The sequence below is a fragment of the Terrapene carolina genome, unplaced genomic scaffold (assembly GCF_002925995.2).
Source record: "Terrapene carolina triunguis isolate 2854851 unplaced genomic scaffold, T_m_triunguis-2.0 Scaffold139, whole genome shotgun sequence".
Lineage (NCBI taxonomy): Eukaryota > Metazoa > Chordata > Testudines > Emydidae > Terrapene > Terrapene triunguis.
In genome coordinates, this window is record NW_020664490.1 from 11,958,318 (window position 1) to 12,030,406 (window position 72,089).

A 72,089-nucleotide genomic window follows, 5' to 3' on the forward strand; every position below is an offset into this window, starting at 1 on the left:
AGGTTAACAGCAGGTTCACCCCAGTCCGTGAATCATTTCCCTGTGATATCCAGCTCCCGACACTGGCTACTCACAGAAATCCCAGATCCTCTGTCCCCAAAGGAGCAGTGTGCCCCAGTTTAAAATATCCACTTTAAAATATATTTTAACAATGTTTCAGACATGCAACATTGAATAGACCACAATGCCATCTTTATCTCAGCATTGTCAGCTCTGTCTGGATTGTTGGCTTCTGCTGTCATGGGACACCCTGATATGCATTGCATTGATGATGATATTTCTACTACAGGGCCAACCACAGAAGTCTAGAGTGGACCTATAAGAGGCGATATTATATACTGGTAGCCTTTAGGATATAGATAAGATTTTTAAAATATTTAAAATATTCACAATTTTGACGACATTTTTCTGATTGCAACTACACTTTGAAAGCTAATAGACTTCAGAGGGAATTTTGCCATAGTAAGGAACGAAGGCTGCAAGTTTTGACTCCAGCAGTTTGGAATACTGAAAAACAAAAACTAAAGTCATCAGACTTTGAGTAGGAATTTCATACACACTTCCACAACAGATCACGTTATTAAATGGGTTTATACAGAGAATACAGAAAATGTCTGTAGCCTTTCACGTGCTTTGTCTGTTTACACGCAGTATCATAAGTGTTGTGACATCAAATTATACTTAAAGTAGCATCCAAAAATTCAAAATCAGCAGACTTTTAGCTTGCTCTGACAAGCTGCTATCCGCCACTTTGCTCTTTTACTGGATGTTTGGATTGTCAGTTAACTACAACAGAATCATTATTGCTTCCCTGGGTCTGTCAGTAAGTGACAGCCCTATTGCGTCAGATTTTTCCAGCTTGCTCCATGATGTTGAGATATGTCTCAGCTTCATAAACATGCTCTGAAGACCACCACATACCTAATCAAAACATTTTCCATTCCAAAGTCATGCTCTTTAGGTTTTAGCGCTATTGCATGATGAATGCTTGACGGAAAGCATAGATCTAGCTCATGCTAAATAGGATGTGCTCTTTTTAAAGGGCTGAAGGTTGACTATGGCTGTACCTCTATTGGGGTGCTAAAAGAGTGAAAAAGTACAGGGCTTTCTACTCTCCCTAGTGCAATTATACATGAGGCAGCCATAATGCAACTGCCTTTGCTCCCTGAATGCAAAGAAGTTGTGTGGGGCTTCTACATAGCTCAAAGGGAGAGAGGGCTGTTTGGACAGGTAAGAGGGTGTCTTGGGGCCCTGCTTCCCATACCTACCATCTACTGTCAGTAGAGGGGCACTTAGGAAAGCACATGCTATGTGCTTAGAAAAGCAGGTGATAGGAGCCTTAGAAATGCCTTTTCCACAGCAGTAATAGACCTACTGCTGAACAATTAATTAGCCTCTTAGAGTTGATATGGCTACTTCCACCTTTTCATGTTCTGTATGTATATATATCTCCTTACTATATGTTCCATTCTATGCATCTGAAGAAGTGGGCTGTAGCCCACGAAAGCTTATGCTCAAATAAATTTGTTAGTCTCTAAGGTGCCACAAGTACTCCTGTTCTTTTTGCAGATACATGGCTGCTACTCTGAAAACTTTCCACAGTGCTGCTGAGGCATTGTGTCTAGAGTTGCCAATCCTCCAGGATTGGCCTGGAGACTCCCAGAATTGGCATCAATCTCCTGGTGAAAAAAAAAAAAAAATCTCCCGGAATAGCTTCAGTCAGAGTTGGCAACCCTAATTGTGCCTTATGCTGGCACAATAGAAATGCAGAAACTTATGCAGATGGTTCACTCATGGGTGACACAAGAAGTTCCCAATCCTTGAAGACTAAATACGTTAGCCTGGGAGGGAAAGACAGAATCCAGATCCCAGGGGTGCTGGAACAATTTGTATAGTGGGGGTGCTGAGAGCCATTGAACCAAACTGTAAACTCTGTATATGATGGAAATCACTTCAAGTCAGGGGGTGCTGCTGCACCCCCAGCACACCTAGTTCCAGTATCTATGCCAGATTCCCCAGGTGGAAGGATATCTCCATTAATTTAAATTTTAATAATGCTATCTCCTAGAACTGGAAAGGACCTTGAAAGGTCATTGAGTCCAGCCCCCCTGCCTTCACTAGCAGGACCAAGTACTGATTTTGCCCCAGACCCCTAGGTGGCCTTCTCAAGGATTGAACTCACAACCCTGCGGTTAGTAGGCCAATGCTCAAACCACTGAGCTATCCCTCCCTACTTCATTTTGAAGATAGTTGGCAATTACAAAGAAGCCGCAAAAAGCTGGTGGTGTTATAATCTCCCATCAGATTTTTTCTTCCTACTCAAGTAACAGAGGGGTAGCTGTGTTAGTCTGGATCTGTAAAAAGCTACAGAGTCCTGTGGCACCTTATAGACTAACAGACGTATTGGAGCATAAGCTTTCGTGGGTGAATACCCACTTCGTCAGACACATGTGGGTATTCACCCACGAAATCTTATGCTCCAATACGTCTGTTAGTCTATAAAGTGCCGCAGGACTCTTTGTCGCTTTTCTTCTTACTGCGTATTGCACTGGGAACAAATGTCCTGAAAAGCAGTGTTGGGACATGCATGTCTACCAATGCCAAGGAAGTGTAGAATTAATGTACTTTCTGCCATCAGAGGTGGCATATGTTTGGCAAAGATTCAAAAACAACCCATCCAGTAGAGTATGACAGATGCCTTGTTAGTCTGGATGGAGCTGCAGACTGCACAAAACCTGTTTTTGTTTTTTCATTTGTTTTAAAGGCAAATCTTTTCCTTCCACTTCCGGTAACGAAAAGGGCAAAAAGAGATAGGTAACACAGATCAGGCAATCCTAGATTTAATTTGCATTTGTTTCACATTTGGGTTCGTTAACACTACTTACTCAACCATTTAGTAAAAATAAGATAGGAACAATCATGAATCTCCAGTAAAACACAAAAACATCCCCTGACCTTATAAAATGCTGTGGTTTTAAAGGAGGAAATATTTACATAATTGTATGCCTCAGGGTCTAATTTCTGCTGTCACTCACACTGATAAAGCCTGGAGTAACTTGTTTGAGATCACTAATTATTCTGGATTTACAGGGGTAGGTGAGAGCAAAATTCAACCCAATGTGTCTATTAAACTGTCAATACAGAGTACTTATCTGACTTTTTGGTGTTAAAATAAATGAACTGATTTGCTGAACTGTAACCTAGAGGACCTGGGCTCTACTTCTGGCTCTGCTACTAGCTTGCTGGGTGACCATGGACAAATCACTTCATATCTCTGTGTCTCAGTTTCTCCACCTGTAAAATGGGAATAACGATACTTACCTCCTTTGTAAAGCACTGTGATCTACTGATGAAAAATGCTGTATAATGGCTGGATATTATTTTATTTTAAGCATGTGTATCTTCCATATCTGCTGCCTAGCAGCTGTGGCTACAAAGATGAACCCTCAGAGACACCTGAGTATGGAAGGAAAAACCAATCTGATCTCAAGATTTTGAGATGCTTGTGAACTGATATTTTAGACATGTTAGGCACAGGCCTTAGTGGCTTATTGATCAACTACATACTGTATCATGGCTCTCACATTTTGAGGAAACATTTTTTATTTGTGAATTTTGTATTTATGAAAGGTTCGGGATTAACATGTGTGAAGACTAAAGGGTTAGGTCTGTAAACTGATACTGTGCAAGAAAATGATAATACATGAATCCCCCTGCACTGCTCCACTACTGTGCCTAAGCCTTGGCTCTCTCACAACCATTCAGTCCCTCACCTGCCCACTGAGATTCCCAATGGCAAATAATGCCAGTTGTGGTGAGAGTCGTGTTTAATGTACATTTCTAATTCAGTGGTTTGTTTTAATGCAAATTGTGTGTAAAAGCACCATCTGCACATCAAATAAACTTTATTAGTATCTGAACGTTCCAAGCGATGATGGGCAGATGGAATTTTTAAAAAGCTGATGGTGCCTTTAAGCACATTACAATGCAGAATGTTGATCATGTTTAGTAGATTATTCCTCAGGATTATGTGCTTTACAGGAGGTTTGCTTTTTACTTTAGTGAGAATCTCAGGTCTAGAAATGAGCCAAGCCTCTGTGGGTTTCTCACATACTTCACTGCAGCTTTACTTTGTTTAACATGCTACAGCAAGGGTGTAACTCACATTGTCAAAATGTGCATATAGTACTCTTGTCAGTAACTGAGGAGTTTTTACAAGCTCAGCTTCTGGGCACTGAAAACATCAAGAAATAACAAGAGAAACATGCTCATCAGCAAATACTATCACTGCGGGGGATGAAGGCCAGGTGGAAAGCATAAATATGAACAATGTTGAACAAGCTGCTTCCCTGTACGAATTGCAGGTGCTGATGGTATATCAGAGAAATGGCTGTAAAGAGCCCACTGGCTGATGATGGCACCTCTGTCTGGATTTTGTATGCTTTCCCAGAAATCTGATCTGTTTGCATTCCTTGTTTTTGCTCTTCTATGTACAATTTGTTCGGATGCTTTTAACAATGGCCTGGGAAACTGTTTCATTGTTGTGTGTTTGAAATGTTGGATTTCAAAAAGGTGTAGTAACCAGAACACATTCCTCTTACATTAGACTTAGCCCTATAAAATACAGTTTCAAGGTGATGTGGGCAGAGGGTTCCATGCGCGGGTGATAGTCTGCAGTATATACTGCAAAATGCACATGTAATCAAATATCATTTCTTGGTTATTCTATATGCATGAGCTTAGTTTCAGCAGGTTCAGTTTCCATGTGTGATTATTCGGAGAATTAGGGCCTCAATCAAAGTCCATTTGAAAGACTCCCATTGACTTCAATGAGTTTTGGATCAGGTTCTTTGGGTTCAGTCCTGAAAAGTGACAAACGCTCTCATTCTAATCCTGTAGACATGCTTAGCTTCTGATGTCCTTAAAGGTGAGTTTCATTTTGAACATTTAAGAAGATTAGTCCCCCTGAAGACAAAGACACTAGTTACATGCTTAACGTTGAATTTTACTTTCTTTTGCTTGACGAATTAATGTTCAATAATCAATTTGAGTTCCTTCTGTTACCTTGGTTACTTCACATCAATTCACCTCTCTTCCTCCAGTTCCCCATCAGTTAAGTGGGACAATGATACTTATCTTAATTTGTAAAGTGCTTGGAGGCTGTGATAGTTCTTGGGGCACCCAAAACGGTCACCCCACCCCCCATCACCTTGTTATTCCCTTGCCTCAAGCCTGAAAATGTTGTGTGGATATTGATCTCAAAGGCCAAAAGAGTTAAAGGTTTTATTGACGCTTTCACTGTCCCACAGTAAACAGTGCTAGGTAGGTTCGGGGTTATTTTAAACAGAGGCCTTGGTTTTACTCAGTTACTTGGCAAACACGCAAAAGCATTCCTTCAAATTAACAGTTTATTGATAAAACACAAGAAAGAACAAGAAATCAAAACAGGCATTTATATTGGAAGCTGTGCATGAGTGATTATGCAAAACAAACTTAGGCCTGGTCTACACTAGGAGGTTATGTCGAATTTAGCAGCGTTAAATCGAATTAACCCTGCACCCGTCCACACCACGAAGCTATTTAGTTCGACATAGAGGTCTCTTTAAATCGATTTCTGTACTCCTCCCCGACGAGGGGAGTAGCGCTAAATTCGACATGGCCATGTCGAATTTGGGTAGTTGTGGATGGAATTCGACGCTAATAGCTCCGGGAGCTATCCCACAATGCAGCACTCTGTTGACGCTCTGGACAGCAGTCCGAGCTCGGATGCTCTGACCAGCCACATAGGAAATGCCCCGGGAAAATTTGAATTCCTTTTCCTGTCTGGCCAGTTTGAATCTCACTTCCTGTTTGGACATCGTGGCGAGCTCAGCAGCACTGGCAACGATGCAGAGCTCTCCAGCAGAGGTGACCAGGCAATCGCAGAATAGAAAGACGGCCCCAGCATGGACTGATTGGGAAGTCTTGGATCTGATCGCTGTGTGGGGCGATGAGTCCGTGCTTTCGGAGCTGCGATCAAAAAAACGGAATGTGAAGATCTACGAGAAGATCTCCAAAGCCATGACGGAGAGAGGATACAGCCGGGATGCAACGCAGTGCCGCGTGAAAATCAAGGACCTGAGACAAGGCTACCAGAAGACCAAAGTGGCAAATGGACGCTCCGGATCCCAGCCCCAGACATGCCGTTTCTACGAGGCACTGCATTGCATTGTAGGTGCGGCCGCCACCACTACCCCACCACTGACCGTGGACTCTGACGATGGGGTATTGTCGACGGCCGCTTCCTCGGAGATGTTCGCGGACGGGGAAGATGAGGAAGGAGATGAGGAGGACGAGGCAGTCGACAGCGCTTACAACGCTGATTTCCCCGACAGCCAGGATCTCTTCATCACCCTCACGGAGATCCCCTACCTACCCTCCCAAGGCGTTAACCGTGACCCTGAATCAGGGGAAGGATCAGTCGGTAAGTGTTTTAAACATGTAAACATTTATTTTGAACAGAACAGGAATGGAATATTAACAATGGGTTTTTCATGATTACTTTGCCCTAGGCGCTTAACTTTTTAGTCCTTGCCAGTGCAACGACTGCAAAAGTATCTCAAAATGTCCAGTTTTGCATGATTACTTTGCCCTAGGCGCTCTACTTTTTAGTCTTTGCCAGTGCAGCTACTGGAAAATTCTGTCAATATGTCCGGGGATAGAGCAGAAATCCTCCTGGGACATCTCCACGAAGCTCTCCTGGAGATAATTTGAAAGCCTTTGCATTAGGTTCCTGGGGAGAGCGGCCTTATTGTGTCCTCCATGGTAGGAAACTTTTCCGCGCCAGGCTAGCAGCAAGTACTCCGGAATCAGTGCCTCGCACAGCATGGCCGCATATGGCCCTGGTTTTTGCTGGCATTCACGCAGCATGCGGGCTTTCTCAGTGTCCGAAATCCTCATCAGAGTGATATCACTCGTGGTGACCTGCTTTAAATTAGGGGAATGTTAGTATTGGGACTGATTGCCTGTTCCTTTACATAACTGTAACTGGCGGTTTACAGCCACGCGGTGGGGGTGGGACGGGGCAGAGTTCATGCTGGCCGGATTGCCGGCAGCAGGAACTGGCCAACGCTAGGGGCATTGCTTTGAACGTGAAAGGAGGGCACTGCTATAAATTAAGCTTTCAGCAGCCAAAAGTCTATGGCTTACCATGTCCGCCTGCTACCCGAATTCCGCTGTCCTGCCCCGCTTGTGTGATCTGTACTCCAAGACCCCAGGCACTGAATGGGAAGGCCGAAAATTCGACCTTGTCCTGAGTGCGCATGTGATAGGTGCTGTGCATGGTCTTGTTCACAGAGAAAGACTATGTTCATTGTTCACAAAAATGTATCTTTGTGAGGAATTCACTCCCTTTTTCCCATCCCACAGCTGCGAGTGTCTCCCGACCTACCCTAGCATCCCCCTCCCAGAGGCTGGCGCAGATTAGGCGCCGCAAGAGAAGGACACGGGACGAGATGTTCTCAGAACTTATGGGCTGCTCGCGAGCCGAGGCGGCACAGCAGACCCAGTGGAGGGAGAACATGTCGCAATACCAGCGATCACACAGCGAACGGGAGGACAAGTGGCGGCAGAAAGACCAGCAGGTGACTCAAATGCTGCTTGGACTAATGAGGGAGCAAACGGACACGCTCCGGCGCCTTGTGGATGTTCTGCAGGACCGGAGGCAGGAGGACAGAGCCCCGCTGCAGTCTATCTTTAACCGCCCTCCCCCGCCACAAAGTCCCATCCCCCCCTCACCCAAAGTCCCAAGAAGGAGGGGCGGCAGGGGCCGTAAAAACAGTCACTCCACCCCTGCAGACTGCTCAAGTACCAGACGGCTCTCATTCTCAAAGTTTTGATAAGTCCTTTCCCTCACTCCAAAAGCACCTCACCCAAGCCCCCGTCCCAGTGTCATCCCCTAACTGTCTAGTTGTTAATAAAAAACACGTTTCTGTTAATTACTGTTTCCGTCATGTTCTTTTAGAGGACAGTGTGTTTGAAGGGGGGAAAGGGGGTTGGTAATTGGAGAGGACAGTCACCTTTACCAGGGTACAGACACGGGGGCAGGTTCAGCAGCAGGTCACACACACATTGCAGTCACTAGGCACCCTGGTCAGTCTGGGAAGTGGTTTTCATGTTCTGTGTGGGGGGCTATGTGACTTTGTGGCGGGAGAGGGCGGTTACAGATCTTATGCAGCGGTCCTTAGCCTGGATGACAGAGCCACGCAGCAGGGGATCTGTAACCATCCTCCCCCGCCACAAAGTCACATAGCCCCCCCCCCACAGAGTCCCGAAAAGGAGGGGTGGCAGGCTCCGTTGAAACAACCAGTCCACCACTGCGGACCGCTCTAGGAGCAGGAGCCTGTCATTCCTCGAGTTTAGAAGCGTCCTTTCCATCAGTACACCCGCTCCCCACCACAGTCTGCGTCCCAGTTTCAACCCTTTTCCACGAAATACTTAATAAAGAAAATGGTGTTAATGAACAAAGTTCCATTTATTTTATTTATAAAGATGTGTTGGAAGGGGGGAAACAGGGGGAAGGGGATATGTAACTGGAGAGGATAGTCAACATTAACTGGGTAAAGAAACGGGGGCAGGTTCAGCTTCTCTTTAAACAAACTTAATAGTCACAGGTTACCCTGCTCACTGTGGAACCTAGCTTTCAAAGCCTCCCGGATGCACAGCTCGTCCCGCTGGGCTCTTCTAATCTCCCGGCTGTCTGGCTGGGCATAATCAGCAGCCAGGCGATGTGCCTCAACCTCCCACCCAGCCATAAACGTCTCCCCCTTGCTGTCACAGAGATTGTGGAGCACACAGCAAGCTGCAATAACAATGGGGATATTGGTTTCGCTGAGATCAGAGCGAGTCAGTAAGCCTCACCATCACCCCTTGAGACGTCCAAAAGCACACTCCACCACCATTCTGCACTTGCTCAGCCGGTAGTTGAAGAGTTCTTTTTCACTGTCCAGAGCGCCAGTATAGGGCTTCATGAGCCAGGGCATTAGCGGGTAGGCTGGGTCCCCGAGGATCACTATAGGCATCTCCACATCCTCAACAGTTATTTTGTGGTCCAGGAAGTAAATACCTTCCTGCAGCCATCTAAACAGACCAGAGTTCCTGAAAACATGAGCGTCATGAACCTTGCCCGGCCATCCGACGTTGATGTTGGTAAAACGTCCCCTATGGTCCACCAGTGCTTGCAGCACCATTGAAAAGTAGCCCTTTCGGTTAATGTACTGGCTGGCCTGGTGCTCCGGTCCCAGGATAGGGATGTGAGTTCCATCTATAGCCCCACCGCAGTTTGGGAATCCCATCATGGCGAAGCCATCTATGATGACCTGCACGTTTCCCAGGGTCACTACCTTTGAGAGCAGTAGCTCAACGATTGCGTTGGCTACTTGCATCACAGCAACCCACGCCAAAGTGGTTCGCGACTGACCGGTAGCTGTCTGGCATTGCAAGCTTCCAGAGGGCTATGGCCACTCCCTTCTGGACAGTCAGGGCTGCTCGCATCTGGGTGTCCTTGCGCTTCAGGGCAGGGGACAGCAGCTCACAAAGTTCAAGGAAAGTTCCCTTACGCATGCGAAAGTTTCGCAGCCACTGTGATTCATCCCAGACCTGCAGCACTATGCAGTCCCACCAGTCCGTGCTTGTTTCCCGGGCCCAGAATCGCCATTCCACAGCATCAACATGACCCATTGCCACCATGATATCCACGGCGCGGGGTCCCGTGCTTTGCGAGAGGTCTGTGCCACTCTCAGACTTAATGTTCTCACTGCGCTGCCGTAGCCTCCTCGCCCGATTTCTCAGCATCTGCCTCTGGAAAAGGTGGATGATAAGGTGCGAGGTGTTGACAACGGCCATAACTGCAGTGATGGTCGCAGTGGGCTCCATGCTCGCAGTGCTTTGGCGTCCGCGCTGTCACTCACCAGAAAAGTGCGCAAACTGATTGCCCGCCAGCGCTTTCAGGGAGGGAGGGCGGGAGTGACAGTTGAATGACGACAGTTACCCAAAACCACCCTCGACATATTTTTTTCCCCAGCAGGCATTGGGGGCTCGACCCAGAATTCCAATGGGCAGCGGGGACTGCGGGAACTGTGGGATAGCTGCCCACAGTGCACCGCTTCCAATGTCGGCGCTTGCCCCGTTAGTGTGGACTCACAAAGTCGAATTACTGTTCTTAGTGTGGATACACACGTTCGACTTTGTAATATCAGTTCCACTAATTCGATTTAAGTAAAATCGAACTACTCTCGTAGTGTAGACATACCCTTAGTCAAAACCTTTAAAGCTTATCTCCTTTTGGAGGCAAAATATCAGTATCTTTTTTTTTCCAGAATAATCTTTCTTTCATCAAAAATGAAAGAGTGGGATGAGAGATGAGAGACAGACTTGATCTGAACTGAATTGATCTGAACATTTTTTAAAGTATCTGTTTAAGGAACCCAAAAAAGGAAAAAGTGGGTGTCATAATTTATCTCCCTCATTGTTATGTCCACCAATTAGGCCTAATTCCCATCACACCAATTTTGCTCTATTAACCTCTGGTTCCGTATCTTCTGTTTTTACTAAGTATAATTTCAACAGTCCTGGAATTATATCAACATGGCTTGTTTGGTTTAGATAAATCCAGATCCTTTGTCTGGTTCTTTTGCGCTTGTTACAACAGTTAACATTGTAAACAACTTGACATCTCTTTTATGGTTATTGTAACATCTTATCAACTGTCACATACTTTTTACATTTGAGCTCTGTGATGGGGTGTGCTCCCCACACTAGCCCTGCAAGAGCTGAATTAAGCTAGGTGGGCCCAATCAACTAATTAGGCTGCACACTGGGGGGCTTTAGGCTGGAGGCAGTTAATTAAGGACAGGCTCACCTGTGCAGAAACAGGCAGGGCCTATATAAAGCCAGGTTGCTCTGGACTCTGCATCCCCCTGAAGCATGGGGAGGTTTTCCTGGCCCATCCCATGGATGGGATGGCTCTGCTTAGGCCCATTATGGGTACCACCAAAAATTATACAAATCTGGCACCCATGTAGGTAGGAAGAAGCCCAGGGAAACAGCAGCAAGAGGTAGGACTGTGGCTGCTTTTTATGGGGTCCCTGGGCTGGAACCTAGTGTAGAGGGTAGGAGGACCCAGGCCCACCACCCACTGGGGAGTGGCAAGGGCATTGGAGGTGCCAGACAGCAGGTCTGGAAAGACTGAATTCCCTGGAAGGGGAGGACTTTAGTGACTTGGTGGGAGGGCCAAGCCCCAGAGAGGAAGCTTCAGACCCAGGAGTGAGCAGGGCAGCAAAGCGAGACAAGACTGGAGAAGACACCACTGGAGGGTGAGTGCAAGACTGACTGAGCTAATTCTTAAGATGGCTGGCAGGAGGTGCCATGTGCAGTGAGTGGACCTGTGAAACTGTCATAGTAGAGGTATACTTTGTAGGCCCAATAGTCCCAACAGGGATACTTGCTTGTTTGGCTGTCAGCTCCCTGACTCTGCCAATCTGTTACTCACCCAAGCACTCTCCTCTGGGCTACACCAACACTTACTTGCCTGGTGGGCTAACCATAGGTGTACCCCAGTCCCTGAGCCCCTTTGAAATGTTCTCCTGTAGTGTCCAGCCCCTTCTCCATTGATCACTCACAGAAATACCAGGCCTGCTATTCCTAAGGGAAGAGTGTACAAACCAGTTTGTATGATTCAACTTGGACTATGCAACTACCTTAATACTCCACTTAGATATATTTCTAGTGACATCAAGGGTAAGTTTATTACCAAAGTTTTGAAAGTTAGAGAATAAGGATAATGGTTTTGAAAGTTAGATACATGATGAAAACATCACACTTTCCAGAGGCTTAACTGAACAAGCTAACCTCCTGTCCAAAGAGCTTTTATCTCGACCAAAGCCTTTTGCAATATGTCTCCAACCAAGACTGGCTGTGATCCCATTTTCATGAATAAATACACTGCCAATTTACTTCCTGGGTGCAGGATGATGGGATGTCATCTTTTCCCCCCTAAATATAGTCCAGCAAACCTTTGAAGTGTATGTCAAGGTAAGATTCTCTTTCCCAGATATTTGCTCTTCCCTCTTGACCTCGTATCTCTGTTCACTTTGTATGTAAATATGCCTCCATGTTAGCTTACAATGCTTTATTCACCTGTCTCTGTTGGCATGTAAATTAACATCTTTTGTCTGACAGGAAACCTATTTCTCCACTTCTGCTGTGATACTGTATCTAAAACCACATTTTCAGTGTGTATATATATGTGTGATGGGGCCTGACTCACTACTGTGGTGCCTCCTACTGGCTGTACTGGGAATTAATTTAGTTCACCAGTGTGCCCTCATCTGGTGATGTCTCACCACTGTCACTTCTGCTCCAGGAAGCAAGTTGTCCCAACAGAGTCCCCTTCAGTTCACATCCCTCCAGCTGTGTCACACACTGTTCTCCCCCATTCCAGGGGACCAATAGTCCACTGTCCAGCCACTTCCTTGGTGGCAAATGGGGGCAGGGAGGACCCTGGGCCTGCCCACTACTCTGGGTCCTGGCTGGGGGGTGGGTATTCTAGGCAAGTGCAATATTCTACAAAAGGGAAAACTGAAGCCAAAAATTGTCAGTTCTTTATAATAAAAAGCTATCAGTTACCTACTGGTCTTTTTATTTCCTGTAGTGGAATCTACTTTTATCACACGCTGGTTATTTGTCTTAAGTAGAAAAGACAGGTCCATATCTCTTATAAAACACACCTAAAACATCTTTATGACAGGTTTCAGAGTAGCAGCCGTGTTAGTCTGTATCCGCAAAAAGAACAGGAGTACTTGTGGCACCTTAGTCTCTAAGGTGCACAAGTACTCCTGATCTTTATGACAGTTACACTGAGTTGTCAGACAAGTTTCTTTCCACCCTCTCTAGGTTTTCATAATATATTTCTGAAATACAGTAGAACCTCAGTTATGAACACCAGAATTACGAACTGCCCAGTCAACCACACACCGCATTTGGAACCAGAAGTATACAATCAGGCGGTAGCAGGGACCCACCTCCCTCCCCCAAAAGCAAATAAAGTACAGTACTGTGCTAAATGTAAATTACTAAAAAAATTAAAGGGAAAGCAGTATTTTTCTTCTGCATAGTAAAGTTTTTCAAAGCTGTATTAAGTCAATGTTCAGGTGTAAACTTTTGAAAGAGCAACCATAATGTTTTGTTCAGAGTTACGAATATTTCAGAGTTACAAACAACCTCCATTCCTGCGGTGTTCATAACTTTGAGGTTCTACTGTAAAAGGAAAGGAGATAAGCTCACTGCAGTCGTGAGTGAATTAATGAAACTTTTTTCTTGTCCATTCAAATCTCAGCCTGAACTAAAATCTGCTCTAACGTCCAAATTCATGGAGGGCACCTTTGGCTCAACTGAGTCTGAATTGTGAGGAAAACCAAGGAGTACGTTAGATGCTTTAAATGAAGAACACAAGCACGTAAACCACACTGATGTATCACATGGGTGTAGCTGTGAAGATCTCTGGGCTGGATATTCAACTGGCACAGTTACATTGATATCAGTGACAACTTATGGCAGCTGAGCATTGGGCTCACTTATATATTTGCATAAGGCCACACTGATCTAGAATCCAGGCCTGCAGAGTTACTAAGTAGCTGACACCTCTAGGCTGTCACTTAACAGCAGCTGTAACCAGCTTGTGCTCCACTTCCCATGATCAGCTGTAGGCACAGACCAGGGGAAGTTCTGCCTCAAGGGTTTGACAGACAGCAGCCTCATGGTTTCTGATTGGCTCCCTGCCCTATATAAACCTAAGGGGTGTTCCAGTCCATGTTCAGGCAACAGTGTGGATTGTCTACAGCTGATATGAGTTCTCCTGGAGCTGAATGTGGCTTGAGCTAGACTTTGCCTCCTGATTTGGACTCTGACCATGGGTATTGGCCCTGTCCTGGAACCCAACTATGAATTTCTCTGCTATTCAGGTTTGTCTCTGCTCAGACTCTTGGCCCTGACTGCCCTTGTTGGGGAACTGACAATTAGTAATTGTCAAAAATGGAAAACCAAGGCTTAATAACAATGAAAGTTACAACGTAATCAAAGGCCTTTTCCAAAGGTCATAAGCCTTTCCATTGATTTCAATGGGCTTTGGATCAGGCCTCAATGCAGCTGTGTGTGATTGCTCAGTAAGGGCTTTTGCAGTGCTATACACTTCTTCTAAGCTGAGGTCAGAAACAGCCAGGGATTTCCCTAGACCCCCTCCCTAGGGGGGGTGTACAGCCCCACTGAATTTCCCCAACACCCCCCTCACCCCCAGTTACATGCAGTGTTGCCAATTTAGTTGTTGGTTGGAAATTTGAATTGAAATTTAAACATTAATACACACTTTAAAAGCATACACAGTACATGAGAAAATACTTGTACCTGAGAAAGCATAATTGGTTTGAAAAGTATGAACAAAGACTAGCTTCCTCATACAGCTGTTATTTATGACAATGTTGGCACATTCATTTCGGCAATGTTGGCCTATCTTATAATTTAAAATTATGATTTGTAAGAAAGGTCTGAATGAGCTCTCCCCTGACAGCTAGTGATGAGCCAGGGGAGGGAGAAGGCTTTAGGACCAGACTGTATTTACATGAACGCACCTACTCTGCCTAGGTATGCAGCAGACAGAGCTGTGCTGCCGAAGTGATCAATTTTAGCTGGTGTTGGGTTACAAAATCACTGAAGTATTAAATGTGGAGGTCATGAAATGTTATCCTTATTGTATGAGTAAAGGGCAGCAGAACTGTACTTAGCCTGACTGAATGAGGGGGGGTTTCCCTCAGTGGTTGATTTGTGCTAGGGCTTGCCGGGGCTAGGCTGGGCAGTTCATAGCCCTGGGACCTCTGGGCTTGTCACATCAGTTATGAAAGTATCAAACTTGCTTGAGCCCCAGCACCTCTTTCATTACAAATTAAGCACTGGTCACCCTCAACTGAACTGCACTCTCTAAGCAGAAGGTTTGGATGCCATATCCTAGTGAAAAGAGAGAGAGAGGGTGGGGCACAGGTGTTTTGCTTGGTGGTGTGGGCTCTGCCTAAGAGTCAGAGGCACTATTTGACCTGCCCCTCTCTCCTGTTTGGAGGGAGAGCTGATTAGGCTTCATAGAGAGTCTTTTGGTTTGTTAAGTGACCACAAGAGCTCAAATCACTGGTAATCAGATCTAAGTGCTTAGACCTGCTGCAGGAAAGCATTTTCTGTGGACGAGACAGCCCAGTCTGCACTAGCAGTGAGGTTCCCCCACTGAGATCTGAAATCACTGAGAGCTGGGTGGAACCTTGAGAGATGGACTCACACAGGTCAAAGTGGCAGGTGGCAGCAGAAAGTGACAGTGCAGGGCCATTGGGGCAGAGCAATAGAGTGAACGGTGGCACGGCAAACAACAATGGCCAGAACATTGGACTATGTTTTACTGACTTCGCTCCAGAATGCTAGATTTGTGACTGGGAAATTTGTATAAATTTCCTAGTAGGCCAAGATTTTTAAAATGCATTATTTGCCAAGGTCATTATATCACATCATCACTATCTCAAGAGGTCGTTATCTTGGGGAGTTTCTGTATTAAACTTTTTGATTATTATAATTTTTTATGTAAAAATGGCCATATTGGGTCAGACAATGGTCCATCTATCCCAGTATCCTGTCTTCTGGCAAAGAGTCCTGTGGCACCTTATAGACTAACAGATGTATTGGAGCATAAGCTTTCGTGGGTGAATACCCACTTTGTCAGACGCATATGTGGAAATTTCCAGAAGCAGGTATAAATATGCAGGCAAGAATCAGTCTAGAGATAACGAGGTTAGTTAAATTAGGGAGGATGAGGCCCTCTTCTAGCAGTTTCTCCACCCTTGGTGTTCACACCTCAACTGCTACCATAGTAGCATTTAACTCCAAAAAGGGAAACAGAGGATTCCTTCAAAAATGAGGAAGCTAGTTCAACAAAATTAAAAGGAAGTCACAAGAGTGAAATGCTTTCAAGCTGCATGAAAACTGCTTTAAATACCATACTAGAGGCTCAGATTTAATGTATACATGAAATAAAAAAATAAGAGGATCAAAAAAGCCTCCATGGATAAAGTAAAGGCAAAAAGACTTCTTTTAAAAATTGGAAGTCAAATCCTGAGGAAAATAAAAAGGATCATAAACTCTGGCAAGTCAAGTGTATAAGTAGGCAGGCAAAAAAAGAATTTGGAGAACAACTAGCATAAGACAAACTAACAGCAACCATTTTTTTGAGTACATCAGAAGCAGGAAATCTGCCAAACAATCAGTGGGTCACTGGATTATCAAAATACTAAAGGAGCATTCAAAGAAGACCAGGCTGTTGCAGAGAAGCTAAATGAATTCTTTGCATCAGTCTTCACTGAAGAGGATGTGGGGGAGATCCCTACACCTGAGCCATTCTTTTTAGGTGACAAATCTGAGGAAGTGTCCCAGATTGAGGTGGTTTTGGAACAAATTGAAAAACTAAACAGTAATAAGTCACCAGATAGTATTCACCCAAGCATTCTGAAGAAACTCAGATATTAAATTGGAGAACTACTAACTGGTATGTAACCATCACTTAAATCGGTCACTGTACCAGATGACTGGAGGATAGCTAATGTACCGCCATTTTTTAAAATAAAAAGGCTCCAGAGGCGATCCTAGTAATTACAGGCCATTAAGCCTAAATTCAGTACAAGGAACATTGGTTGAAACTATAGTAAAGAACAGAATTGTCAGACACATAGGTGAACATGATATGTTGGGAAAGAGTCAATATGGTTTCTGTAAAGGAAAATTATTCCTCACCAATCTATTAGAATTATTTGATGGTGTCAACAAACATGTGGAGAAGCATGATCGAGTGCATATAGTGTACATGGGCTTCCAGAAAGTCTTGGACAAGATCCCTCACCAAAGGCTCTGTGCAAAGTAAGCAATTGTGGGATAAGAGGGAAGGTCCTATATGGCTCAGTAACTGACTAAAAAGATAGGAAACCAAGGGTGGGAACAAATGGTCAGTTTTCATAGTGGAGAGAGGTAAATAGTGGTGTCCCCCAACATATTTTTAGATATCTGGAAAAGGGGCTAAATGATGAGGAGGCAAAGATTTTTGAATCATCATGGATAGTTCTCTGAAAAAACTGCTCAATGTGTGGGGGCAGGGGAAAAAAGCTAACACAATGTTAGGAACTAGTAAGAAAGGGATAGATAAGAGAAAATATCATAATGCCACTATATCAATCCATAGTGTACACACACATTAAATACTGTGTGAGCTCAGGCCACCTCTGAAAAAAAATATATTAGAATTGGAAAAAGCACAGAGAAGGGAAATAAAAATGATAGGCATATGGAACAGCTTCCATATGAGGAGAGATTAAAAAGACTGACTGCTCAGTTTACATAAGAGATGACTAAAGAGGAATGTGATTGATTGTCTCCACAAAGTTCATGGATTTTATACACTATGTTATTTACCCCTTCATATAACACAAGAACTGGGGATAACCTGATGAAATTAATAGATAACAGGTTTAAAACAAACATAAAGAAGTATTCCTTCACACAACACACAGTCAGTCTGTGGAAGTCATTGCCAGGGGATGTTGTGAAGGCCAAAAGTATAACTGGTTTCAAAAAGAATTAGATAAGATCATGGAGGATAAGTTCATTAATGGCTATTAGCCAAAATGGTCAGGGATGCAACCCCATGTTCTAGGTGTCTCTAAACCTCTGACTGCTAGAAGCTGGGACTGGATGATGGGATGCATTACTCAGTAAATTCCCTGTTCTTTTCATTCCCTCTGAAGCATCTGGCATTGGCCACATCAGAAGACAGGCTACAAGAGATAGATGAATCATTGGTCTGACCCAGTATGGTGGGTCTTATGCTATATAAGAACCTATTGCTTTGCATACTGGTTCTAAAGCTTCTATGTAGGGCTGCAGCAGACTATACTGCTCCATTTGGGGTAAAATGAGAGAGTCATAGAAAATCAATTTGAAAGCTTCAGGAATTCACTTCAGGGTAAAACTTACCAAAAAAAAAAAAAAAATCATCGCATCTTGTCCTTGTCACATTGATAGAAATAATTAACATCATCCTCAAAGCTGCTTTCATGTGATTACTCACTTAGAGCCAGCTGCTGCAATCCTTATTCAGATACAATTCTCCTTGATTTACAGGATTTGGATCTTGGCAGTACTAGTAGGCTGGGTTTTTAAACACAATGGGACAGAAGTGAGTAGGACATAGTGAAAAAGGATTTTTAGTAGACAGTAGGCCTTCCCATATTTGAGTCTCTTTCTCCTGCTATCCCCAATTCAGCTGCTTGTTTTATAAGCCCAGGAGGCCGGCCTTTGTTCACGTGGACACAACAAAGGAAGAAAATGCTCTTAACCTCTAACGTAATTTTAAAGTATAATGCAATATAAATAAACACTTAGGTCCCAAACTTTTGAGGTTATGAACACCTCCAGCAGGCACTGAGCAACCTCAATTCTGCCCCAGAAGGGACCCCGACTCAGCAAAGCATTAAATATGTGAACTGCTTTGAGTTGCAGCCAGGATGAGGCCATTGGCAGTGTGATATAATAGGTAGGCCTCTGAACTGGAAGTTGGGGGACTTTGACTCTGCTACTGACTTACTTTGTGATCTTGGACAGGTCACTTCACTTCTGTTTCTCCCTTTGCCTGTCTTGTCTACTTATATTTGTAAGAACTTTGTGCAATGCCTAGCACACATGGGGCCCTGATCTCAATTGGAGAATCTAGGTGCTTGTGTTAGGGTATGTACCCCGCACAGGTAATGAAAGAGCAATTAGTGCACCTGGTGGCATCTGGTGGATGGGCTAGACCCAACTGATGATGGAACCCAGCTGGAGGCAGAGCTGGGTGGTAAGCATAAAAAGAGAGGAAGCCCAGGTGAGAAGGAGGCTATTGGGACAGAAAGGAAGAATTCTGTAGGTCTTCTGCAGTTGCTAGAGAGTGGAGGAAAGGCCTAGAGGGAGGCAGAAGTGCAATAAGCCCAGAGATGGGCTGTGTGAAAGGGCCTGAGGGAATGTCAATAGGGGAAATCCAGCAAGGCAGCAAAGAGTCTGAGGGAACAGACTTGCAGAGTCCCTGGACCAGAACCCAGAGGAGAGGGTGGGCATAGGTTCCCCTACCAGGCTACTGGAGAAGGGCTGAGTTTGGAACTGGGCCTCCAGGAGAAATCCCTGGGAGATGTTGCTCTACACAACAGCATGAGGCCAACTTTGCAGAACCTGAGAAGGGTGAAGAGTCTGTGTAGGGGTGAGCCTGGGTAGAGCAAAGAATTATGCTTATTTGATTTTAACTTTTTGAGCTCTGTTTACCTCTGAAGGGGTGGGACTAAACATGATTTGGCTGGAGGGCCACGTCACATGAAAAGGCAGAAGACCTGAGGGCCAGACTGCCTCTCAGCAGGGGGTTCTAGAGGAGGAGAGCCTGTTATACCACACCCAGCCACAAGAGGGTGTGCCAGTAAGTCCACTCTTCTAGAGTGCTACTGTAATAAATACAAATAAACAATGCACAGGCAGATAGGAGCGAACAATATCTATTTCTTTAACGGTGAGCACGTTACACAATTCCATTAACTGAATCTAATCAATAATCCATTAAAAATGTGATTTGGTAGTAAAGTACTTGTGCATGTTTTATTACTGACATGTTGTAAACCCCAAATCTACAAAGCAAAACTCCTTTGTTAAATGAGGAAAATACCATTTTTATGAGTTTCGGGAATCACTGACAGAGGGACAGGGCAATGTAGCCTGAAGTTACCAAATAAAAACTATCTTCTCTACAAGTTAACAGCTAGTGTGTGCCTTTTATTCATACCCCAGAATAAAGGCTTATAAATCTTCTCAAAGCTCCCTGGTACACAGGAGGAAAGCACTTATTAATATACCCCATTAAGGGGTGCAGCCTACTTCTGCCCTCATATAGTGGCCCTGGTCTGTGGGCTAGTATTGACAGGTATGGGACCATACCCGGCCTCCTCTCTACCCCACTGTATTCCACTTGGGGTGCTATGCATCCCTAGGGGAGCAGGAATGGAGCAATCCCTGTTTCCCTCAGTACAGGGACTGCAATTCTCTTGCATGCTGTCCCCTTTCACTATGTACTCGTATGAAAGTCAGGCAGAATCTAGCCCTAAAGGAGTAAGCAAATCCAGGCAGACTTTCCACCCATTGTTGTTTGCTCATATTGGTTGGTTAATCTGGTGGACCTGCTCTCTGGATACAGTGCAAGGTTTATGATAACTTAAATATCTTCATATAAAAATGACCACTGCAGAACAGACTTTCACATAACAAAAAAATCCCAGGGTCCTTTGGGAAATTGGTACCTCTAAAATATAACACAGCTGTAACTTAGTTACAATTTTGAGTGATTGAATAGCTGATCTCTGTTCAGGGCCGGCTCCAGGGTTTTGGCCGCCCCAAGCAGCCAAAACAAAAAACAAAACAAGCAAACAAAAACAAAAAAGCCGCGATCGCGATCTAAAAAAGACGCGATCGCGATCTGCGGCGGCAATTCGGCGGGAGGTCCTTCACTCCTAGGCGGAGTGAGGGACCGTCCGCCAAATACCTGGAACTGCCGCCCCTGTCCGGAACGGCCGCCCCAAGCACCTGCTTGAGAAGCTGGTGCCTGGAGCCGGCCCTGTCTCTGTTAAAGTAACAGCACTTATCTATAACTTCTAAGTAGTTTGGGAATAGCTACCTTAAACTATTTTGGAAAACTTTGGATTTTTATTTTGTGGCAGCTGTTAACATGGCACAAATCCCTTTATTTTCTCATATGAAAAAATGATTGTAGAACATTTATTATGCTTTACTTTTGAACTATTGAAGGGTCTGTTTTGCTATTGCATAATTCCATGATGATAGGTGCTTCATAAATACCTAAAAGGATTCAATTTTGTCAGTTTCATGTTATGACAGACCATATATAAATCATCAATCTTCAGTGGGACTGTACAATATGGGAGTAGGGACACAGGCCAGAAGCAGGAAGTTCCCTGGGAGAGACTGCCGGAGTGTCCTGGGAGGAGGAGCAGTGGGAACCTGCTGAGAGACTGAGTCAGACACCTGTTGAGACAGAAGCAGCAGGAGACAGTCAGGAGAAGGGCAGGAGATGAGAGCTGCCAGCATGTGTGTGTTTGGTACTTGGGAGAAGGCGGAAGGCATGAGAGCAACAAGAGGGGTGTGCGCTGGCTAGTATCCCTGAGCTGGCTTCAGAGAGCTGAAAGCCAGGAAGCAGCAGAGGGAGTTGCCTGCTGGCTCTCTACTGGAGAGCTAGAGCCAAGGGCAGGGAAGCAGCAGAGGGTCTTATCCACTGACCTCTCCAGAGCTGGACCCAGAGGAACAGTGAGAGGGCAAAGGGGAGTGTTGGATGCTCCCCTGGTGAGAATGCTTTCAGCAGAAAGGCTGGGGGAATGTGGAGGGGGAGGTTCCTGCTGGGAAGAGCAGGGTTGCACTCCAGCAGGAAGGGCTAGGGTGACTGTCCCAGCTGAGGGATGGAGAAGGACTGACAGAGTCTGGGTGTGAAGGAAGATAACAGAATATGGTATGTGTTATGTCAAAGGCAGAGAGGACACATGCATTCTTTTTAAAAATGTCTACTTGCCCTGGGATGACAAATGGGCTATGCCTTGGGACTCAGGATTTGGACTATTTATGCTGTGTCTTTGATAATTGCAGCAAGAGAGCCTGACGTGGAGTCCTTGGCTTACCTGAGGGGGAACTGAGGCAGACACATGTGTCCTGCTATGGCCTGCGACATGAGTGTGCTGAAGGCAGGGCTGTCCTATGACGGTGTCACCAGTTAGTCTGCATACAGTGAGAAACTACAATGGACAAAAGTCATGCTAAGGAGCAACAGCAACTCTCCATAGCCCTTCCCTGCAGGAGCCTAGCCATGGGCGAGCTAAATACATTAAAAGGCTGATTGAAGATTGATTCTGTGGTTGAAGATTCCATTCTGCAGCACTACTGTACTAGGGCATAATATCTTTAGAACCAAAGCCCTTGTAGGGACCTGATCATGTAAAATGCTCAGCTTCCATTTACCTTGGAAGGAGGGAGTTGAAGGTGTTCAGTGTCTCATGGGATAGCACCCTAAATCAATATAAAACCCTTAGCACTGCTGTTAGTAAAATGTTCTTTTCCATTTAATGGTCAGCAAAACCAAGCTATTAACTTCACAGAGTATTATTACCATGTAAGAAGTAATCTACCAGGACTTAAAGTGAGCCAGAGGGCTTTGCAGTGAAAAGTGAAAATTACCAGCTTGCTAAAACAGTTAAGAAACATATGACAATATTTGACACAGTGCCCAGCTCTTTTGACTGAGCAAGCAATGTTTTAATCACAATAAACAGAAGTAGCTATAAATATAATGTACTAAGAGCAAGAACATGAGTAAGCACCAGATGCAGTTGGAAACATGAAATATGATGGAAAGTCTGGAAATGTACTAAAATAAGATATTGGAGTGGAGTGTGGGAGAGGAGTAATAGGAATTGAAACTGTAAACATCCTGGAGTATATCTGTACCAGGCTGCAGGCAGGTAACAAAACCAAGACAATCAGACTTGTCATTGCTGCAGGTTTGGCTGTCACAGAGATTGTGGTACCTACACCCTTTTCTGTTATGTGCAAATTTTCTAATAAATCCAATCATTCTGACTCATTTGGGGTCTCTTTAGTTATTTTAGGCATTCAAACCAGTCAAACATAATTAACACACACATACATATCAATTATTGATTTTTTTTTTTACTATTAATTATTGTATTACCTTTAAGACATCTCAGAGAACTATGTGAAGTTTACTTCCTGTGTCTTATTCCAGTCTGGATGAAATGAGACGAAATTGAAAACTGAAGCCATAGAAAGGTGATAGGTCACTCAACACTAGCAGTTTCAGGGGATGGAGTGCTGGCGAATGTAATCTGTGCAGAACTGATCCGATGCTTTGAAAGAATGCATAGGTTGGTGAGTTTAAAATGGAGCTGAAAATTTGAAGGTAAAGCCACAAGATAGTGTCAACCATTGCTCCAGTCTAGCTTGTAGGGCAGGCCTAGGTCCTCTCCAGGAAATAATCCAGCACTGGAAGCTGAGGCTTCTACACTAGACAAAGCTGGATCGGAAAGCTCCGTGCTCCCTCTCCAGTGGTGTAGGTGTCGGGGGGCTATCTAGGCTGGGCTGAGTGTAAGCAAGGCAGGCGTGAAACTGCTTCTGACTTATACCGATTTAAAGGAGAGAATTATTTTAGAAACTGTGGGGCTTCATGCGGAATCACGTTGGGGTCACCATTGGTGGGGTTCCATGGGGCTTCACGTCGGGGTCACCATTTGTGGGGAGTGGATAAAGCACACGACCAATGTGGTTGCAAGCTGACTCTGAATCCTGTTTATTACAAGCTTTCTTTTATAGTCTTTCTCAACATTACATAACACAATTAGGCTATAATTACACATCTACCGATTGGACAAGAAGGAGAATCCTGTGTTTATCACATGTAGAGCCCCACACCGATTGGTTCAGATGTTCCTTACATAAGGCCTCATCTTATATAACCACCAGGGGGCCTTACATAAGGCCATGATTTATTACCTTGCAAGTGACCCTTACCCTCTCATGGAACTTTACATCCCCACAAGAAACATTTAGTTAAACTATTTAATGGCAAATATGATAGCATAAAGAAATTTATGGGGAGCTTCTTTGTTTCATTTAGCCTTGTTATTAGAGGGTTTTTTCTTCATGAACATATGGTTTTGTTTAACTATGGTAAACCAGTAATTTCAAATGAAGGAAATATCTTCATAATGGAATATATTTAAACATTCCCCAGCATGGAGCAGTCTAATGCTGGCTGTATCCTAGCACTGTAGAGAAGCTTTTGTTCAGTTAACTTACTGATGTGAATGGGGCCTGTAGCTGGTATTGGGCAATTTTAAATAATAAAGCCTGTGCATATGAAGTCACAAAGGATTTCCATGACACAGCTATGGACATAACCAAAACCTCACAATGCAGATAAGAATCAAGGAATAATTACTATGGGTTGTACAAGAGACAGTAATGGAGGTGGTAGGGTAGCACTATTTAGCAAGCTGCAGATAGTGACTAAGAAAAGGCAAAACTTTGAAGTATATGGAGCTCATATTAGAGCTGCAACAAATGTTCACCTTAACAATAAAAGAGGGCAAACTCCTTATGTCTAGCTTCTCTCATCTTCCCTCACTACTCTCATTCCTGTCATAGTTGGTGTGTCACCCAACTCACTGCTTACAATTCCTCGCTGGTTTCTCCAAACTCTGATTTTCCCTTTGGTCCTCTCCTCACTTGGCAACAGCTATGATCTCTCTTCTGTGCTGACCAGCACAAATGAGAAGATCTAGGAAGTGTTCTTTCCCTTTGAGGTACAATGTTTCCTGAAGTTCTCTCCCTGGGGCAGTGAGGCTCTGCACCACCCCAGAGAACAGGGATAGATGTCCCAATCAAGTCCTATATGAACTTGTTTTGTTATGTTACAGGCAGAGTTGGTAGCTACCTAACACTTTCCATTATAACAGTGTTTTCCATTACATCTAACCTTGCTAAACTTTAACTGTTTCATGTGAAATTTTCCATGCTGGTGTTTGCCTGAAGTTGAATTATAATTATTATAATTTATTATTACTATGTTTCAGCTAAACTGCTTCAGATGATTCAGAGAACAAAGTTAGGGGGAAATGCACAATCAGTCTTAAATCTAGCATTTCCTAATGTTTGAGTGCTTGACTCTGCAATCTTCATAGTCTTTTAACATACTTTTTGTATGGTAACTGTAGCTATACACATACTATTTAAAAAAATTCCTCACGTATTCTGACTTGACCATCTTTGCAGCTGAGAATAAAGAGTCTTCTGAATATAACACAGGATTTGAAGTCGAGTGTCCTAGCTTCCCAGCTCTCTACATACTTTTAGTATGACCTTAAGCATGTTGCTTCGTCCACACTCCACTGAAGTCAATAGGAGTCTTTTCTTTGACTTCAGAGGAAACTGGATCAGGCCTATATTTCTTTATGCTTTATGTTCAGTTTTCCCCGTCTCACAGGTGTATTGTAAGTGTAATATTTGAAAAGCATTTCAAGATTCTCAGCTGTAAGGTGCTATAGAAGTGTCTGGGATATGAGACCTTGATCAGTCCTGCCTCTAATATTATTGTCCCCCCTTTCCATAGGCTCAGTAGAAATAAAGAAGAAAAAATATAATGCAACTAAATACAGTCTTTACAGCAGTGTATGGGTGGTGGGAGGGGAGGGGAAGAGTCCTTTGAAATGTTTTGAGTCTCTTCCCCACATGCTTTGCAACCTAATCAGCAACTAAAGCTGACAGGGAAAACAACATTTCTGTTTAGCAAAATAATCAAAATTTCACATTTTTCTTCCAATGTGGAACAAAACTCAGATCTATTTTTTTGGGGGGGGGAGGGGGAGCAAGAGAGGGTGACATTCACCTCCCTGGATTAGCCAGTAGCCTAGTGAGTAGTGCACTCCTGTGGGAGGCTCAGGTTCAATTCCTGACCAGCTCTAGATGCAACAGGGCAATGCAGACAAAATTAGGAAACGTGAAACTTTCAAGAAAATTATTTGATAGTGAACCAATATAATACTACACTGGAAAAGCAGCAGTGCTGGATGGGAATCTTCTGGCAGAATGGCTTTTCATCAGAAAAGGCTGACTTGTTGAAATGGACATGGTTCTTTTGCAGAAATGTTCTGGTTTCAATGAACTTCCACTGAAACATAGACAGGGTTCTGACAGAAACCTGCCTGGCTCCCTGCCAGCTTACCCTGTCAGGCTTCTGGGGAGCCTGGGATTCCAGGATCTAAGGGCTTGTCTACATTACCCGCTGGATCGACGGGCAGTGATCAATCCAGCGGGGATTGATTTATTGCGTCTAGTCTAGACGCAATAAATCAACTGCCGAGCGCTCTCCCTTCAATTCCGGTACTCCACCGGAGTGAGAGGCACAGGCAGAGTCAACGGAAGAGCGTCAGCCATTGACTTACCGCGGTGAAGACACTGCAGTAAGTAGATCTAAGTACATCGACTTCAGCTACATTATTCATGTAGCTGAAGTTGGATACCTTAGTTCGATTTCCCCCCCCCCCCCAACCCCCCCAGTGTAGACCAGACCTAAGGCAGCCCTGCCATTCAAACTGTCCTCCCAGGGCCAGGACTTCCAGCTCTCTGCCACCAAACTGGGAGCCCTGGCTCCAGCAGGGGGTCTCAGGGTCTAGGCTTCTGACTCTGCAGCGGAGGCTGGGAGACCCAACTTGAGATCGGGATCTTGGGGCTTCTAGGCTCCCCATTATGTGGTGGTGGGGGGGCTCCCTGGACTGCCATTGACTCCCTGGAAGCAGTCCAGGGAGCTGCAGAAGCTGGCTCCTCCGTTTCATTTTGGAAAAATCAAATAGAAACACTTCCATTTTTCTGAAATTAAATTTTTTCAGAACTTCCTTTCCATGGGAAATCTTGAAATTTCTAATGTTTGTTCCAATTTGGATTGAGAGCAGGCCAGAGTTTCCCATGAAGTTTAGATCAGTTCTATTCAGTAGTCTCTGTACACTCATTCCAATATATTATGGTATGTTTCAATACAGTTATACTGACTGGATCAAGGCCTGCTAGAGGTTTTCGTCTACATCGTTTTAGTGTTAATATTAACTCCTGTTTTCTATTCCCTTCATCAGTTTAGAAAGCTTGTCAATAGTTTTATTTTCATCCTTGATTGGGAAAAACAGGTTCATTTGAAAGAGATATTGTTCCTTGCTGTCTAAACTTATTTCTCAGCTTTCTACTCTGTTTTCACTCTTCCGGAACAAAAACATAAATGTAAAAAATTGATTGTTCAGAAACTTGCATGCAAGTTACCCACTGTTTGGAGTCTAATTGTCTGAGTGTTCCGGACAGCTAAGTATTCACTAATTTGCATGTCAAAATACACCCTCATCCCTTTTATCTAGTAATCAGTTAAGTGCTAGTTGAAAACTGAGTTTTCTATTTTTCCCAAATGTGTGTAGATAATATAGCTGTGCATTATTTTGCAAAATGTAACATCTAGAGAGGCCAGTTGCTTAAAGTACTCTCAGATCTGTACATTTCTCTCTAAGGATAACTTTGAGTTTCACAAACCAGTACTCTTATTTATTTTTTTAAACATTGGGTTTGATTAGCTGCAGCTTTCTGAAATGCATTTCTCATGAGCCTTAGAGCGAATGTCCCACAAATTATTTGAAAGACTTATTTCTCTGTACTGCAGAGGACCTTCTGAGCTTATGCTACCAAATACATAGAGTGTGTGTTTGTACTAAACTTGGTTACCCTTTAAATCTTGGAATGCATGTTTGGGAAAAACATGGAAAGCAGCAATATCAAACGTACGTTCTCAGAGCAGCCATACTATCTTGGTTAATGCAATTGTCTATTGCTGACAAAGCAGTTGTTGGAGGTACAATGTATACTGAAACTCCCCCTGGGGGGTAGAGAGGCTCTCTTTAGCCAGCTGAAGACAAAATGGAGTGGTCTCCCAGGGGTTTAAATAGACTTTCTCTTGTGGATGGAGACCCCCTCCTCACTCCTATGCAAAGTCCAGCTCCAAGATGGAGTTTAGGAGTCACCTGGGCAAGTCACAAAGATGCATGACTCACAGTTTTTACAGGTAGCATCCATTGTTTACATGCTCCTTGAACATCCTCATGTAGACTTCCTATGTGGATTGGAGCATTCCAAGATCCATTGTCCTTTAAGTGTTTCTTGATTAGGTACTTAATTTCAACATTCCTTTCTCCAGGAACTGACTAAATGCTCTACTAAGGTTATTTAGAAATCAAGCCAGTACACAGCCAACATTCATAACATTCATAACTTTGAATACAAAAATGATACATGCATACAAATAGGATTAATATATTCAGTAGATCATAACCTTTACGGAGATATGTTACATGGTATATGTAGCATAAAACACATTCTGAGCATATTTCCATAATGCCTTATGGGAGGTACCATCACTGTGATTAAGGGTTTGCAGGACCAGCCCCTCATTAACTAATCAAAACCCATGAGTTCAGTTCAGTTCCTAGGTTTGGTAAAAGTTCCCACAATTAATCTCAAGTTTTGACTTTGTATGACCACAAATTAGATCTTAACTTTTACCTTCCTGACTGTGGTGCTGAGAGACCTAAGCTCTCTATAAAGTTAAAGGATCAAACGATTGGGTCCTAAATTAAAGGCCAGTTTCAGAGACACGTGCATAAGGAAACCCAGGTCAATGTTCAAGCATCCATTAAGCATTCAGTTAAATGCAATTGCACACTCAGATAAATAGGATTACTTAAAAAAAGGCAAATTACCGGTAAACTGAATATCAGTGTTCAATAAGCAGTTGTGATGGTTCTCAGTGATTGAATCACCTTGTTATCCCCTGCCTCTAGCACGGTAGCCTTGCTCATGGTGATAGGGTGTCAGCTCCCTAACACCACCAGGCTTTCATCTGCTCAAGCACGCTTCTCTGGGCTATGCCAGAGCTGTATTCACCTGGCAGGTTAACAATAGGCAGTCTCCAAGTCCTTCTGAATTGTCCCCTTGTGATATCCAGCCCGTCACAGGCTATTCACAATAATCCTGTATCCCCTGCCCCTAAAAGGAGCAGTGTTCCTCAGTTTATGAATTTTACTTAAATCACCAGTCCTATATAAACACAGCACTGGTAAGCACTTTAAATAAACCTGTTTTTGTTTTATTATAAGAAAGAATGGAGAGTTAAATAGAAACACTAGAGTGATGGAAACAAATGGTCACATTACAAAACAAAATCATAAAACGCAAACTGGGTCTACATTTATTAATAGTTGCCTTTCCTATCTACTAAAGTAGATTCCTCCCTCCCCACCCCCAATCCCCCTAAGCTCAATCTGTTGCAGAGCTGGCTGGTTTCACAGGAAACAGGATCCAATTTTTAATGAATGTTCCTGGTCCCCAAGATGTCTCCCCAGTGAAATTGTCCTGTCCTAGAGTGCCTTTCCCCACCCTATGTTATCCTAAAACAGTCTCTTGGGTTTTTTTATGCACAGTCAGGATTATTCTTTGTTTGTAATGTTCCTTTTTAACCTCCAAGTGGTTTGGATTGTTTGCAGTTGTCTCTGATGGTTTTCCATTGAAAGTCGTGATGGAGCAAGGCTAGACAATTGAGCCTTAAATTACATTGCCGACTAACCAGGATGGAATGAACCTCTCTCCTGCCTGAATGTGTCATCACCGAGACATATCCTCTGAATAATTTTTACTCCAAGTCCGTAACCCGTACTCGCAATATAATTATATTATTCTGTAAATTTTACCTGTACACGCATCTCACTAAGGTTATGAATCTTGACAAATTACAAGCTTTCTGTAGAAACCTTACATGTTATGCTTTATGGATACATATCATTCAATACATTTATTTGATATAATGAGTTTGTCAGGTCTGAGATGAGTTATTTGCAAAGAACAGATGACCCTTTGCTAAGGAGCCTCAGTGTCACAGAGGTAATAAAGCATGATTAGGAACAAGAGTTTTTCATGCTCTATTTTGTGCTTTATTCATTTAGGTCCAAAATTTGTCATGTGAAATCACACAATTTTAGTTTTTTATTAAAAAACTGGTTAAAATTTTTGTGCTTGTAAATACGGTGTTCGAACTGCCCTTGCTTACTAGCATATTGAGATTGCAACATTTATCAACTCATTTCATTAATTAAGATTAGAATTCTTAAATACCAATGTCTCTGAAAGAACAAAAAGAAAACAGAATCTTTGCCTATGTACTCTGTTAGCCTTTTATCTCTCTTTTTTTTCTGGAACAGATGATGATCATATGCTTTTGTGTGTAGTAGACCATGTGGGGTGAGGAAGAATTTTGCAAGATAATCAAAAGTGGCTGGAAAGCTCCTGTGCTAGAAAAACACAGGAATGTTGTATATGATTGGGGTTGTGAATGATGCCCTTCCTGTTCCAAACCACAAAATGCAGGAGGGTGTAACATTCCCATTGCTTCTGTAGAGGATTAAGGAACTAGTGAAGCAATCTTGGAACCATTAGCAATTAGCTTTTTGAGAACTCATGGAGGATAAGTGAGGTCCCAGAAGGGCAAAGTGGTTCCTATCTTTGAAAAAGGGAACAAAGAGGATGAGAGGAATTACAGACCAGTCAGCCTAACTTTGATATCCAAATAGATACTGGAACAAACTATTAAACAATCAATTTACAAGCACCTAGAGGATAATGGGGTTATAAGTAATAGCCAACATGAACTTGTCAAGAACAAATCATGATTAAACAACCTAATTTCCTTCTTTGACAGGGCTACTGGCCTAAGGAATGGGATGTAATATGTTGGTCATATTTTTTTTTTTTTTAAAGTCAGGTTTTTGACATAGTCCTCCATGACATTCTCATAAGCAATTTTCATAATGACTTGGATAATGGAATGGTGTGTACACTTAAAATGTTCAAAAGACACCAAGGTGGGAGGAGTTGCAAGCACTTTAGAGGACAGGATTGGAATTCAAAAGTCAATAAAGACAAGTGCAAAGCACTACGTTTAGGAAAAAAATAAAATGCATAACTGGTTAGGTGGTAGTACTACTGAAAAGATCAGATGATTACAGTGTATCACAAATTGAACGAGTCAACAATGTGATGCAGCTGCAAAAAAGGCTAATATCATTTTGGAGTGTGTTTAACAGGAATGATGTGTGTAAGACATGGGAGGCAACTGTCCTGCTTTACTCAGCACTGGTGAGATGTTGACAAATTGGAGAAAGTCCAGAGGACAGCAACAAAAATGATAGATTTAGAAAACCTGACCTATGAGGAAAGCTTTTTTTTTTTTTTTTTTAAAGGTAGGTGTGTTTCATCTTGAGAAAAGATGAGTGAGGGGGAGCTGATAAGTCTTCAAATATGTTAAGGACTTTTTTAAAGAAGACGGTGATAAATTGTTCTCCAAGTCCACTGAAGGTAGGACAAGAAGTAATGGGCTTAATCTGCAGCCAAGGAGGTTTAGGTTAGATATTAGCAAAAGCTTTCTAACTATAAGGGCAGTTAAGCTCTGAAATAGGCTTCCAAGGGAGGTAGTAGAATCTCTGTCAATGGAAGTTTTTAAGAACAGGTTGGACAAGCACCTTTAAGGGATGACCTGGGTTTCCTTGGCCCTACCACCACACAGGGGCCTGGACTTGAAGACTTCTCAAGGTCCCTTCCAGGCTTACATTTCTATGATTTTGAATGGGCTTTGAATCAGACTCTAAAGATCTGATGATGAATCTGCTGAAGATAATGGCAAAGCTCTCATTGACTTCAGTGATGCAGGATCTAGTCCTAAATGGGCAAATATGAAGGTATTTTGAAGCCATTTAGGGTGGGATTCACAATGGAGACTTGGCCACCAAACTGCCATTTTTAGGCACCTAAAGCCAACATTTAGATCTTATTAGTATTCGCAACCTCAGTCCAGCTGCCTAACACTGTAGGCCCCTAGGCTTCCACTATTGAAGTCCACAAGGTGTTTAAATTTCAGCATCTGGGCTTGTGTGTTGCCACCTCAGTCTGAGCACCGCTCAGCAGATTGTCACCTAACTCACACCGAAGCACAGCAGGGTTTACAGACTAGGCATTTCCTCACCCATCTTGTCACTGGGCCTGACCCAGTAGATATATCGTGAGCACACCTACCCCCATCCCCTCAACCTTTAGTCCAGTGGATAAAGCACTCACCCAGGTTTTGGGAAATCTGGGTTTGAATCCCCTCTGCCTGATGTAGGGCAGGGACTTGAGTCTCCCACCTCACTGGAGTGCTCTAACCACTGGGCTAAACAGCTATTCTCATTCTGGCCCAACGAATACTTGATTATTCATACAAAGTTAAAAAGTTCCAACAGGGACGAGAGAGACCTGCCTCAGAATATACCTTATACTTTAGTTGTTTGGGCACAATTCTGAGAGGTGGAAGACCTAAGGTTAAGTCCCTGCGACAAATCAGCCAGAATGGGGCCTCAAACCCAGCTCCCCCATATTGAGGGAATGCTCTAAACACAGGGCTACATGTTGTTATAAGGGGAAACTTCCTCCACCTCCATTTTTCTTGAAAAAGGGCCAATCTTGGTTAGGTACCTAATTCCAGGAGAGGGTTCACAGCTATTAATTCTGAGTGGTCAGAGGCCCAGGCACCTAACTTGCTTTGAAGGGCAAGACTTAAGCCACACCCATCTCCTCAGCATCTCCTATTGGCTAGCTTAGTGCCTTTTTTTAGGCACCCAGCTCTCCCCATGCATTGTATAGAGACCTTGGGCACCTAACTCAGGGTTGTGAATTCCACTAGGCAGCAGAGAACCTAAAAGTTAAGAGCTGCAATGCTGAGCATTGCAATGTCTAAGTCCCCCGTGTGAAACCCAATCCTTACTGAATGTGAATGTGGTTCACATGTGCCCAGATTTTACACCTGGCTAACTATAAGCTGCTGCACAACAGTGAAAGTGATACAGTTACACATTATGAATAAAGAAGTTCATTTATTCCTTTTCTTAGGGAAAATTCAAGCTGGTCTTTAAAGAGTCTATTGCAACATCTAGCTTTTGTCCCTCTTCTGACCACTTCTGGAACTCCCCCAGCTGAACCTTATTATTTCATTGGCCTGGGGTTTCCCTCCTCATTTCCAACCTCCTTCTTAGATATTATTAATGAGCTGTAGCAAGACAAGTTGTAGCTATGTCAGAAAGAGGTCAGGTATTTTTGCTGACACAGTATTTAAAGAACAGTCTTAATCAGCTCCTTGTATAGAGAGAGGCTCTGGGTTTTGTAAGACTGTTAAAGGTGTAAGTAATCCCCCTTTTACATGAAGGGGAGGCAACATAGTGACAATTGATGTGGAAAAAGCTGAAGTACTCAATGGTTTTTTTGGGGGGGGGTTGGTTTTTTTGCCTCGATCTTCACAGACAAGGTCAGCTCCCAGACTGCTGCACTGGGCAACACAGTATGGGGAGAAGGTAAGCAGCCCTCAGTAGTGAAAGAACAGGTTAAGGTATATTTAGAAAAGCTGGACGTGCACAAGTCCATGGGTCCAGATCTAATGCATCCAAGGGTGCTGAGGGAGTTGGCTGATGTGATTGCAGAGCCATTTGCCATTATTTTTGAAAACTTGTGGCAATCTGGGGAGGTCTCAGGCGATTGAAAAAAGGCAAATATAGTGCCCATATTTAACAAAGGGAAGAAAGAGAACCCGGGGAACTACACACCAGTCAGCTTCACTTCAGTCCCCGGCAAAATCATGGAGCAGGTACTCAAGGAATCCATTTTGAAGCACTTGGAGGAGAGGAAGGTGATCAGGAACAGTCAACATGGATCCACCAAGGGCAAGTTATGCCTGACCAACCTGATTGCCTTCTACGATGAGATAACTGGCTGTGTGGATATGCGGAAAGCAGTGGATGTGATATATCTTGTCTTTAGCAAAGCTTTTGATATGGTCTCCCACAGTATTTTTGCCAGTAAGTTAAAAAGTATGGATTGGATGAATTGACTCTAAGGTGGATAGAAAGCTGGCTAGATTGTGGGGCTCAATGGGTAGCGATCAATGGCTCGATGTCTAGTTGGCAGCCAGTATCAAGCGGAGTGCTCCAGGGGTCGGTCCTGGGGCTGGTTTTGTTCAACATCTTTATTAATGTTCTGGATGATGGGATTAATTGCACTCAGCTGGGGGGGAGAGGTAGATTTGCTGGAGGGCAGGGATAAGGTCCAGAGTGACCTAGACAAATTGGAGGATTGGGCCAAAAGAAATCTGAGGTTCAACAAGGACAAGTGCAGAGTCCTACACTTAGGAAGGAAGAATCCCATGCACCGCTACAGGCTGGGGACCGACTGGCTAAGCAGCAGTTCTGCAGAAAAGGACCTGGGGATTACAGTGGATGAGAAGCTGGATATGAGTCAGAAATGTGCTCTCGTTGCCCAGAAGGCCAACGGCACATTGGGCTGTATTAGTAGGAGCATTACCAGCAGATCAAGAGAAGTGATTATTCCCCTCTATTCGACACTGGTGAGGCCACACCTGGAGTATTGTGTCCAGTTTTGGTTCCTCCACTACAGAAGGGATGTGGACAAATTGGAGAGAGTCCAGCAGAGGGCAACAAAAATTATTAGGGGGCTGGGCACATGACTTACAAGGAGAGGCTGAGGGAACAGGGTTTATTTAGTCTGCAGAAGAGAAGACTGAGGTGGGATTTGATAGCAGCCTTCAACTACCTGAAGGGGGAGTTCTATAGAGGATGGAGCTAGGCTGTTCTCAGTGTTGGCAGATGACAGAACAAGAAGCAATGGTCTCAAGTTGCAGTGAGGGAGGTCTAGGTTGGATATTAGGAAACACTATTTCCCTAGTAGGGTGGTAAAGCACTGGAATGGGTTACCTAGGGAGGTGGTGGAATCTCCATCCTTAGAGGTTTTTAAGGACCGCTTGTCAAAGCCCTGGCTGGGATGATTTAGCTGGTGTTGACCCTGCTTTGAGCAGGGATTGGACTAGATGACCTCCTGAGGTCTCTTCCAACCCTAATCTTCTATGATTCTTTTGTTTTGTTTTGCCATGTCATAAATTGTTGTACTGTAAACCAGTTATACTGCTATCTGTTTGGTTTGTATTCACAAAAAAAAAATTAAGGGATATGCAAAGTATTAATGTATTATGTCAATAGATATACATGTATCAAAGTTATAGTTAGGCTTGGCAGATTTTTTTTAATCTAGATGTTTAAGCATTGTTTCATTTCTATTGATGTTTTTTGGGTGGTTAGACAATTATTCAATGACAGTGTGGTGATTCGAGAAATTAAAGCTTTATAAATATTAACACAAATTGTTCGCATCACATGTCAAAATATGTAAAGTAAATATCCTTAAATCAAACTCTAAATTCTCAAGCAGCATTTCCCGATCTGTAAATTTCAGTGATCATTGATGGGAATACTTTGTCATCAGTTTGTGTGTGCATGGTGAAATCGACATTTACCAATCCAAATCAAATCCTTCCAAGCCTAGTTATAGTGCACTATACACAATAGATATGCAGAGACGCTGGTAATTGCTACAATGAACCCAGCAACGTAACGCAGTTAATTCTTCCAGCATTACAACTGAATTGAAGCCTAATAATTACTAGTGAACAGTTAGGAAACCTAAGTATTCCTGAGCTAATTTAATTATCTTTATTTAAACTGAACAGTGTGGCAGTGATCTCTTTTCAGCTGGCCTTTGGCAGCTGCCTCGCCACATCATAACCCACCAGAAAGCTGTAGGTCATACAGAGTGGCAGTAGCTCTGGTCAGTTTCAGAAGACTGTGTGTGTGTGACGGGGTGGGGGGGGATGTTGTCTATTTATATAAAAGAAAAGAGGCCTAATTAGGGCTTTGAGTGCCCTTAAGAGTTTTAAAATAACCTAAAACCAGCAGCTGCCACAAACAACCAAGCAGTGCTATCATAGCTAGCCTATAGCAGTGCCTCACTAGATGGTGTCTTCATCCAGTTGCCTAGTGTAGAGAGTACTGTACAAGAAAGAGCACTAGTTTGGGATATATCCACTTGAACTATATGACCAAACTGAAACCTATTCTAAATGCACTGCAAGAAATAAAGAGTGGATGTTGCAATGTCTGATTTGCACGTGGTGATCCTCAGTTTCTTTTCTCGAAACTAGAATGCTATCAATAAGGCAATTCGTAAGAAGGCCCAAAGGACCAGAAAGTGAGGCAATAAATGGACTTTTCAATCACATGTGGTTCTATACCGGACTGAGGTAGCTGATAACCTGGCCAAAATTGGAAGATCAGAAACTTTTTGAATGGCAACAGTTGAAGATATAATTTCCTTGATAGGGTATCTATTAGCTTCAATAAATGGTTAAAAGATTCCCTGATATTAAAGCATCTTGGAAAATCACATCCACTAGAAATGGGACCAAGATATTTCCACTCTGCAAGATGTTTGGGAGCAAGCTTTAACACTTGCGTACACTCTTGAATGTAATATTGTAAGGAAAGTGTAGCTTTTCAGATGTGACATCTACAAAGCACCATGTAAGAGTCACCAGTGCATAGATGCAAACTGATGGTTTACCCAAACTTTTTTTTTAATAGTTTGATAATTTGTAAGACCATTTGGCAATTGTTTTCTAATCTCTGTAACGCATTTTCACAAGTCTAGGGCAAACTTAGTAACACCAACAGCCTGGCTGTCCCTCTCAGTATGGTCCCTTCATACTACTCCAGTGCTGTAGAGAGTTTGGATCTCCCCACATGAGGATTTTCCTGGGCAATGAGAAGTCCTCAGCTAGCTCTTCTACCCCCACTCTCAACAGCCCATGGCATATGCGCTGAGTCAGGGAAGGAAGAATGGTCCGACATAGCTACCACCGCTTAGTGGAGGTGGTTTAATTATATCAACGGGAGAGCTACACGAGCTACCTTACAGTGGCGCAGCTGCATCAGTACAGTACAGCTGTGCCACTGTAAGGTCTCTAGTGTAGACATAGCTTTACATATTATCTTATAGCACAAGATACGGACATTACAAGTAAGATTAATGCATGCAGCAACTTAAAAGCATTTTATAGAGTCTAGACGCTAAACACATTCTTACAAGTCCAGCTCCTATCTTGAAAAATACTAATATATAGGTGAACTGATCTGGTTTCAAGCTATGAATTTGTCCAGTGCTCAGCTGACATCTAAAGACTTGGCAAGAACTGACACCTGGTTTGACAGTGTCACAGTGCAGACAAGCCTTAAGTCCCATTTTTGGCACCATTATGATCCAGGAAACTACTGCTCAGCTGCCACCTAACCCTGTAGGTGCCTAAACTCACTTGGCACATAAGGGTTTGGTTCCCAGCCCCTGCCTCCCTCAGGCATGTGCACTGCAACCTCACCCTTGCTCTAGGCATCCGAGCACTGATCTCCTCTCTGAGTTCCAGAGCGAATCACAAACTGGGACAGATAAGCGTTTGGCTGCCCAAGTTACAAGCAGAGACCTGATCTGGTAGATGGACTCCGAGCACACCTATCAGATTCTGCCTCTCAGGTAAGCAAACCCAAAACAGCCCACGGGGTAAGGGGACAATGCTCTCCCTTCCAGTCATTAGGGTACTCACCCAGGATATGAGAGACCCCTGGTTCAAGATGCCCTATTCCTGGAGAAGGGATTTGAATAGGGATCTACCACCTCTGAAGTGAGTGCCTGAATCATTGGGCTATAGAGTCTTCTAACTCTTTCTCTGGCCCAAGAAATATTCAAGTAGTTCATTGATTGTTTAAAGTGGAAAGACTTCAATAGGAGAGTGTGAGGGAGTCCCATCAGAATATCCCATAGCCTAGTGGTTAGGGCACTCACCTAAGAGGTGGGAGATCCCTATCAAATCCCTTCCCTCCACCCCCCCAGGAGGAAGGGGGACTTGAACTGGTGGATCATCCACATCCTGTGTGAGTACCCTATCCACTAGACTAAAGGTTATGAGAGGGCCTCTTCTTCTCCACTCCGTGGAAATTTTGTTTCTCCCACTGTATCTTGCCCAGCTTCATGGATCACTAGCAGAGCTAGGCATCTCCATGTGACCAGGATTTAGCCACCTATCTGAGGAGGTGAGGCTTAGCACATCCTCTCTGGTTGGTGTCTCCCAGTGGTTAGTTTAGGCAGCTCCTCACCTAGCCTGCTGACTTTGTGAATCGCAGTCTAAGGCACCTGTCTCTTCCCATTCATTGTATAGGGAGCCTTGGCACGTAACTCAGGCTTCATGGATTGCTTTATTGTTTCTCTGAATATTTTCGAGGTACCTAAATGTGTAGGTGATGTGACACTCAGAATTGCAAGGCCTAAGTCCCTTTGAGGATCCCACTCTAGATATCTCCTAACATAGCAAGGCCTTGAGCCTGCAACTGAGAGGGTGTGGGTGGACTGCTGGGTCCATACAGAGCCCCACTTAAGTCAGTGAGGCTCAGCAATTTATCAGGTGCTATCAACTGAAGAGCACGGGCTCACATTTGTGTTTGTGTGCATACAATTAGAGCCCAAGAGCAGCGAAACTACTAGAGAGTCAGATAGCATGCAGAAGTGAATTATGTTGCAGTTGCATAAAAGGCTGCCTAACATCATTTATGTTAACTGATGCATCATTAGTTCAGAGAGATTGAGCTCCTTGAATCTATCTAGTTAGCTCAACACAGAGAAGGTTAAAGGTGACTTGATTACAGTCTATAATATCTACATGGGGAACATATATTTAATCTTGGGCTCTTCAGTCTAGCAGAAAAAGATATAACATGATCCAATGGCTGGAAGTTGAAGCTAGACAAATTCAGACTGGTAATTAAATTTTTAAGTGAGAGAAAACAATTTAGCAAGAATCATGGTGGATTCTCCATCATTGTCAATTTTTACATCAGGATAGAATGTTTTTCTAAAATATACACATTAGGAATTATTTTAAGTAAGTTCTCTGGCCTGTGTCATACAAGAGGTCACACTAGATGATCACAATGGTGCCTTCTGGCCTTGGAATCAATGAATCTAGTACAGTTCCTTGGAATTTAGAGAGTGGTACAATGCTAGTTTTGTATCTCTTTAAATGGTAAATGAACTGATTTACTGCTTTTAATACATGGGGGAATATGATGCTATTTATAAAAAAATATTTTGTGAAAGTTTTGGATTTTTCTTGTTGGGATGCCATTAAAAAGCAATTAAATAACAAGGTCCTCAAAATGCATTCACAGGAAAATCGCTAATGAAGTTTCTTTGTAATGATTTACAAACAAAAGTGGGCTTTGGATGAAAAACCAATATTTAAAGAAGTTAAGAAATGCTGACATTAAAGAATCATCATGTTTTCCATAACTCACCCTCCGGCCACCCCTTCTAATAGATTAAAGGGTTGAAGCGGATAATACACACATACTGACTTATAAGATAGAAAAATAACATGAAGGATTAAATGGTTAATTTAAAAGCTTTGTTAGCTATATTCTAATGCAGGGGTCGGCAACGTTTGGTACGCGGCTCGCCAGGGTAAGCACCCTGGCGGGCCAGGCCAGTTTTATTTACCTGCTGACGCGGCAGGTTCGGCCAATCGCGGCCCCCACTGGCCACGGTTCGCCGTCCCGGGCCAATGGGGGAGGCAAGAAGCCACGGCCAGCACATCGCTCGGCCCTGGTTGGAAGACAGGATACTGGGCTAGATGGACCATTGGTTTTCCCCCAGTATGGCTGTCCTTATGTTGTGTTCTTAAGTTACTGTTTATGCATAAATATCTTGCAAGGCATGTTTGGTGTAATGACTTTGCCAGATCTGAGGTGAGTTGTTTGCAAAGAATAGGAGATCCTTTGCTGAGGAGCTTCTGTGTCACAAAGTGGAACAACTATTCCACAAAGTGGAACTACTATTGGTCTACTGGAGTGTGTTTGCCTCTGATCAATAAGGCAACCAGTTTTATTTCAGAGTCTTTTTGATGAGCATGGGAATTTTTTAAAATCTGTGATGCATTTAATTGCATTTTTACTCTGTGTTTTTGTTATAACCTGTGTATTTGTCAGATTGCATTTCAGACTGTTTGGCTTTATGGGCTAACTCTGCCACTTCTCCATGAACAGAGAGCTTTCTCTGCAGAGGAAGTAGTTCAATTCTGCTGCACATAGATTCTAACTCCATGGGTGCTCTGGGGCTGGAGTACCCAGGGGAAAAAAATAATGGGTGCTCAGCACCCACCAGCCACAGCTGATCGGCGGCTTGGGATAGGGCTGGGGGAGGGCGGAGACCAGTGAATGGTGGGCAGGCAGGGGCCTTGGGGAGGGGTGGAGCAGGGGCAGGGCCTTGAGGGAGGGGTATAGGGGAGGGTGGAGCACCCCCGGGGAAAAGTAAAAGTCAACACCTATGCTGCTGCACATTGTGGAGACAGGATTTAGGGACCTCAACTCTGGCACAAAGCCATGGTAACTGCAAATCAAAGATCTGGGAGAAGGACTCAGCTGGTGGATCTAGCACAGCACAGATCTACTGGCTGGTCCCTGCTGTGTAGGTGGGCACTATTCCATGACTTAGTAGGAGAATTCCTTCCTGCCAGTTCTGTGGGGGATATAGCACTTGCCTCTTCATTTCTCAAAGCAGAAAACATTGATGTTTAGGGAGAATCCTAATGCTGATGCAACTTTTATAATTCACTTCACTGTGGGCCTGCCTCTTCCACCACCCAGCCTTGTCAGCCTCTTTAACAGCTGTCACTATAACCCCAGACTTGTGTTTGAGAAGCTTCAGGCTCTCTGAATGATTCGCTGAGTTGTGTGAAACTGTAAATCTTTCTCTAGTGCTAAATGGAACAAGGAAACTGTTAGTATAGTGCTTGCTTGAGCTTTGCTTGACCACATCCTAGTCAATGGTAAATTATCAAACTCATTGAGGAACTGCCAAGGAGATTGGAATGGTACCAAACTTCTAGGCCACAGAATTGTGAGGTACAAATTGCATACAATTCTGAGTCAACGATCATAATTTGTATAAACAGTGGCACCAGAGCTAGACTTAACCTCTAATAAAATAAACCCTAGTCTTTAAAAAAAATAAATTAAATAAAAAATAAAGCTGAAGATAGCAAATTTCTTGAAAACATAAGCAATGTCAACTTGACCATTATCTAGGGAAGAACATTTTCACTCATAAGATGAAACACATTTCACTCTTAGCCATGACTATCCTACTGTAGGCCGAAATGCTACAAAACCAAATGCACAGTAGGGTGCTGGAGAATATAAAAAAATGATCCCTCCCTAAACCTGTCTGTTTCTAGCAGTGACTTGAATTGAGCCCATAAGGCTTTGAAATGTTCAAACAAGATTCCCCCCCCCTTCTGGATTTTTGGGTTGGCCCAAACAGGAAGCGCCAAAGTACCATGATAGAGGCTTTATTTGGCGTTTTCCCAACTATGGTCAGAAGCAAAAGTGCCAGAAATCCTGTAAAGAATCTTATTTGGTGAAATTTCCAGCTCAATTATGTAAACTCAAGACATTTGGATAAATATAACCAGCGATTTAGCCAAATGTTAAGAATCAAATATTTTGCCCTATGGTAGAGTGTATGGCACACTGCATGTGAACTATGCCTGTACTTTGACATCCAGGGTCAGCTTTTCAAAGAGACCACAAGCTGCCTTTGATATTTTGCCTAATTGTATGAGCAAAGGCTGGTTTTGAGGTATGAGGTTATCCCTCCAGAAATTATCTAAAATAACTTTTCTCTACACAAAAAAATGACATAATTAAGCCCCATAACTTGGGCCCTTCCAGAGGTAGAAGTAAGTGCTGGGTCCCACTGGGAGCCTGGGAATGTTTCCTTTCACAATGGTATAAAGTTGCCATTTCTAGCCCTACAGGATCACAAGATAATAGAGAACAGAGATGATTTTCACTTATACAAAACTGTGACTGCAGGACCAAATCTTGCCTGTCCTGCTGCTTAGCAAGTCTTCTCTTTTAGAGGAAATTCCACATTTATGGGGAGAAGAATGAAACATTTCTCAGGCTGACTGGAAAAAATGAAAATTGGCAGCAGTTTGACGATCCTCAAGAGTGAAGTATTAAAATAAGTCCCTGGGGAGATGGATTAAAGTCTGAACCAAAGGCCATATACATCAATGGGAGTCTTTCAATTAACTTCATTGGTTTTTGAATTAGGCTCAAAGTGAACTATGATCAGTCGAACTGGGAGCCAGAGCACCTCACTATCCTTGAGGGACTGGTAGTGACAGGACACCAGAAAAACACAGATGTGGGAGTCAGGCTGGAAGCAACTCAACCACATAGACTGAGCAGTGAATAGGGTTTAATCAAGTTCCGCTTGTTCAACTTTACCTGCATTCATTCTCATTCTTTGCAATTGCAAATGAAACACACAGGTCAGATGAACAGGTCAAACGTGCATGATCAATGTATCACATCTGCAATTTATTAAATGGATACTACTTGTGCAGTACTCCTGGTTTATCTATGAAATTCATGGCCCTCACTGTGGCATCTGAGTGCATATAAGAAAACAGACCTCTCAAGATATTATCATGAAATAGAATCAAATAGATTGGCTTTTAGCTCAATTCTAAAATGGTCATACTGTACGAATCTATAAGAAATGTGAACATGTACCTTTATTTCTCCCTATCTTTCTCCTTTGTATAACTGCATATTTATACTCTTTTTCTTTATTTTTATTTTTTTGAGAATTTTTCTTTGATACAGTAATGGTGTCTTGCTATGTTTATGGAATTCTAAGGATGTGTTCATATAATAAAACAATCTAAAAAAGAGAGCACCTACCAGTAGCATCTCTAGTAAGGAGTAGCAGAGGTGGGAGTTCAAAGGAGATGGTGATGGGGGTTGCGGGGAAGGGTAATGAGTGTATAGAGGAAAACGGATGTGATACCAAACTTTAAAACAATGCTGTAGGTAACAGCAACAACAATGGGACAACAATGCTGTAGGTAATTCCCATCCAGTAAATCTGTTCAACTCCCTAGTGAAATAATGAACTAAACACTAAGGGAAAACATTTTTCAGCAAATAGAATGACAGAGCCAACAGCAGAGGTTTACGAAAAACAAGCTGTGCCAGAGAAACTTCATTTCTCACTTTGATCAAGTTACAAAATGGAAGTGATGAATGGACTGCACTGAGTCTAGTGTAATAAATTTAGACTTTAAGTGGAAATCAATTGATAATGCAGTTTGGATTGGCTACAAGCACTGTCAGATGGTCTGAGAACTTATTAAAGCACCATTAAGAAAAGGTATTGACAAAAAGCTGTGTATCGAGTTCCGGGAGCTATGCACAGGGAATTCACAGGAACCACTGTTAAACATGGATTTATTTACACTTTTTATGAATTATCTTAACTTTGCAGATGATACTAAATGAGGAAGAATCTAAAATATGTACAGCTATGCCAGGAAATGACTAAAGAAGAATACTATGGGTTAGTGCATCTGGAAAAAATAGTCCAATCATATATTCAAAAATACACGTCTGCAATACAATATAGTGGCAAAAATCCCGGCTGATTTTTTGGGGGGGTCTGATGTGGGGTGGGGCTGCATATAAAAATGTTATGGGAAAAGGAGCTGATAATTCTCCTTTGTATGGTTAGTCCATGTAAATGGTTACATGTAGTTCTGGTTCAATTAATGCAAGAAAAATAGATTATCAACAAGTAAGGCTTGTCTGTGTGGAGACTTAGCATGTGGCAAGCCAGGATATAAGTCTACCCCACACTAGCCTGCTGTGCCCTAGGTCACTGTGTGCAGGGCAGGATTAACTTTTTGTGGGCCCAGCGCCAAACATATTTATGAGTCCCCCTGGGGAATGAAGGGGCCGGGGCAAGAGCACAATGGGCAGGGTACATTTGATCTAAATCATGATTTTAATCACTAGACAGGAAGATTCGATTTAATCATGTTTTTCTACATAAAAGTGCATTCTTGTTGGTTGTTATAACCTTTAAAACATAGTCTTCACAACTCAGAGATAGATGTAGGTTTCATTTTTAGAAGGGACACACTATACATTTTTAAACAGTGATTTATTTTGAAAACTCATCTGAAGAGTTTTACAGCTATATCAGAAAATGAATGATTGTTTGGTTATTTCATTAACCATAACCAAAGATAATTGACGCAGATATTTATGAAGTCATTGGGAGGTGAACTATCTCCAATTCAACAGGTTAATTATTAATATTTGGAGGATTTTCTAGCCAGGATGTATTAGGAGAACATCACCAGACAGACATTTAAATTGTTTTATTTAACTAAAACAACAACGTTAAGTATTCTGGATTTTTTTCTTCAACAGCAAACATAATATTTTAACAAAAAAGCATATGTCCCTCGCTTCTCACCATCAGGGGCACATCTACCAATGTGATATATGCCATCATGTGCCAGCAATGCCCCTCTGCCATGTACACTGGCCAAACCGGACAGTTATTTGAGTCTGGAGTACACATGGAAGAAGTTAAACGTTGTACTGGTTGAGCCATCATGAAGTTGTCTCAGAAAATAGGAAATGTGGACATACAGTCTGGACATTTAGTGTTGCTACTGCCATGGCATTTATCCACTGCTAGAGTCTCCCTGGCCTTTTGAAAAACATTGCTTGATGCGGAAGTGGGAAGTTTTTGTTTTTTTTAATAGAACAAGACCTTCCGCACTCTAGGTTTGCCAAATGTCTAATCAAACAAACCCAAATATTCTTGCCTCACCCCTTCCCTGAGGCCCCGCCCTTTCTATGAGGCCCCACTCCGGACACTCCATCCCCCCTCTCTCCATCGCTCACTCTCCCACACCCTTACTCACTTTCACCGGGGCTGGGGCAGGGGGTTGGGGTATGGGAGGGTTGTGGGCTCTGGGCTGGGGCTAAGGGGTTCAGAGTGTGGTAGGGGGCTCCAGGTTGAATCTGGGGCAGGGGTTTGGGGTGCAGGAGTGGGTGTGGGGTGCGGGCTCTGGGAGGGAGTTTGGGTGCATGAGGGGGCTCAGGGCTGGGGCAGGGGGTTGGGGTGCAGCAGGAGGTGTGGGGTGCAGGCTCTGGGAGGGAGTTTGGATGTGAGAGGGGGCTCAGGGCTGGGGCAGGAGATTGGGGTGCGGGAGGGGGTTTGGGGTGCTGGCTCCAGGAGGGGGCTTAGTGCTCCAGGAGGGGGCTGGGGTGCAGGGTGCAGGCTATGGCCAGATGGCGCTTCCCTCGGGCGGCTCCCAGGCGGCAGTGCAGTGGGGCTAAGGCAGGCTCCCTGTCTGCCGTGGCCCCGCGCTGCTCCCAGAAGCGGCTGGCACATTCCTGTGTGGCCTTGGGGGTGGGTGGGGGGGAGGAAGGGGCAGCTCAGGGGGCTCCGTGCGCTGCCTAAATTATCCCAGTTTGGCTTCAGTAGCCTCTGGGAGAAAGAGCCAGATTCTGGGAGACTCACGGTGAAACTGGGAGGGTTGACAGCCCTACCTGGAACCCTGTGAGTCAACTGCAGTTGTGATGTGGAGGGAGTTTAGGAAAAATGTAGGAGAAATATCTTGGTTGACAGAGGAAGTTTTACACCTAATCTGCATTTGTGATAGATTTTCTGAGAAATTTATCAAAATAGAAAATTGGCAAAATAATTATCTAATAGTTTAAAACTTGAAGCCTTTTTCTGCAGTTTTTTTATTATTGTTTATTTCTGCATGCTTATAATGTCATAATATTGGTAGATAATTACTTTGTGATTAGTTGTGGAACTTATACCAGATTTTTGTTTCATCTCTTGCATAAACTTTACTGAAAACAATATGGCTTTCGTGGTCTAACTGAAGGCAGACTATGTCCCTTTGTATAGATCTGGGATTTTATTCTCCTATCAAGTGCTCCTACAGTGCTGTGGATCAGAAATAATTCCATTGAAATCAAGAGAGTTACACTGGTGTAAACCTGGTCTGAGAAGAGAATTAGGCCTTTTTTATCATACAGTATATGGTTAAGATGATTAGGACTTGTTTTGTACAGCTCCCACAGCTCAGAAAAAGTAATTGAATAAGAGTAAGTATTGATGGGCAAAGGAATGATTTTAAGAACTGAGCATCATTTAGGATTTTTCATCATCACACTGTCTTCCAATAATACTAAGGTTCAGTTTCAGGCATCAAAACCCATGCAAACTCATTCACATTCTTACAGTATCCCTTTTACAAATGAGGGGCCAACCCAAACATAGCTGGGAGGGGTTGCAAGTGCTTTGGAGAATAGGATTAAAATTCAAAATGATCTGGACAAACTGGAGAAATGGTCTGAAGTAAATAGAATGAAATTCAATAAGGACAAATGCAAAGTACTCCACTCAGGAAAGAACAATCAGGTGCACACATACAAAATGGGAAATGATTGCCTATGAAGGAGTACTTCAGAATGGGATCTGGAGGTCTTAGTGGATCACAAGCTAAATATGAGTCAACAGTATAACACTGTTGCAAAAAAAAGCAGACATAATTCGGGGATGTATTAGCAGGAGTGTTGTAAGCAAGACACGAAAAGTAATTCTTCTGCTCTACTCCACGCTGATTAGTCCTCAACTGGAGTATTGTGTCTAGTTCTGGGCGCCACATTTCAGGAAAGATGTGGACAAATTGGAGAAAGTCCAGAGAAGAGCAATAAAAATGATTAAAGGTCTAGAAAACGTGACCTATGAGGGAAGATTGAAAAAACTGGGTGGAGAAGAGAAGACTGAGAGGAGAAAAAATGTTCTTAACCTCTGAGGATAGGGACAAGAAACAATGAGCAGCAGGGGTGGTCTAGGTTGGACATTAGGAAATACTTCCAAACTGTCAGGGTACTTAAGCACTGGAATAAATTTCCTAGGAAGGTTGTGGAATCTCCATCACTGGAGATTTTAAAGAGCAGGTTAGACAAACACCTGTCAGGGTTGATCTAATAATACTTAGTCCTGCCATGAGTGCAGGGGACCTGACTAGATGACCTCTCAAGATCACTTCCAGTCCTATGATTCTATGCTGAGCTGGTGAATCCCAATTTGTGGAGGAGAAATGAATCTGGTCAGATCAATTGTTTATTAAAACTGATGTAGCTTCTCTTATAACATATAAACAATTCCATATTTTGGATACTTTGCAAGACAGAACAAAATCACTAATTTGAAACAAATTGTTGTAGTACAGCACATCAAAGAACAAGGCTATGGAATTCCAAAGAGGTTCTAGTTTCCACACGAAATAATTAAGGGCAAGTAAGGTCATATTTTTTAATTAAATAAATGTTTACATTGGGTATTATCAATCTTATTCAGGCTCACAGCTGGATGCATCTTTACGATTTGGAGATCCCAGCAATGTTTTTTGGGGAAAAAAAAAAGAGATCTGTCTTTTAATCTCTGAGCCAAATTCAGAGGAGATGTAAACGGAGATAAATTCCATGTGCATAAATCAGTGCAATTTAGTTTAACTTATGTGCCAGAGGAGTGGAAATAGGTCAAAAGTATTTAGTAGACAGGGAAATAAGAGGAGGCATAAGTTGAAGTACACGCAGGGATTTTCTATATCCTGTTACATTTTTATTGTTGTTTGTCATGCTGGTCCCAGGATATTAGAGAGACAAGCTGGGAGAGGTAATATCTTTTATTGGACCAACTTCTGTTGGTGAGAGACAAGCTTTTGAGCTTACACAGAGCTCTTCTTCTTCAGGTCTGGAAAAGGTACTCAGAGTGTTGATTTAAATACAAGGTGGAACAGATTGTTAAGCATAAGGAAGTAACACGTTGCAAGAGACCATTCAAGGTGAAATGGGCAATGAACATCTCTGAAGTCATAGGATATCTGTTCCACCTTGTTTTTAGCTGTGACACTCTGAGTACCTTTCCCAGATCTGAAGAAGAGCTCTGTCTGAGTGTGAAAGTTTGTCTCTTTCACCGAAAGAAGTTGGTCCACTAAAAGATATTACCTCACCCACCTTGTGTCTCTATTAAATTATTAGTTATAATTTTGTTGAAGGGCTCCTGGGCCAATCCTTGACTAGTCCATGCTCTCCAATGCTCCAACTCCTTCCTCTTCCTCGGAGCCACCAGCAAAGATCTGGTGCAATGTGAAGCTCAGTGCTAAGCATGGTGTCTGTGCATCCGTAATCCATCCCCTTCTGTGTGAAGCAAGACTGCACCAGTTCTGATTCCAGGGGGTCCTTTGTGACTGCAGAGAAAGGGTCAGGATTTCCCCCTTAATCACTAAAGCCAACTCGAAGTCTTAAACCATAGTTAGTCTCTCTAGGCCTGTGTGTAGAGCTCAGCTGGACTACAACAAGGTACGATATCTGGGCATGAAACCTTCAGCACTTTGGAAACTCCGACTAGTACAAAATGCTGCAGCTCATCTCTTCAGCAACACAGGTGTCTGTGAGCACATCATACCTATCCTCCACTCTCTACACTGGCTTCCCTTAGAGTTTTGAATCAAGTTCAAAGTCTTGGTGCTTATCTTCAAAGCACTCCATGGACTCGGCCCAGGGTACCTAAAATACCATTTACATTTCTGGGATGAAGACGATGGTTAACAACTTTTTCCTCTGGCACAATAGAACTGTCAACAATAAGAGTAGATATACAACTTTCTCTGTGAGTAGTCTGAGGCTAGGTCTACGCTACAGCGGGGGGTCGACCTAAGATACGCAACTTCAGCTACATGAATAGCGTAGCTGAAGTTGCGTATTTTAGGTCGGCTTACCTGGCGGTGAGGACGGGGGAAAGCCGACCGCTGCCGCGCCACCGTCGACTCCGCTGCCGCCTCTTGCCGCGGTGGATTTCCGGAGTCGACGGCAGAGCGATCAGGGATCGATTTTATCGCGTCTGCACTAGATGCGATAAGTCGATCCCCAATAGATCGATTGCTACCTGCCGATCCGGCGGGTAGTGAAGACGTGCCCTGAGACACTGGAATGAACTCTCCCAGGAACTAAAAACTATCTGGGGCCTTACCACTTTCCCCTTGAAATGCAAGGAGCACTTCTTTGACATTGCCTTCTCTAATAAATAACAACAGCTATATGTGTTTATAACAAACACTCTACCACAAGAAGACATTCCACTTCACATACTTCTCCCTTGGCGGGTGAGAGATCCTGGTCCTGTCCTAAAGCTCTTCCACCTAATCCAGCTGTAGTGATTTCAGCTTCATTTAGTGGGTAGGAAAGGCCTCATCAGAATTCCAGCAGCTCTGTTGCTGTTTTGTGCTGCTTCAGCAAAGCATTTTCTCTACATTGCTCCCCATTGAGGAGCTCCCCACAGTATCCTTCAACGGAGCAGCATCTTTAGTAAAGGGGAGCCAGTAACATATAGAACACCTGAGCAAAATCCTTGCTACTTTTTCTCCTCTGCCCTCTCAGTTCAGTTCCACTACCCAACCAATTCTGAGTTTTGTACAGTTATGGTGACTCCCAAAGTGTCACTGGAGAAATTTTGGATGGAAAATTTGTGCAAATTAAGCTCTCTCTGTAGCCTTAGGTGTGGTTTGTGCTTTGAGAAACATTAACCCCACGTTTAGTGTAAATGCCTGCCTGGTGGCCCTTGATCACCCCTTTGGGAGCATGGAAGGCAAGGAGGACCTCCACTTTGTGTTCTGCAATGCCAACAAGAATATGGATGAGAAGGTCTCAGTCTATATACAGATGCTGGAGAAACTGTTACAGAGAGCTGTGGTAAAGTGAACAGTGAATCCTAAGTGAATATACCATACCCAGCTGGCCCAAATTTTAAGAAGTGCTTTATATGACGAACTGATTTTAATCAAAATTTTGGCTAACTGAGGTAGAAGAGAATCCTCCAAGTTACCACCCAGCTAATGAAAGAAATCAGAAGAGGAAGGAAGGTAGACAGCCAGAGAAGTTTATTGAGTCAAATCACCCAAGCCAGCTGGCTCAGCACCAATGCAAACACCCAAGGTACTGATGATGAGCACTGAAAAATAATTTACACAACAAGCTAATGCTTTGACAAATAGATAGAGGAACTAGAGAGTAATGTCAACTCTTCCAAGACTTCAAGGCACAAAGAGCCACAGACTGTGATAATCAAGATGACAGCATTCAAAACCACTGTCCCATGAGAATGAAAGAGCTTTTCTTCTTCAGCTATAGGTGTAGCCAGGAAGGGTACATTGCAGTGAAGTATCAAATAAAAAGAATCCCACCTTAGTGTACCAGTAGTTAAGTATCAGTTGTGGGGTGGAATCAGGAAACTAGCTAGGGGCTTGAGAAGGGAGCAACCCAGGTACCTGGAGCCTAGAGGCTCCTGCAGAAAGATTCACTAAGGCTATGTCTACTTTACCACGGTAAGTCGACCTACACTACACAACTCCAGATACATGAATAACGTAGCTGGAGTCGACGTACCTTAGGTCGAGTTACCACAGGGTCTACACTGCAGTGGGTCGACGGCAGAAACTCTCCTGTCGACTTACCTTACTTTTCTTGTCAGGGATCAACTGGAAAGCGCTCTGCTGTCGATTTGGTGGGTCTTCACTTGACCCACTAAATTGACCGCCGGTGGATTGATCTCAGAGCATCGATCCTGGCTGTAGTGTAGACATAGCCTAAGTCGAAATCCCATCAGGACTGATAGGGCTTTGGGCAGAGGTCACTGTAAGGATTGATGGGACAGAATGTAAAGCCATACTTGACCCCAGATCCCAAGTGATAATTGTGATGCTGTAACAGATTGCCAGCTCAGGCTAGAGCAATAGGGCAATTAACTAGTGTGTGTATATCAGATAAATACTAAAAAGTCATAGTGTGTTCAAGCCAGTTCACTTGTTAGAATAGAACAAAGGGAGATGTTATCACATTGTATTTACATGGATATGCCTTGGTAATTACATTTGCTTTAAATTCATGAAAACTAGTGAAATGTTAAATGAAGACAGTGCCATTATCTATAAACCTGTTGATTGCTATCTCATTACATTGTACTTAGTTAGCTCTAGATCAAATGGATGTATTAGCGTTTAGATGTGAATTCACTTAATCTGTAAAACTACCTGATAATTAACAAAAGACTGTCTGGATGGCTGTAAATAAATGCATTATCTCTAAATTCCCCATTAAATGGGATTGGAGCCTCAGAGCTGTAAATGAAGAAACATATTAACTTCAAAGCATGGGTCTTTGCGTTTGTGACTGGATGCCCCAGGTAGCCAGCTGAGGTCACTCAATTAGGGTGAAATGCAAAGAACGAGGCAGATAAAACCCCAAAGCTGGTAGATATTTCAATTCTTAGCTTTACCAAGCCAGCACTAAACAGCTTCTGTTATACCTTACTGGTCACTCAGAAGTCCAAAACACAGTTCCCTTAAAATAACCCAGCCTCGGGCCTCCACCTAGTTACCCAAGTCAGATATGATGAAGATTAATGAAAATCCTATTCACCATATAAAAGAAAAGTTTCTATCAATCCCAAGGGATTGGACACATTACCTCCCAGATTAATGAATATTCCAGATCTTGCCCAAATACACGCTTACAGCCAATTCTTATTAACTAAATTAAAATTTATTTGAAAATAAAAGAGAGAGAGTATAGGTTAAAAGATCAATATACATGCAGGCATGAGTTCAATTCTTGACATTCAGATTCATAACAGAGATGGTGAGCTTTGTAGTTGCAAAGAATGCTTTTAGAATTCAGTCCATAGGTTATAGACCAATGTCTAATATTATTTCAGGGCGTTCCAGTTTAGGACTGGGATCTTAATCCTTATGGTTTAAGCTTCCTCTGTGTGAAGCCTCAAGCAGATCTGAGATAAAAAGGATTGGGACCTAAGGATCTTTTATACAATGTCAAGTCTTCTTTGACAAGTCGGAGTCCCTCGGGGAACAATAGGTAATTAGGACGATTTTGAAGTAGGTTCATCATCATTACTTAGCTATAAGAATTAACATAAGGCAATTGCCTGTTCCTCCACCATTCACAGATTATTATTTGCTGTACATTTCAAAAAGAGATGAATACAGCGATATCCCGTGTTTACAATTCATTTAAATACTAGGATGTTCTTTTGATCTCTGAATTATCAGAATACAGCATAGACAGGGACTGTTGATTACATTGTTGACCACTACCCATATATATGTAAATATACAAAAGCACAAACATTATCTCCCCACGTGTCTTTAAGGGTTGAATTTGAGACATTTATCCTGCAGGATGTTTAACCCTTTCTGGCCGTGTGTCACAGCATTCAAAAATGGGAAATCCACAAACTTTGTCTGCATGTAGTCAACAAAGCAAGAGCCCATGCTGTGCCAAGAAGACTTGCCAGACTATTGTCAACTATAAGGAGGAACCCTGGGAGCAGTTCTGCATCTCTGATCTATTTGGATGCTATTGGGGGCATTCCAGATACAAAATAGAGGTCTGCAAAGCTATTTTGGGCAACCCTGAGAGACTTTTGGAGAACTAGCAGATACTACATCTCTGCTATCATTTGGACTACAAACTTAGATTCACCTGTAATGTATTTTACCTGCTTTAACTCTCTTTTTTTGTTAGCTAATAAATCTTTAGTTAATTTACTAGGGAAATTGGCTACAATATTGTCTTTGGTGAGATCAAGTATATCCTCTGACATGGGGTAAGTGACTGGCTCGTTGGGGTCAGGAGTAACCTAAAGTGTGGTGAATTTTTGTTTTAATAACCTTTCATTATAAAGTCCAGTTTGTCTGGGTGGCAAGGGACTGGAGAGCTTAAGGGTTTGGAGAGCTTAAGGGTTTGGCTGGGTGTCAAAAAGGGCTGGAGAGCTTAAGGGGACTCTCTGTGGCTTCAGGGCAAGACTAATATAGTAATCCAGGAGTCACAGGTGTTACTGGCTTGGTGAAATCTAATTATAGGATATACCATCAGTTTGGGGTGTCTGCCCTGTTTTCTGACATTCTGAACTGAGATTGGCACTCTCAGCTAGAAACCATACCAGACATAATGACAATTTTATATTTCAGTCTTTTTACCAAAAGATGCTTAAGCATGCAATACAACCATTGACTGTGTGGCCATAGTAAGGAAGAATATTCCTACCAAGGATATGTCATAGTGGACCTGGAATTTCCTGAGAAACTTGTTGGAGGTCAGATTCGTAAAATGTAAGGCCTTCTTTATAACATTAATTTCATCCAAATTACCCCGATATATTGAGGTCTATAACCTGTCTTTGACTAAAGCACATCTTCTGGAAAGGCATCCAGTTTTGATTTGAAGACATCAAGAGCTGGAGAACCTGTCACTTCCCTTGGTAGTTGTTCCAAAGATTAATCACCCTCACTATTAAAAAAAAGTCTTTAATTTCTACCACTGATTTGTGTTACCAAGTGCCAAGCTAGATGCTGCAGGGCAGAGATGGGGCTAGCTCTTTTAGCTAGCTGCAAGTTCAGCATTCAGTATCTATTTGGGAGAAGCAGTAATATAAATGCTGATGCATGGTCCCAGCCTTCAAAAGCTCCAGAGACAGTTGTACTTTCTGCCATGGAGTAAAAGCTATTTGTAGTACAAGTTGCCTAGGGTAAATGTTCCAAAACAATCTTCAAAGAGCTGTCAGAGAATCTTTGGGCTTGCCCCATGAAAGTGTTCCATTAGCTACTCTGAACTATGTTGTGTTTGGATCCATCTTCATTGTTTAGTTTAGTACTGCTGACTGGCAAGGAGTCCAGTTGCAGGATAATGATATCTGTGATAGCTGGATTTTGCCCCTTTTTTTGATATCTCTCTGTGTTACTGGCAAATACAAGATAGTGGCAGATGGAAAACACTACCTTACATAGTAGTAGAAAAAACGGGAAGTCTTCTGGTTTACAAGATCAAATCTGAGACTGGGCTAGGTCAAATAAAAACACTGTATAGAATCTCTTATTACCTATAGGAGAATTAGCAAGCACTTCTTGAAAGATGTTCTATGACTTTGGCCCTGAGCAGAAAAAGGGTGCTGGAAAGAAGCCACAACCCAAGGCTTGCACTAGGCCTCTTGAGAATAATCAACCCATTCCATGCGGATAATCATGCTAGAAAGGCTGAAGAGAATGCTGCCATAGTGTATGCTAGTGTGGAGACCAGATTGTGGCTGTGATCTTCGAAACCCCATAAGAGCCTGGGTTGTTCTGTTTTAAACCCCATGGCGGAAGCATATATACATATTGCTTTCACACCTGTGCCCTCAACAAGACCACCCCAAAATAAAGCATCAGTTGCAATAGCATTCCCAGATATCCTTGAAGAAAGAAAGGCTTCTGACTATACCCTTCTGTTATTGGACAGTGAGGACATGCATGTGGAAGGTATTCCTAGTCTCTTGGAATTTTCAACACTATGACAAGAGAGGAAGGGCCCCTTCACCAGCACTAGACCAAAGAGCAACCTCACCTGTATCTGTGGTGACCACACTCAGTAAGTGTGACTGGGTTATAAGGCTGGTAAAAAGATTAGCTTGCAACACACTGGCGGTGGTTGGTGAGGATCTGGTACATATAGTTAACGGACTGTGGAGGGAGTAGTAAGCTTCTTTAGACCCTATGAAAAAAGGGGAGGAAAAATTGATCTGGTGTCATAATGGGAGTAGCATTTGCCAGGTATTTGAAGGATATAAACACCCAGGAAGGAAAAAAATTGTGTAGGGTGGTCCATGACAGTAAAATCTGTAATGGTTTTTTTTTTCTTTCTTTTTCTTACTTAAATGGTAAGCTCTTTGGGGCAGGAACAGTCTTTATTATATTTGTACAGTGACTAGTAGAATGGGTCCTTGGCCTTTAGGAGTTATTGTAATGCTGCTACGACTACTACTAGTAGTTCTCTGCTTTAAGACCACTTTGTGCTGCAGTTTGGGATAGTCAATGGAAAATTCCCCATGTTAGGAACCTCTTCTTCTGCAGAAATGTCTTTGTTGCTTGCTGTACCAGCAGTCCCTGCCCCTCATGGGGTAAGTGGAAGAAGGCATGGATCTGATGTGGAGCCTGCATGGGATGAGGTTAAGAGGAGACATGAAGGAGCAGAGCTCCACTATGCCCAGTTCTCTCCCGGGTAAGATGGCACTGAATTAGGGAGTTACAACGGGCTTCTTGTGGTTCCCTATATTCATTCCTTCTGAGCACAGCTCAGAGTGGAGAATCCAGGCTCAAATCTATACTATTTGGAGATTTGACTATCATCTAATCATTTTGGAATGAAATTCACCTCTGTATAGCAAACCAATGTAAGGGCTATGAAACACGTAAATACTATTTTGTCTGAACTATACTGTGTTTAATTAAGCTGTAAGTTTCTCAGACCAGGGAAAATGTTTTGTACAGCACCCTGCATGATTACAGAACTCAATACAGATTAATAGTGTGGCATAATCCTGCTTTTTCCAGCTACTGTTTCTGTGATTCTGTGATTTTGCTGTATGATCATGTTGAAGGACGAGAAATTGTTGGAGGGTGGCAGACCACAAGACTGAAACTGCTTCAGGCTGCACAATTACTTAATCTTGCTTCAGTACCAAGGATGGGCTGGATGACCTCTTGAGGTCCCTATCAGTCCTCCATTTCAATAAAACTTGCCTATAGGCCACATGTAGCTCCTGAAATACACCATTGCCCTTACGGGTTTATTTTCACTCAGTTTCTTCATGTGATCTAGTCAAAGTCTGCCCATTAGAAATAAAGCACTGGAAGTTTATAGTAAAAATTAATTTGTAATTTGAATTAATTGACCTCATTTCACCTTAAAAAGTTGTTTAAATAACATACTCTGCATAAAATGCATAAAATGGTGTGTGGTTTTCATGCTATGATGAGGCATTATCTTGAGGGTTTGAAGGAATGTCCTGTTTTGTGGTTAATTTAACCAGACACCACATGATGCAGTGCAAAATCTCACAGAAGCCAGGGAAATTTTAAAAGCTATGTTCTCAGAGCAGATGAGATAAAGTAATGTAAATAAGAGCAGTAAAAAATAAAATTCCATACCGCTGGCTAGTGAGTATTTTAATCAACAGCATGACCAACACAATAGGCCTGTACTTTGAAGCGTCTGCGTATTAAGCAGCTCTGGCTCAGCACTTTGATCCTACTTGTTACATGCCGGGTATACTCTGGTATCCACCAACTTTGGGAAGCTGACCTCAACACCACACACATGCCCAGTCCCAAATTTTACCGAAACCGTGTGCTCTGCAATGTCCAGGCCTTTCCTGGACCATTCAGAGGAATAATATGGTTTGTTTGCTCCTCTAAAGAGACAAATGCAGTTTATCACTTTATCTGGAATAAAGTCACTTCAGTTCACACACAGCACTGGGATGGTTTAGATTATAAGTAAAACAAGTTTAATAACAAAAGGATGTGGAAGCAGAAACAGAACTGTCAGAAAAGAACTGCAATGCATGACAGTTTGTTAGCAAGAGTCAGGCTAACTGTAGCCCTGATAACGCGAGATTTGTAGAAGCGAGGCTTGTGTGAGGCGGGTGAGAAAGAACTGTGTGAGAAGTTATTGCGACCTTGTGTAGATAATATGGAATGTAGACTAAGAGTCTACATTAGTAAGCAAAACAAGATATCAGAATGACCTATGTATAAACAAAATGCAGTTGTTGCTCATTATTGTCTGTAACAAAAAGGTATAAATGCTTGCTGTAATTGTTTACTGTTGAGAGAGACCTGCTTAGCTCTCTCCCTCTGCACAATTGTGAGAGTTAATAAAGCATCTGACTTGCTGTACCCAAACAAAAAGTGAGAACTCAGTTTTTCTCCGACAATTTGGGGGCTCGTCCGGGATGGCAACGCCCGCAGAGGCACCGGCAGTTGCTACGGATCGTTCCCCTTCGAACCCCATGGCGCCACAATAGAGGTAGAAGACCTTTTGAAATCTCTATTGGGGTGTCGGAGGAGGACTGTCCGTGGGGCCGTCTGTCCCTGTTGGGCTTACGCCATCTGAACTTATTGACTGTGCAACAAGGTCAAATGCTAAGCGGCGTAGGGGAATTGTTTGCCGCCCCCTGTATGCATATGCGAGGTGCATAGAATTGCACCTGTGTTGAGGTGCATAGGATTGCACCTGTGTTGAGGGGTTGTTACTGCCTCAGCAGGAGGGGTTTTTACCGCCTCATGGTCCGGACAGAGGGGTTGTGTACCGCCTCAAGAGGGGTTTTTACCGCCTCAAGTGATGCATCGAGGTACTTGGGAATAGTACCTAAGGTACTTGGAATAGTACCTGGAGCAAGATCTTGCTGTATCTGTTTGTCTGTCTGTGGTGCTGTGTCTGTGTGTGCACCAGTGTGAATTAAGTGTTACCGGAAGACGCCCAGAGTACTCTGCAAAGTCTTTTGGCTCGTAACCAGAACTACTCTAACGCAAGCCCGGTAACTAGAGGATCTTTTAGGAGATCCGACCCACGGTACGCTGACTCGGCCTGGCATCGTCCGGCGAGAAGGCTGCCTGGGTCTAGGAGTGTGTGAACCCATCTTCCCTCCCCCTTTTCCACTCCGTGTGAGCCACTGACAGTCTGACCATCTCACTGGATGCAACAGAGTAAGCGGCGCCTCTCTCTAAGAATAGCCGACGCTCTTTGCTAAAGAAAGGTGTAAAAGGTCATGGTTACCCTCGTTAGTCTCTCCTGTGTGAATACCCTGTAGGAAGAAATCCTTAGTTTATGTGCCGCTAGCGCGGACAGGGCATCCTCCTCCCTGTGTGTGTGATTGGAAAATGGGTGGGGGACAGTCTAAGCATTCCCTTTCACCCCCTAAGGGTACCCCAGTTTATTTCATGTACGTACATTATGGTCCTAAAACCTGCAGGTATTTAAAAAATTGGAATCATTACACGCGTAAAAAATTCATCTAAACAATGCCCACTAGAAGGTACCTTCAATCTAAATAAGATCATACATCTCAGAGGAGCTTTTAATCACCAAAAAGCCTCTGACACACAATGGAAGCAATTTGTCTATTAAAAAAAGGAACGGGTTAATTTGAAATTCAGCTTGGTCCAAAAATAAAAAGAAAGTTAATCTGCGTTCAAGGTCAAGAATCAATGCAGACCAAGCTAAGTACAAAAAAAACTGCTTTCGGCCCCAGCTGGCTGTAAAAAAATATAGACATAGTCAAACCAAAGGCAATACAAGTTACAGTGCTAAAATTACATTTGCAAAGCTTAACTGTCCAGTAAGATCCAACAGTCTGCCTTTGCGACCCTGGAGCCGGCGCGGTTTGGGGACGCTAAAGAAGCCACAGGCAGCCGGCCTGGACTAAAATCACTAAAAAGACGCCCCAGAAGACCTCAGGGTGTAAAAGAACTGCCCTCCCAAGAAAGGAAGCAAGTTGGAAATTGCACAGCACCTTCTCTCAACGTTATACACAGACGTGGCCAGGCTGGACGTACGTGTGTGAGTATGAAAGTGTGCCCACTCTCAGCCGCAGTAAGTCTGAGAGCCGAAGAGGAATTTAGCATTCCTCTCTCCACCCCGGTTGACCGGGAAGGGTGTCAGGTGGATCTACCCCAGTCGTAGCCGGACTGGGCAATAAAGAAGTTGAAAAAATAAAAAAAGTTGTGTACTTAATAACTAAAATTAAGCAATTAAGAGCATAAATCATGAACCAGGCAGCAACTCAAACCTATGCCCAGGGCAAGTTGCAAGCCTTGAGACAGGACTTCCAGGCAGAAAAGGAAGCACTAGCTAAGCAAGTACCGGTCCTTCAAAGACTTGTCAAAATTTAACCATTTGTGTTTGCATATGCTGTAAAAACAGTGTGTTTGCCACAAAAAAAAATTGAAATTAAATAGTTAAACGCCAATGGGCCATGCGTTTTGCCCAAGTGGCAAGCCTCACGAGGGAGGACTCAAGTAGCCTTGTAAGTAAAAATGTTTAAAAAAAAAGACCAGAAAGGGTGAAGGCTAGTTAAAAAGCCCACCCTCCTATCTAAATTGGTAGTGAAAAAGCCGGTGCCCATGAAAGGAACGGTTCAGTAAAAAAAGCAGGATCGGGCCCAGGCGGGCAGGCAACAAATACATTCTGGGCATAAGCTAGTGTCTTTCAGTCCTCTTTCTTTCCATTAATAACATCTAGATTTCTTGTATGTTACTTGCCTGCAATATACATGGTCTCACTTGATAACATGTTCCATACATGTAGACCATTATTCATCCTTTCATTTTAATAAGTTCAGAAGTAATACCTTTTTCAGCTTCTACTCCTTACAAAGTGTGCAAATGAGTGAAGCAGATATTCCTCATCTGTGTGTGTAAAGTGGACAGCATGTACAGACCCTCCTTCTTTGATGAAAGAGTGATCTTTGATGAAATGATGAATGGCTTTTGACTACTCTGAATGAAATAGTTTTGCCTAGAAACTCTGTTTACTCTTAGTTTACTAATCCTGTACATCTTATTCTCTGGGTGCCCCTAATGCAAGTCTCTTCAGATTCTGAACACTCTTTCAAACATTTTCATCCCTGCTAGTTTAAAACTGAGGTAAGCCTAAGTGTGCTGGAAGCGAAATCTAAATACTGAAGATTGATTCTGACATCAGATACCTTAAAAGATGCTAATGAAAATAGCTGGCTAGTGAACACTCTGTGCAACTGGCTAATGTTCATTGCATTCTTCCTTTTTTGGGTGAAGCAGAAACACCAAGGCTCAGTGAGACAACGTAGTTTCCTGATTTAGAAACATGAAATACCTTCTGGATAAGTCAAGTGTTTTCCATGTTTGTTGAGGAGAAGGCTGAACTCTCTTTAAGGAGCCTCACACCCACTCTGGTTTCAGACTGCAATATCCTCATAGATAAGAGTTAAAACAGCAAGGGGTTTCTTTCTGGCCTGCCTGTCTGGGGCCATAGTCAGAATACAACGTACTCAGTGTGACTGCATTAGCAACTGCATTTGGGAAGGAAGTAGCCAGAAAGTGAGGAAGAAAGTATAAATGAGCGGAACCCATCTTTGCCTGCTTATTTCTAATCTTTTTCATTTTAAAAGGGTCATTCTCAGCTAGGACACCTATTATGACATATTTACAGCTGAGATAAATAGCTCATACACTTACCTCCCACAGCTCCCCAGTTCTAAACAAATATAAAATGTGCACTGAATTTAATCAGGGCGTTAGCAAAAATAATGACAGAAATAAACCCCATCACCTTGTGAACATGTCACAGTTGCAGGACTACCTCTCTGATCTCTCTAGGGTGGGTCTAGACAGCAATAAAAAGCCTCAGCACCAAGTCTCAGAGCTTGAGTCAGTTGACTCAGACTCAAGGGGCTATAAAATCGCAGTGTAGATATTAGGGCTTAGGCTGGAGCCTGGGCTAGGAAAACCAGTGAGAGGGATGGGTCTCAGAGGGTGGTCTCCAACAGAGCCCGAACATCTACACTTCAATTTTATAACCCCACAGCGTGAGCTCCAACGGCCCGCATCAATAGACCTGAGTCAGCCTTGGCTGTGCTGCAGGTCTTTTATTGCAGTGTACACATACCCTCTGAGCATGGGCCTCAGGAGTCAGGCCTCCTGCCTTTACCTCTCCTGAGGTGGAACCATGCACTTCTCCCACTCTTAGGCTCTGGGCTAAAGTGACATGTGTATCAACCCAGGTCCAACTGGGTTCAGCACCTGCAGTTCTTCCCTTTGGGAATCTGTGGCCAAAGGTGAATATAAAGCTGAGACAGCCTTCTTAAACCAAAAAAAAAATTGTTTAAATGTAATTGTAGAAATAAAGCATGATTGAAGAGAAAACAGGATTTTAAAATAGCAAACTGTCCGTATGCATGTCAATCCTATCTAAACCCTGTAATGGTGGGCCAGGCACGTTGAGCTTCTTCAAACACTCCAGCTGGTCCCAGGAGTCAGCCTGCACAACTTTGCAGCAACAACTGGTTCACCTGGAGTGAGAGGGTCACATCTGATCAATAGCTGAATTTCTCTTTCTTCTTAGTTCCCGGGCTTTTTGGCCTGACATCCAAAATCAGTTTGTTGAGCTCAGATGGAGGGCAAGCCATTGTCTGGTATTAAACCCTACAGTCCTCTTTTTGAGAGGTTTGTCCTCTGTCTAGTACTGGTACGTATGAGGTCATGCTGGTAGCGTGGAGTCATGCCAGCAGGGGGTATGCCTGTGCTGTTCCCCCAAATACAGGAATATCTGATATTCTGGGAAAGTATGAGTGACCACCTCACAAGTCTATCTACTCAGGGCCAGTGGTTCTGCCATTGTTCTGTATTAACCCCAATGTGTTCACTGAGGGGTGTCTTATCTTGAATCATTGTTTGCCTTCCTGCTTTTTCCCAGCAATACTGCTGATTTATCCCAACATAGACATATAGTAAACAGCCCAATAACCAGGTTACATACAACATTCATAAATTATTACAGAGCAGATCAACATCTGTCACACACCTGAAATCTACTGGGGTATCATTGTCACCTTAACCTTTAAAAAACTTTCAAAATATATAGCTGATGTAGTGTCAAGACCTAGTGTCAAGGATGTCTGCTGTGATGAAAATAATAACTCAGAAATAAACAAAAAAAAAATTAAGGGTGAATTACCTTGACCAGTTTAAAAGAATTCTAGAAGGCAGCTGTCAAAAGTTGGAGACCTGGGACAATTTTTTCTCCATCACTAATCCCCAAAATAAGTAAGATCAGTTGTGCCACCATTCCGGTGAGTAGTCCCATTCAAGTCAATTGAACAATAGTGATTTACATCCAGAGATGATCTGTCCAACTGTATACAATTACTGTTAATAATGGAACACATCCCAAATGTCCTTGTTCTTGCACTGATCCTGAAGACCCTCATGTAAGTGATGGTCATAACAACAGTCCCTGTGCTCTCCTGAATATAGTAATTGTTCGCTGCCAGTACCCTCATGAATATAGCAACCCTAAATAGAATGGGAAGGAACATAAAGAAGCTAGGGTCATGTTCCTGTACCTCTGCACTGTCCAGTCTTGGAGGACAAGAGCATGCTCAACCTTGCTAGGTTTTGGCACAGCGGCTTGTCCTTAAGAGGCACAATACTGTCTAATTAGAGCTAGTTGGCTTTTCTTTTCCCCTACGGAAAATTTCAGTGACTGTGGTAGAGCTGGAAAATTTCATCTTTTTGGTGGAAACTATAAGCTCTTATTGTCCAGGAATGTCTCGCTCTGTGTATTTGCATCTGTAGGAGGTGATCTTTGTTAAGGCCTCTTTTTATATTACAGTAATGCCTAATAATAATATGCCAACAGGACATTTGCAGCTGCAGAATACCTCCAGTGCAGACCTGTCCTGTTTTAAATGCCTAGACATTTGATATATGCTAGAGAACACAAGTAATTTTGATATGCAACACACTTAGTAATATATCTTAAACTATTTTCCAATTACATATGATTTAGCACCAGTCACTGATTTTCAGATACTCCCAGACTTAATTCTCATGAAAATTAACCATCATTTCAGTGATAGTTCAGACATGCCCTCACCTAAGATCGCAAATCAAGCTGAGCTATACAACTACCATAGCAAAGAGAATGTGTGCCTATAACGATCAAGTTTGGGACTGAGGAATACCAAATGCTTCACCCCTCCTCTAATACCATGTATGTAAAATTTCAACTCCAATTCAAACTCTAATCTAATGTGGTTTGCTTTTTGCTTAGGAGAAGAGTGAAACAAATATCAAAGACTGGGGAGAGAGGAAAAAAAATCTTATTTTAAAAAATAGGTTTAAAATGAATCCTAGAGAAGCTGAAAAGCAAACACTACAGGTGAAATCACAGCCCCATTAAAGTCAATGACAAAGCTCCCATTGACTTCCCTGGGACCAAGATTTCACCCAGTACTTCTGGTCACTTACTGTCTACCATCAAACATACTAACAGCTGATAAAATCTCATACCTACTAACACCTTTATTTCTCCTATATTACAGTATATTGCTTAGTGACCAATCTGACACATATGGGGCTTAACCAATTAACATCTGTAAAATGCTGAGAGATTCTTGGATGAATCTGGCAGTTAAAAGGGGGTGCTGCAGTTATAAATGCATTAAAAGCGGGGGCAACTAAGCTAGTATAATATATAATTACAGAAGTAAAAATCTCAGAACAGTTGAATAAAGGAGCAGATGTACATGTTGCCATCCTGCTGCATTTGTTATTCTTTGAATGGTAATTTTACAGCCCAGAGGTTTTTATATATATATATATATATATATATAGCCAATCTGGTCAGTAGCCACAATGGGTTAGATTGTTGCTTTAGAGCCTGCTCTGAACCAGTGTGTAGCTGCACCACTGCAAGAGGGAAAAACAAATATCTTATATGACTAGCTATGTGTTGCAATCCTCTTTGCTGTTTTTGGGTGCTGGGTAGATGAAAGCAGTCTGTCAATATTACATCTTAGGGCTTGTTTACAGGGTCCCACAGTTTCAGACTACAGGGGCATGGATTGTTGCATGCACTAGTGCACTGCACAGTGGACACTGCTGGCGTGAACAGAAAGGTACCTACTTTGCATTGTGTAGCGCTGGCTAAAGAGGACTATGTCAACAAGTACCTTAGTTCATGTTGAAAAGTACCTTACTGCAACAGGTGAGTTGCAGCGCAGCTCGCTAGTGCGCACTGCAATTCACACCCCTGTACTCTGAACTAGTCACACAGTATCATGTTTCTTAGCAGCAGGCCTAAGACCTCAATGATGGATGATCTCCATCCTTATCAAATTTCAAAACTAAACTATTAAAATTACCCCTACAAAATTAAATCTTGCTGTTCTGGACCAAGATAAGAAGGGTGCAATTTGGGAGAAAGAAACATACAGTTCTCTCTCAGGCCCTGAGGCAGACTGCAGTAGTAGGGTTGCCCAGCAATTCCAAATATTAGGCAGGCCTGCACACGGCACCTAACACAACCTGTATAGAGGTTGAGGAATTCGGTGTATTCAGCACAGCAAATTTGACGATTACTCTCTTAGGCTTGTGTGAATCACATTTGCTATAGTTGGGCTATAATTTTAGACATTCAGGGTTAAATATTCAAAAGGTAGAGGCCAGGTACATATAAATGTTCATGAAAATGTTCAACTGTGTTTGTGCGCATGATCTCCTCACACAGATGAGTAAAAGACACACACAAGATGCGTAACAAGCGATTTGTGGATGTCTTTTCCTGGTTTACGGTTAAATTGTATTAATCACATGTGCAAGCACAGATGCCCCTTTGTGAGTGGTTGCTTTGCTTTTGTTTTTGGCATGTAGCTTGGGCTGCCACAAATAACTTAAGTGCCTCAAAGATAATTGCACTAAGGATGGGCTTAGTGCTCTGGAAGGACAAATTGTTGAGCACCTCTAGCAACTTTATGTTACACAGGCTTTTCCCAGTGTAGGTGACAGGAGAATGCATTAAGAAATGCATAAATGCATCAGTGTATCTGCTCCTAAATGACGTCTTGTAAACTCAAGCTAAGGCAGTCACAGAGAGTGTGTCACTAGATGAAATTGACAAAAATAATTTTCTTTCCAAGGTCTGGTTGTTGTGGTGGTGGTGGTTTTGTTTTTTGTTTCATTTTTTTTCTGCTCTCCACTATAATACTTCCTACTTCGAAGCATGAGGAAGGAATCTTGGTACTAAGGTCACAGAAGCAGATACACTGATAATGTGGCATTGTTTTTTTTTTTTTTTTAAAAAGGATCCTAATCTAGGTCAGTCAGACACAAACCAAATCAAAATCTATCAGTTCTACCAAACAGCTAGATGCCACTAGTCTCCAAATATCCCTACATGCTGAAAACTGTGCAGAGGAGTGGGAACCTTGCCCTTGTATGATGATGAAGCCCAGATATGAGGATGCTTTGGGAGAATATAAGTACGGGCATCAAGGAACTTAACAGGTCTCTCCATCCCAGTAATCCGGCATTTCCACCTATCTGACTAGAAGGCGTGCTGTATGGATTTATGCTTGCATATGCTGATGCCGTTCAGGAATTACTGGCCAGCAAAGGGAAGAAAGCTATGAGGAAGTGGTCCAGGCAGAGTAGGATGGAAACACTTCACTAGACTGGCCAAAGAATTAGTAGAGGTACAATAGGGAATAATCCTGCACTGGCAGGCAGATGGACTAGATCATTTTGTAGGATTTTTCCATCTGTAACACCTCTGATGCTTTGATTCACAGCTGCAGAAATAATAAATACCCTGACTATATGTCTGTCTGCTTTCCACACCTGTGCAGAGAGACAAATCAACTCTTGCCAAGTTGTAGAATCTATTAAATTTCCTCCACATAAAAGGTGCAGCTCCTTCCTCCCTAAATTTAAAATTTCTCTGACTCATGTCACATAGTGAAGAAGGGAAAGAGATACACCCAGGGTAGTTAACAGTTTTCTGAGGGGTGAGGGTAGTGGGACATTATTGTCTAATTACTGTTACTGCAATAATTAAAATTCCTAAAATACTACAGAATAACTAATACTTATACTACTTCAGTATAACTGTATAAGTGTTAACTATGGCTGGGATTTTCAAAGGAGCTAAAGGAAATTAGGTATCCAACTGCTATTGAAATTCAATGGAATTTGATTGCCTATCAGCCTATAAGGAGAAAAATATAGGGGAAGTGTTGACTGGTTCTTTTCCACCACCCAGAATGCACAAATTCACAGACAGACTCTTGAGCTGAAGAAGTATGTCGTTTATTTGCTGCTTCAGTGAGTGATCAGTCCAGCGAAACAGGGTACAGCATAGGGTTAAATGCAAGCGCGCCCTCACATTCAGCTGCTCGTCTTAAATAAACTGTTATTCATTATAAATTATATAAGCCCTTTTTCTGCCTAGCACTAAGATTAGTTTGCTAACTCAGTTGTTTACCTGATCAGATTGCTGGCTCAGCTTTTTACCCGGCTATTCTCTTTCCTTGCCAGATAAGCAGGCATTTTTTCACATGTCCCAACACCTAAAATATACATTCTACATATTACATTTTACAGGGAGACTTTCAAAGACACAAATAGCAGATAGATGCTAAACTCCCATGTAAAATCAATGGGAGTTAGGACTTAACTGCCAGCTGTGCCTTTGAAAATCTCCCTCGTATTCTGTAGTTTTTGTATTAATATCTTGTACCTACTTCAAATTAAAATGATTTTAAAAAATCCATGTTTTACTAAGTCTACTCAATATGGCTGCAATATCATCCTAATTCAGAGTTCATATCACGGTTGGCAAGCTGAGCTGTTAAAAAAGCTGTCAAACTTTTTAAGTAAGAAAAAAGATATTGGATTAGCAATTAGAGGACTATCTGATGAGACTCAACCCAGATAAGACTGAGATAATGCTTAGAAAATAAACCCCAGAAGTAATTGCTGAATGTTTATGTGGAATGCGGCTACCCACCTATTAAGTAGTATTTCTCACAGAATACGTGTGCTATCCTTTGTGATCCATTTGATTTCCACATGAAGTTTCAGGTGTTAATTTTGATCTATAAATCCTTAAATTGTTCTAGTTGTGGCTACTTGACAGGAGAGCTGGTTGGAAATGTTTTGACTACATGTTTTTTTTGGTTGGAAAATGTTCATTTGTCAAAACACAAAATGTTTCCATGGGAAAAAAATAAGTTTTGATTAGACTTTCCTCAGGTCCAGGATGGAAATGAGAGAGAGATAGCCAAGATTAGCCAATCAACCATAACTGCTGCAATATCACAACAGAGAAGAGGAAATCTCTAAAGTAGATCTGGGTGGGAAATTGTCTTCCTGTCCGACAAAAAGTTAGGGATTTTTAAAAAAAGTTCACATTCTGCACCCCGCAGAGATGAGCTATGAAATACTGGACAAAGAGCTGCTCACCATAAAAACTCAATTGTACTTCTCCAGCTTAATTCAATCCTAGCTGCTTTTTTGCTACCTTTGATTCAATGCTTAAGCCTTCCATTCTTCCTGCCTCCACTTCTCTCTCCACACGGGATCTCGTCAATTTCTTACAAGGAAAAATTTGACAGACTATAATGTGACCTTCTGCTTCCCCTTCCCCTCCTACAACTCTCTCCTCCTTCTCCCCATCACAAATGCATAAGTTTCTCATCTCCTCTCCTCTCCTCCTCTAAACCCTTCACTTGCCCCAGCTACCCATCCCATCCCATCTCTCATCCCACTCCAGTATTCTTCTCCTTAACCTCTCACTCTCCTCTGACTCTTTCCCCTCAAATTACAACAGGCTTTAGTCTTCTCAATTTAAAAAAAAAAACACCCTCTCCAATGACCTCCCCATCTGCCTTCTCCCTTTAACTCTAAACTCCTTGGTCACACTGTCTACAATTACTGTCTTTAACTCCTCTTCTCTAATTCCATCCTAAACCCTTCCCAATCTGGGTTCTAACCTTCACAGTCTACTAAAACCACTCTCACCAAAGTCTCTAATGATCGCTTCCCAGCCAAAGTTCAGAACCAATACTCCATCCTCATCCTCCTTGACATGGTAACGGCCATTATCACGCTCTTCTCGAAATTGTCTCTTTCCTTGGCTTCCATGAGTCTGTGCTCTCCTGGTTCTCCTCCTACCCCGCTAATTGCTCCTTCTAAGTGTCCTTTGGAAGATCTTCCTCTTCCCCCTTCAACTTTCAGTGGAGATTCCACAGGGCTCTATCCATGGTCCCCTTCTCTTCTCCTGATCTGGCACAAGGACCTGGTCTCTGGGTAAATCTCATCCACAAACAGAAATCCAACAACTATCTCTTTGGACTGAAATCTTGGCATGTCTCTCTGACATCTCCTTGTGGATGTCTAGCAGTCAATTTAAGTTCAATATGTCTAAAAGATTGCTCAGCTCTTCACACCTTCCCTTCACCCCCAAGCTCTTCTCACTGTCTCCTTTCTCAAGCACACGTCTCACTGTGGATAACATCAGCATCCTGCTTATCACTCAGGCACAGAGCTGTCCCTTGGGTATGGCAAATTGGGATGACTTCCCTGGGCCCCATGCTCTGGGGGCCCCCGTGCTTCTATATATTCATAAGGAGGTGGGCGGGAAGGTGAGGTGGGAGGGGTGAGGAGGTGAATGGGGAGGTGAACAGCTAGCAGCAGGAAGGTGGGAGGGTGAGGAGGAGCCCCCCTACCAGAACCTCCCCCTAAACTCAGCACCTCCTGCCCACTGGTGGGCGCCACCAATCAGCACTTCCCCCTCCCTCCCAGCGCCTACCGCCTGGCATGGATCAAATGTTTTGCAGCATCAGGAGGTTCTGGGGGAGAGGGGAGAGGAACAAGGGAGGAGTGAGGGCGCAGCATGCTCAGGGAAGGGGACGCAAGAAAGCCTAAGAATTTATGGTGTTTATAGCTTATAGTGTGAGTGCAAATGCTCTTCTTTGGAGTTATACATTCTTTTGTAAAGGTTATTTTTGTTTAATGAGTCACAAATCCATAAAATCAGCTCTATGGTATTTAGTGGATGCCAGATAAAGCAAACAGAAAAGAAATATTGAAGTCTTTTATAGCATTAGGAATAAACTATTTGGCTGTAAAGGAGACTGGTAGGGATTCAGTATAATGAACCAAAGAACATATCACTGGGTTTGTTTAATTAGTGTACTGAGTCCTTGGTGGTACAATCTCATCTTGATGGGCTCTCACACAGCATTTATGTCCATCTTTGCCGTGAGAAATTATGCTTTTCACTCTCCATTAGAACTTGTATGTGAAACTTACCCGTATATAAAGCGGAAGCACAAGGCCTATGCACAATTGAAATCTGATTTAGAGCTAAAATGCTCAAAAAGTTGACATTTCAACCAATTTTTGGTCAAATATTTAACTTTTTGCCAAAAACCTCTCAAAATTTTTTACAAATTTCATTGACATTTTTCATGTTTTTGACAATTGAAAAGTTCGTTCACATTTTGATTTTTTTAAAAATTTCAAAAGTTTGAAAAAACAGTAGAAGATTTTGAAAGTTTCCAGTGAAACTTTTTACTGTTGGTTTGTGTGGGGAGGACAGAAGGGATTTCTGACTAGTTCTCAACCAGTTTTCCAGACGTAGTTTATGTATAAGTGATCTATAAGTCTAGAGCTAGCCCTGTATCAAGGTGAATTTCAGCCTGTAAGAGTATGTGGGGGGTCTGGCTTATTTAAATATGCCAGTGAGGATGGGCCATACTGTACATCACAGTTCTGTGATGAGCCATTACTATCATACTAACATTTAATTTATCATTACCTATGACTGTACTGCTTTATAACTTTGATTTCACTTCAACTATGTGAAAATATTGAAGTAAAATAAATAAAATGTGAGGAAGGAAGACAGCTTATGAGTCAATGTGCTCTAGTGATTGAAGTGGAGGAATGGGGATCAAGTATTTTTTCCTTTCCATTATTGATTTGCTGTGAGATCATGGAAGTCACTTAGGTCAATCTTTACAAATGGGTATGCGTGAAATCAGTGACAAAAGGCCATGATTAGGGCTGGTCAGGTGTGTATTTGTTTCAAAGAAACTTTTATTGAAAATGTTTTTCATGTCCAGAATGAAATCTCTAGCTGGATGGACAGATTAATGGAGTCCTCCCTGCCCCCCCCCCCCCCCATACACTTCAGTGGAACTATTCATGTACTTAAAGCTATATAGGATCAGGTCCCAAGCACAGAATTTGGCCTTCAGAATGGAAAGTAGCTGGGAGAAGAATGCTCAAAAGGAGTTGGGCTCCTAACTTCCATATGGGAGTTACAAGCTGAGATAACTCCTTTCGAGCATTCAGCCCTAGAGGATTTGCAACATTTGTTTAAATTTTATGATAGTGATTATGTACTGGTCAAATGTCCACCACAGGTGAGAAAGAGATGGAGTGGCCTAGTGGATTGCACTGGAATAGGACTTAAGTTCTACTCCTAGTTTTACCTCTTGCTTGCTGGGTGATCTAGGCAAATCACTTCATATTTCTGTTCCTGTTTCCTCATCTGAACATAGGGATAATGATACCAGTCTCCTATGTGAAGTGCTTTGAGATCTGCTCATGATAATATATAGGTATTATTACAATATTTATTATTAAACATTTTAATCTAACTAAATATTTTCAGTAAGTAGAAATAGAAGACATTTTGTGAATGTTTTGTATGGTGAATTTTTGCCATTTTCATCAGGTAATTTATTAGACATATTTTGTAGTAGTTCACCAGCTTTATAGCTAGTCATAGACATCATCTGGCAAATAATAGAAACATTTATTGAATAATTCATTTGCTAAATAGTTTTGAGTATTTATCCAGTACTAACTGTAAACAGCTTTGAAAAAATTGCAAGCAGAATAACGTACATAGTACTAATCTTAATCAAATTATGATGCTATACATTTTTGTTGTTTGCTGTCTCGTTTTATAAAGAAAAGGTATTTTTTGAAAGGTCTCTGTATAATGTCATACTAAGAACTGCAGTAATATGTTGGCACAGTGGCAATCTTGCGAAAGTCTCTGTAATTCCCATGACACAAATAGGATTTCAATGAAATGGAATGAAAAATCCAAGAAATAATGCAAACCGTATTTCTTCATAAACTGGAGGCCTAATCTCTTTAAAATAATGTTATACTATAGAATACTTTCAAAAAAATTCCATAGAGAATAACTTATGGAACGTTTTTGATGAGATGTTGTGTTGGTCTTTATAAAACGCCAAAATGGAAAGTTCATAGCATAGACTTTAAGGCCAGAAGGGACCACCACATCATCCTGCATGGCTGTGTCTACACTGCACGCTAGGGCTGTGATTCCTCTGCTTGTGTATACACACTTGTGCTAGCTCTCTTTAAGCTAGTGAGAATATAAATAGTATTGTACATGGGTAACAGCAGCGGAGCGGAGCTGAGCTGGGCCAAGTACATGCCAACCAGTTTGAGGAGGGCTTGTATTCAGCACGGCTCAGCCATGCGTCCATGCTAGCTCAATGAGAGCTAGTGCAAGTATGTGTACACGAGCATGGGAGTCACACCCTTATCTCATAGTGTAGACATAGCCTATTAATTAAGTGACAAATACCTAGATGATCCTAGCAAGTGTCCTGTGCCCTATGCTGCAGAGGAAGCAAAAAAAGCCCATGGGCACTACCAATCTGACCTGGGGGGAAATCTCTTCCCATCCCCCCCCCCCTCCCAGCATGAGGGCCAATAGACTGCCAAAGTTTACTCTTCTCAGGCCTAACCTAGGATCTAAGGGTGAGTATACTAATTGCTAGCACCTTAACCATGCTAGTCTAGGCAGGGTGAGAGAAATGATTGTCCACAGACTGAGGCTGGCACACTGATTGAACAAGACACAGAAAGCATGCTGCTGCCTCATCCTAAGATGGTGGTAACTGGGCTGAATGGAGCTCACTAAAGCTTGCAAGGAAATATTAGGCAATGGAAATATGCAGATAGGCCTTTTTTGTTTTATGCCTTTGCTCTGTGTGCTTCGTACCATTGTTATGACGCTATTTTTGAGTCACTTTAATCAACTAGTTGGTCCCAGGCTCTCAGAGGGCTTGCAGGTGCCAAAATCAGATGGGCCTGTTTCATTATTATGTTGGGAAACAGGGAGGCTGCAGCCCAGAGACCCAGTCTAAGTGTGGTTAGTACCACATAGTTACACCCACAGGGGGTAAAGGTAACCAGAGTACCCCTGAGGACCTAAATTGCAGCTTGCCCAATAACCATGACAATTTTATATTAGCATAATGATCCACATTTTTCTTTCACTGAAAACACATCTTCCTACTGACTTAAGTGAGCCAACAATCACACTTTATATCCTAGCCTTGCAGGAGGGTGTATTTGATGATCTGTCGGGTCTGTTCCAGGACGTGATTTCAGTCCTAAGTTCCTTCTTCTTTCCACATTTTCAGCTTTGTATTTTCTTTCATGCTACTCTATATGTTCAGAAGAATATCCCACATGCTTCCCCACAATTCCTGTGTACCAATTGTCTTTCTTTTCTTTCAAATTCTTCTAAAAAAAAACAAAAACACTTCTTGAAGCTTTCCTACACTGATCTCAACTCTAACAACATTTTCACACTGTGTAGGGCTGAAACTATATTTTTGCTTATTTCTGTGTTTGGGCTGACACAGAAGAAGTTCCTTCTGGCTTGACATGTCAGAGGTCACTATCCATTGACCCCTGTGGCTATGTTACTATGATGACACCTGTTTCATGCACTGTTATCTGCTACAGTTTGAGGCTGGGGCATACCTGCTGAACTGTTTTGTTGATCCGTCAACAACGGCAAAGTTACCGACAGTCTGAGTGAATGGACTCATTGGTGGCTGATGGGACATCATTTTTTCCCTTATGACTATCAGTAGAGTTCCCCCTAAATGCCAGGTCCCTTTTCTCATACTCACAGATTACCTTGTTCTATAGATGACACGGTATGTTCTATAGA